The sequence below is a fragment of the Scomber scombrus genome, chromosome 9 (assembly GCF_963691925.1).
Source record: "Scomber scombrus chromosome 9, fScoSco1.1, whole genome shotgun sequence".
Classification (NCBI taxonomy): Eukaryota; Metazoa; Chordata; class Actinopteri; order Scombriformes; family Scombridae; genus Scomber; species Scomber scombrus.
This window is the reverse complement of record NC_084978.1, coordinates 24,043,997-24,114,703: the sequence shown is the minus strand read 5'-3', so window position 1 is coordinate 24,114,703 and position 70,707 is coordinate 24,043,997. Positions and strand designations below refer to the sequence as shown.

General features: G+C 41.2%; 7 protein-coding genes across 8 annotated transcripts; 5 read left to right on the top strand and 2 right to left on the bottom strand.

Moving 5' to 3' along the window:
- Window positions 1–3,373: 3,373 nt before the first annotated feature.
- LOC133985786 (charged multivesicular body protein 1b-like) lies at window positions 3,374–8,099 on the bottom strand. The gene is made up of 8 exons (XM_062425492.1): window positions 7,995–8,099; window positions 7,619–7,716; window positions 7,374–7,520; window positions 6,242–6,310; window positions 6,005–6,112; window positions 5,811–5,854; window positions 5,361–5,433; window positions 3,374–4,221 (listed from the first exon to the last, which is right to left on the bottom strand). Exons 1-8 carry the CDS (start codon window positions 8,008–8,010, stop codon window positions 4,174–4,176), a joined length of 603 nt encoding a protein of 200 aa, XP_062281476.1. The 5' UTR covers window positions 8,011–8,099; the 3' UTR covers window positions 3,374–4,173.
- Window positions 8,100–10,591: 2,492 nt separating this feature from the next.
- On the top strand, window positions 10,592–17,827 carry LOC133986349 (terminal nucleotidyltransferase 5C). The gene is made up of 6 exons (XM_062426176.1): window positions 10,592–10,787; window positions 11,610–11,680; window positions 13,748–14,065; window positions 14,441–14,721; window positions 14,807–14,837; window positions 17,240–17,827. Exons 1-6 carry the CDS (start codon window positions 10,592–10,594, stop codon window positions 17,825–17,827), a joined length of 1,485 nt encoding a protein of 494 aa, XP_062282160.1.
- An 8,907-nt stretch (window positions 17,828–26,734) lies between these two features.
- Window positions 26,735–30,097, bottom strand: hmgn6 (high mobility group nucleosome binding domain 6). Its single transcript, XM_062425386.1, has 6 exons — window positions 29,960–30,097; window positions 28,973–29,005; window positions 28,752–28,781; window positions 27,988–28,035; window positions 27,762–27,881; window positions 26,735–27,638 (listed from the first exon to the last, which is right to left on the bottom strand). The coding sequence occupies exons 1-6, from the start codon at window positions 29,972–29,974 to the stop codon at window positions 27,591–27,593; spliced, it is 294 nt and encodes a 97-aa protein (XP_062281370.1). The 5' UTR covers window positions 29,975–30,097; the 3' UTR covers window positions 26,735–27,590.
- Window positions 29,282–42,341, top strand: sh3bgrl (SH3 domain binding glutamate-rich protein like). 2 transcript variants are annotated; one of them, XM_062425384.1, is made up of 4 exons: window positions 29,282–29,544; window positions 38,469–38,654; window positions 40,964–41,044; window positions 41,409–42,341. In XM_062425384.1, exons 1-4 carry the CDS (start codon window positions 29,464–29,466, stop codon window positions 41,442–41,444), a joined length of 384 nt encoding a protein of 127 aa, XP_062281368.1. In that variant the 5' UTR covers window positions 29,282–29,463; the 3' UTR covers window positions 41,445–42,341. The 2 variants fall into 2 exon arrangements, with proteins under 2 accessions (XP_062281368.1, XP_062281369.1); XM_062425385.1 differs by lacking the exon at window positions 29,282–29,544 and adding an exon at window positions 31,125–31,344.
- A 1,275-nt stretch (window positions 42,342–43,616) lies between these two features.
- Window positions 43,617–44,786, top strand: si:dkey-237j10.2 (uncharacterized protein LOC568721 homolog). The gene is made up of 2 exons (XM_062426035.1): window positions 43,617–43,835; window positions 44,051–44,786. The coding sequence occupies exons 1-2, from the start codon at window positions 43,673–43,675 to the stop codon at window positions 44,743–44,745; spliced, it is 858 nt and encodes a 285-aa protein (XP_062282019.1). The 5' UTR covers window positions 43,617–43,672; the 3' UTR covers window positions 44,746–44,786.
- A 4,440-nt stretch (window positions 44,787–49,226) lies between these two features.
- LOC133986348 (sodium/hydrogen exchanger 2-like) lies at window positions 49,227–57,110 on the top strand. The gene is made up of 13 exons (XM_062426175.1): window positions 49,227–49,473; window positions 49,988–50,210; window positions 51,276–51,516; window positions 51,600–51,850; window positions 51,941–52,158; window positions 53,196–53,392; window positions 53,496–53,585; window positions 53,872–53,942; window positions 54,148–54,282; window positions 54,418–54,514; window positions 54,600–54,728; window positions 55,159–55,222; window positions 56,935–57,110. The coding sequence occupies exons 1-13, from the start codon at window positions 49,227–49,229 to the stop codon at window positions 57,108–57,110; spliced, it is 2,139 nt and encodes a 712-aa protein (XP_062282159.1).
- A 593-nt stretch (window positions 57,111–57,703) lies between these two features.
- Window positions 57,704–61,696, top strand: LOC133985710 (transmembrane protein 182-like). Its single transcript, XM_062425383.1, is given in 6 exon segments — window positions 57,704–57,938; window positions 59,240–59,363; window positions 59,681–59,697; window positions 59,699–59,780; window positions 60,856–60,993; window positions 61,321–61,696. Coding segments are annotated over 6 exon segments (756 nt in total). The 5' UTR covers window positions 57,704–57,764; the 3' UTR covers window positions 61,542–61,696.
- The last annotated feature ends 9,011 nt before the right edge of the window (window positions 61,697–70,707 follow it).

Sequence of the window (70,707 nt, the reverse complement as noted above, 5' to 3'; positions counted from 1 at the left end):
AGAGTGTTTTACCATATGCACCACACACACACACTCCAAACAGATCACTCCACACACTCACACAGCTCTGTCATATCCATCTGTATAATAATAATAATGTACTTCCACAGGAATCCTATTAATAGATTTCCTCTTTCCCTGTTTCCCTCATTGTTAAAGGACAGTCACCTTGTCAACAACTACAGAAACATCTTCCACTTCATTTTCACTGCCTAACTCAAGATTAACAAGCCAAGTGAGACCTACAGTAGTTCCAGCACATGAAACTGAAATAACCAGTTTAAGGTTTACCACTGTCTTGGTTTTAACACTAAATACAACCATGAATGTTTTAACTATGATTATTTATCATTTTAATTGCATTTTAACATCGGTGTACATTTTCAGGCAAAATAAAATGAAAATCATGTCCATATTCAAGACTTGAGATTTTGGTTAGCAGCAAGAAACACACAAGATACTAACAAGATTACACTATGTCATAAGTTTAGCATCATAAACCAAAGTATTGGACACTCATTTTGGCCTGTTGATGGTGCTGGGTGAAAGACTGAGGGAATACAGTTCACCTTGAGGGTAACACGAATGTCTGTGCCAAATTTGGCCAAAGAGAGCACTGTCAAGAAAGAAAGGAGAAGCGTGTGCTGTTTTTACAGTTTTGCAGCACATGGGGCAAATGAGAGCCCTAATTTGTTTGATTTAGCCTGAGGCAGCAGTTCTCTAGGTGAAAAAACGATAATGCAATAAAGGAAATGTGCTTCACATGCCGCACCGCTCTCATATTCTGATACAGTGCAGACACAAAGACTGGCAGACAGCCTCAATAAAGAGTAGAAGACAAGGCTACATGTTCATGTTCACGGGTTGTTTCACTGTAAGAGATATCGGAGTGGGTGATGGGGTGAGGTGAGGGTCAAGTTGAGGGGGGGTTAACAGGGTGAGGAGAGGGGTGGCAGGATCAGGTGTGTGTTTTTGTGTGTGTGTGACAGAGGGTCTGAGGGTGTGAGCAGGTGATTGGTTAGATCTTAATGAAGCGTGCTCTGGAGAACAGGGATGGATATGGCCAGCTGTCCTGACGCGTGTGTGTGTGTATGTGCATGAGACAATAAAACTGATTAAAAGCAGCGTTAACACATCTGACAGGAAGCAATGGTCAAGAGGTGAGTGGAAACTGGGGAAAGCCTTGAGCTGGAACGATTAGACACACACTTATAAGCAGCAGCAGCAGTGCCAGCAGCATATGGAGAATGGGGAAAGCCCTGGGCAACAGCGATTGGTCACACATGCCCATCGATATCTGAGTAGAACCAATCAGCTCGGCTTCCTGTGTTTGACCTGACCCTTCACGCGTAGTAATTGAATATTTCTTCTGAGGGGGAAGAAAGAAGACAAGGAGAAGAGAGGAGGGAAAAAAAGAACATGTGCTACCTCATTGTGTGGAACTTTTCCATCTCAAACGCCACTTTAATCAGATTATTAGTCTCTTTACTGTCCACACTCACAAATGATGATACACTGTAACATAAATAAAAGGGTCACCATGACAAAACTTAACTTAAAAATATATAAACCACAATATGATAAATTTGTACTCTATATAATTGTTTCCAGAAAAGTGTTTTCTCTTTTATAGAAGATACACATCTGTTTTATCCTTTAATATAAACTATAAATATGCAGCATCAAGACTTTTGTGGGTCTTTGGTGAGTCACGCTACATTTTAGAGGTCTGTAATTTCCTAATAAATTCTTAAAGTTTCCTGTTCTTGATGTTTCCTGGACTAAACAATTTCGTCCTACTTTTAGGGAAAATACACATTTAGACACAAGTACACATTACAAATGCAGTTTATTATATGGTACATATATATTATGGAGTAGGCTACATATAATAATATTATTCTTGTTGAATTGTTCACTTGGCTGTAGACAAATTTCCCATTTTTGCATGTAGACCTGACCTGCTGTGCACTGACTAAAAGATAGTTGAAGTAGACAATGTACCAGTTTAACACTGTCTCCATTTTCTCAAATGTTATTTCTTAGAAACTTTAAAGCACGGACTATATCTGTATGTAAGCTTTCTCACTGTTTCCCAGCTCATATTGAACTGTGTGGACATATTCTATAATATCCTGTGTGTGAATCATGTAGCGGTCAAACCAATCCCGCTTGTTTCAATCAGAAACTTTTTCGAAATTTAACCGAGCCAGCATGTGTGTGGTTCTGAGCAGCTCGCCCCACTGAGCAGAAGCAGACAGGTCGCCAGGGGGACAGGACCACCTGCCCACCGAATCTCTGCCTGTCTGCAAGTAGGAACCAGGACAAAGAGGTGTTGACAGCAGGAGAAGGGAGAGCCACTAGGTATCAACACCTTACACACACACACACACACACACACACACACATACAAACACAGGTTCCCCCAGAGCGGCATTCGTACAGAAAATGTATCCTCTGCGGCACATCTGGAGGAAGCATTCCTGCACATATGTTGAGATGCGCACAGTGGAGAGAAAAATACGCCATGACAGACTCTCCCGGCTTTAATTATACTTAAAGAGAAGAGATGACCTCTGAAGACTAAAAATAGATTTAAAGCAAAACTTACGAAATAGATTTTGTGGTTCCTCTGACAACAGAGGGACATGGAATTTTAATTTCAGGCGATCTAACTGATGGCAGAAATGACTGACAGCTGTTGGATCACTGGGGTGAGCAGCAAATAGGAGTATATTTTAGGATAACTCCAACGAAGCACATTCATGCTCAAACTAGCTGCAGTCAACTCACTCATCAAAGTTTCTGGTAACAGGCAAAATGGAGGCCTGCGTCAGTTCGGGGGCACTGATGATGATTGTGAATGTAGTTAAATGTGTACTGATGATAATTAGGAAGGACACAAAAAGGGTCAGAGGTGGCTGAGTGTCACTCTGGAGGACTCCCATCAGCCACGGTGCTGCGGGTGTGTTCATGTATAGATATTTGGCAGCACCTGTAATGGCTCCCAGCTGAGTCTCTCCTCCCCCCTGGGATTCGGCGGACTATGTGTGTGTGTGTGTGTGTGTGTGTGTGTGTGTGTGTGTGTGTGTGTGTGTGTGTGTGTGTGTGTGTGTGTGTGTGTGTGTGTGTGTGTGTAATGAGGCACTGGCATGCGAGCGGCAGAAGGCCGCTTCCTCTACAGGTGACACCTTTGACCTCTCATCTGGTCCCTGTTGGAGGAGAGGAGGAGGAGGAGGGGGGAAGATGGAAAAAGGAGAGGCATGTGGAGATGCATGCTTCACCCGTCATTCAGTTATAAGATAACAAAGAATGTGACAAGCGAAATATATGTAAAAAACTCTTTTAATGACTTTGTGTCTTTGCATATACATCGAGTATATAAGTGTTCATAATAAAGCCCTCAAGCAGTGGTGAGCCACTATGGCAAGAGTGGTTAGTGCTGCATAAAAAAAAGATTAATTGAATCTGACATTCTTCAAAGCATTCAACAGTAAACATTTTCAATAAGCCCTCTTTTTAAGAAAATATGATGTAACAAGGCAACAATACTAGAGGTCCTGTCATTCTCAGTCATGCAGGTAAGACACAAAAAATTGACAGAACAAGCATGCTCTGAGCAATATCCAGTCAGTCAGTCAATAAATAAATTAACACATAAGTAATAAATAAATAAATACACAAATAAATTAATAAATATCTATATTGCTCTTTTATACATATATATATATATATATGTAACCAGTATGGAGTGAGGTATTAGATACTAACGGCTGTTTTTTCTCAACAATTTCCCAAGAAATGTTGCAGTTTTTGGGAAATTGCCCACAATGAACCACTTGAAAATAATAAATAAAGAGGCATGCCAACACAGTTATGTTTGAATGCTGGGTTAATAAATAATAGCAATACATGTTAAATAAGAATGTGCAAGTTAACCTTATTGCAGAAGGATTTAAGGTGGTGTGGTTATTAACAGGATTGCTTTAATCCTTTCTTACAACAGTCTCTTTCTGTTCTCAGACATCTTCTTTATTATTAGGAGAATAGGACAAACCTGCAACACAGAGTTTGCAGTCACGCTGCCGTTTTTTTTTTCTTTCACTCTTTTCACTGCCAGTCTCTTCCTCTGTCCCTTGTTCGTCTCCGTCCTCATGAATATTTCTTGCATCATTATGACACCTGGTCTCTCAATCTGGACAGCCTCTGGGAGAGCTCATCCTGAGAACAACACAAAACACAAACAACACAAGTAAATTAGTCCAGACAACCAAGAGTGAAATATGTGATGCTATTGAAAGGAACTTTCAAGAGATGCTGTGTTGACAATGACAATAAAAACCCAAATTATCTGTCTTTCATTTTAGTATTAGTGGTTAAGAAAAAAGCGTATTAAACAGAAAACCCTTCAAGGTTTTTTCAGGTAAAAACAAAACAAAACACACGCACACATGTCAACAGTTTCTCGCTCTCCTGATGATCTACAGGTGGCTGTAATGTGCCGAGAAACCCAGCAGTGCACCAGTAAAGAAGGGGAAGAAGAAGGCTGCAAGCTAGTAAACCTGGATGTCAACAATGCAGGATTTAAAACATTTTGTGAGGAAGGAAATGCACTCAGCACTTTTGTTAGACCTCAAAAGATAAACACAATGCATTTTGGTGAATAAGACTCAAAGTAAACATAACTTTTTTTTGTTTACATATAAATTCCATGGGGCACCTTTAATCTGATACTGATGATGAGTATCGATTGCTCAGCCTCTGTAAGTTTGAAAAGTGTCAGCAAAAATGTTTGCAGTTATGTTTCTCATGAACAACAGCTGCTGTGGTCAGCTTGAATTGTTTTGGTTAAAATGGATTTCAATGGTGAGTTTTCACAGTGGAAAAAGTATCAAAACATTGTTAGGAGAAGCTCAAACGCTTCCTGCCACATAATCCACTTTCCCGCTGTCTATCTGTATGCTGAGTATGCTCCAAACAATCACTGTAAATACCCTGCTTCTGTGTCACACTATCATCCTTGATGAATTTGGGAGTTTATAGAAATGTTTCTGTTTGTCTTTTTGTCTATGTCAGTATGTCAGTGTTTGAATCTATTGTTTCAGACATAATTCAAACCAATAATAGCAGCTGTTTGAAATGACAAACCTTTAACAGCCACCTTTAAATCCTAAAGGAGGAATGTTGAGACTCAAAAGACATATTTTCAGTGGTTGTCGTAATTTGAATTCTAGCAACAGGGCACATTGATTCATGTACTCCAACAGCCACTGCCAAAGACATTAAAAGGTAATGTGTGAATTCTGTTATGTGGTGTAAAAAAAATAACAACGGGATGATGATAAGAAAGTGAGTATTACCTGTTCAGTTGATGCCACAGATGAAGAGAGTGAAGACGTCTGGCCTGGAGGAAGCTGCAGGTTAAGATCCAACCTAAAATAAAAAGGTGAAAAGCACAATAATTGTTTCACCATTTGCTTTGCTGCAAAGAAAATCAAAAAATGGAGCCTTTTTACACACAGAGAATTAATTCTGATGTACTTTTTTATTACAAGACGGCTTTGTAAACAGTGTAAGAGGTGCACTCAATGAAAGTCATTTAAATAAAGCTTTTTGTGCAATTAATTCTGCGTTATTATTGTTTCAAAGTTCTGTTTTAACAAATGATTAATAAAGGAAAAGCATAATTCACTCCACTTATTTTTCTCCTCCGTTCATGTTTTTTGCTGGCGTCATTCATTTATTTATTATTAATGTTTTCAAATTGTTGGAGATTGTTGGAGATTTTTGGAGATGTGGGCCGTACTCACCCTGCTTCATCTGCCATCTCACGCAACAGCATATCAACTTCACTCTACAGGCAAAAACAAGCAAACAAGAATTTTAAAAATGTGTTCAGAGGAATATAATCATATTTGGATTATTACTGGGGTGTGCGTGCTATCATAAACAGCAACAGGACAACAGAGTGTTTTCCTGGTTGTGTGACAACAACGCTTGTTACCTGAGGTGTTGTTAGAGTGGTGGTATTGCCCATTGTGTCTTCCATCTGAGTTGTCTGCACGTCAAGAGTTTCAAACTGATTTTCAAACTTGTCCATTAATGCAGAGATCTACAGAGAAAAGATAGAGACACAAAATTAAGCTTCTCCTAAACTCTGTGTTAAGCTATATTTATGTGTGTGTGTGTGTGTGTGTGTGTGTGTGTGTGTGTGTGGTCATCTATAGGGGATAACTTTTACCTTCTCCAGGTTCATGCTTTTCAATGTGGCATCCATAGACTTGACTACTCCAGACATGGATTTAGATACCTGGGCAAGAAACACATAAAAGACAAATGTTAAAGCCTCCTGTAGGCCCCTCACTCTCTAACAGTCTAATTTGTTGTGATTTAAAACAGGAACAGGTGTTTTCATTCATTCAGTTAGCTGGCTGTTGACTAGAAAAAGCCCCATGTGCTGTATCCTTATATTTCCACTAGGTGTCACTTTTACCTTTTTAAACAGATCATTTGTCACAGTCTCTCATACTTAAAGCATCCTCAATCTTTCAAGGATGTTCCTTATTTGGAATAGAGTCAAAATCACATTTAGTCAGCCAGGTTATGATTGAATGGGGTTTATTATTAATGCTGTTTTATAAGGCAGCAGCATTATAACAACACACTGAGGTTATAAGTAGGGTTTTTTCCAGCTATACTATCTCGCACTCTCCTACCATTTCTACAAACACAATTATCTAGAATCATGTCATGCTTACAATGACTCCTGATTAAAGCAATTTGAAAGAGCCTGTCACCATCATAAGAGTGAGAAGCTAATGGGCGTAAAGTCTGTAGCACATATAATGACAGTTGCTTTAATTGGTGGCTTTTTGTTTGCATGTCTGCAAGCCTTTTTCACACAGACTGCCTCTGTCTGCCTTGCGTGCGACTTTTGACGGCATGAATCTAAATGTGATGAGGGACATTTAAAAGACTGGACTTTTTATGCTGAAATGGTTACAAACTGTAGCTCATCATGATCTAAATTAGGGTGCAGATGACACTAAGAAAACTACATGCACAGTAAAGATCTGGTAAATTGAGATAACGTCTACTACAGTAGTATAACCTTTATACCAATATAAATATGATCAAAAATTAAATATGTTTTGTTTTAATAGCTTTAAACACATTTACAATGTTGTTTATTACAGTAGGGTTATTTTCACTACAGCAGGTGTTTCTAATGACCAGATAATGCCTTAAAAGTTGGATGTATGTCTGCATTAGGTGGTTAAGGTAGGTTTCCCCCCCTGGTTGTCATGTATGTGTTGAATGTAACATCAGAAAAAAGGGATGCCTTCCACAAACCATTAACCTGCTATCCTGACCTGGTTCATAGTAACAGAAGTCTGGACTCTGGATGCCACAGCATCCACACGGGCACTCATCCTCAATAAGTTAATGGACTGGTGCTTCTGACGGATGGCATTCTCTGCATGAATCCTGCCTGCCTCCATATTACCTTTCTGGATAGCCTGCAGAAACACAGGAAACAGGAGTTTACACACGTACTACAGGCTACAGCTAATCTAGGATCCTAATTTCTGGTAAATCCGTGATTTAATAAACCCACCTGCTTCACTTTGGCTTTTTCTGCCTTTTCCTCTTTGTCACATTTCTTGGAGTTGCGCTGTAGCTCCTTGACAGCAAACTTGAGGTTGAACAAGTGCTCTGCAGAACTCGTCAAGGGAATGGGAAATGATATTACTGACAATATACCCAGCTACAATACATTACAACAGGAGCTGCTTTTCCTAAACAAGTGAGAATTCAACCAAAGAGTCATACATTTAGTAAGGTGAGCTAGCTAAAGTGCTGTTGTGTTCTCTCATCATACAATGACTGAGCAAAACTTACAACAGCACCAAACCCATTTACTCCCTACTGCTACTGCTAGCTAACTGTATCTAACGTTATGTGTGTGTGTCAGACTTCACAGGAAAGGATACTGTCCATACTCGACATGGTGAAGGTCTATTTCTGACACAAATACTCAGTCTGGTTAAGTGCTGGTACAAAGTAGCATCCAGCCAGTCGTTTATTTCCCACAGTTGTTTTGATTTCTTCAGGCGACATCCAGCAACTGTAGCGAGGTGAGATGCTTCACCTGTGCATACTTCCGGCTTTGCTTAAATTCAATTAGACAGAGTGGAGCAGTGGCGTTTGTGTCGCAGTTACAAATATTGTATTTTTTTCCCGTGGGAGAGCTTATGTAATGTATCCAGGCGGAATTTTTCGGAAATGGCTAAAAGCCTTTTGGGAAACAAGCGCTCCTGTGTGGCGCAGACTAAAATTTCCTTCATAATTGAACTGTTTAATAAACATAACTACTGTGAGTCAGATGGGTCGATGTCATATGCGTGATGATTCACCACCTCCTTTTTACAGTAACGTCAAGCAAGGTACTTAATTTGATTTCCATCAGTTTGTCGTCATTATGGCACTTTAATCGAAAAATGTGAAAGAAAAAAAAAACTAGGCCTACAAAGACTGTCAATATTTTAACTAAGTCCATTTTATATGAAACATCTCAGAATAAATGGACTCTGGACTTCTCTGACTAGCTTTTTACAGTTTTGCTGTTTTTGTATGGTCATTATTATTATTATTATACCTCTTTGTTGTAAATAAAGAACAAAATATGGGGGAAAAACAAAAAAACTTCAGTCTGAATGCATGTTTGTAAGAGGTGGGTGAATTATCTTGACTCATGTTTCTCTTTGGAAGACGGTCTCTGACACTCCCGGCTACCTTTCACCGTCGTCACGCACACGGTCACGATTTTGTATGGCGTGCCCGCGCCTACTACGTCACGACCGTTCTAGAAGTGGACGAGCGCGGACAAGTCCCATCCAGAGGCTATAAATAGTTTGTACCCGGTATATCGGTAGGTTGTGGTACACGTCTAGTGACGTCATTTGTGCTTTTTTTGTGAGGGAGTAGATTGACCTTTTCCACGGAGCGACTCGCAGTTATCCGTTTTCCAATCGCGTGTTTTTTCCCTCACTTTACTTGTGTTACAGCAGCCAGAATATCACATCTGTCCCGCTGATTATTTAGACTTGTTATCAGGCTGGTTCTGCATGGGTGTGAGTTCACAGGAACGTATAGGCTAAAGACTTAGGCTGGTTGGCGTTGAAGAGATGAAACTGTCGGTCAAGCAACGTGGAAAGAAAAAGGATCCTCGATGCTGAATAAAGAAATATACAAAGAGGTTCATGTGTTTATACGTGCACCGGCCGGCCGAAGGGGGCTGCGGTTGGGTGGGATTATAGGCTGGGTTAGGGGGGGAGGAGGGGGGAGCAGCATGGATGAGTCATACTCTGTGTTATGGACACACTGGATATAATAATGTGTGTGCGGGAGAGTGACGATGTGAATGACACGTGTTTTTAAAGATGTTCCCTTTTAAACCTCATGTTTTTAAATGGCTACTTTTAGCAGGGATCCTCCGAGGTTTGACACAACCCAATCAAAGAAATGTCCTGACCTCAACTTCAACCATTACACACTGGAAATTCTGTGTAATTTATCTCCCAGTTATACGACAAACACACCCGAGCAGAAACACACACAAGTCTCCTTCATTCAGGCAGTACAATGCACAAGGTTTAGCCACTTCATTTTCATTTTTGCTGTTAGTTTAAACGTGTATTTTAATATGGATACACATAGTGCTACTTGAAAAGTGCAGTACACATTAAATGTAGGTTATTATTATTATTATTAAATCTGAATTTATCAATCTCTCTTGAAACCCACTTTTTCGGAATTGCTTTCCCTTGAATCAGTTATTTTTTTATTTTTTCTCTATATTAATGATTCATACCTCATCCTTGTTATTAGTACTGTATCAATTCTACTTTTATTTATTATTTATCTGATCATTTCTCTTGGTTTCGTGTCTTTGTAAAGCAATTTGTAACATGTTTTTTGAAAAGTGCTATATAAATAAAGTAATCATTATTATTGTTATTATTATATTTATGATTATGATTATTATCAGTAGTAGTAGTAGTAGTAGTAGTATCCCTGACACCTCTTAACGCCAACTCTACCATCACCATCCACTCCACCAACCCTAACCTTAACACAACCCTAAACTAACCTTAACTTTAAACCAGTCTTCACCCTAATGTAATGATTTGTGTTAAGAGAAACTTGCTTTTAGTCCGCATAAACCAGGGTCTTTGAGTATTCTAGGGGTCACCAGCAAAAAGGAGGTTTATTTATTTTCCATTCTATCCATAAGTAACTAAATGACAGAATGTGTGACTATGTTGGTCATGGGTTTCTATAATAAAACATCTAAAATCAAAAATCCTATCAGATGGGGGGTCTGTGGTCTAATTTGTGTCAGTTAAGGGGTCCTAGACTTGAAGAAGTTTGAGAACCACTGGTGTGAACAGATTTATGTCCCCACAATATGAGGAATACCTGATCACAGACACACACACACACACACACACACACACACACACACACACACACACACACACACACACACACACACACACACGCACACACACTCCCCAGTCATAACTGAATGACGGCAGGTCGCTATGGAAACTGCGTTACGCTCCGGGCGGCCGGAGGAGAAAACAAGAGCGCGAGGACTCATTTCAGTCTTCATTTCAGCACCACGCGCCTCCTGGACAGCGCCCGAATGAATTCGCGCACAGATCCTCGCCTCACATGCCTTACAAGGGACAGAGCCGCATCAGCACCGAGTCTAACCGGGAGTGGGTAGGGACTTCAAAAGCAAAACAAACCCGAGAAGAAGACACGCAGACTCTCCGGACCTGAAGCTCGGGTGGAAGGTTTTATTGCTGTCAGACCGGGAGCCCGTCGCTCCTTCAAAAGCCACAGCAACAGGTAAGACCTATTGGCTCAGAGAAGTTGGTTAATTCACTTTTTGGTGTGGCAGCATGCTCCCTATCCATCGGTATCTAATGTGCTTTTAATCATATAGTACTCAGAAGTACTACTACCCTTTATCCTGCCAGGTACTTAATTGCTGTTAATTACCTTCACCTGGTATCTCAGGTGTAAGCAAGTGCGTGATTAGAGTGAAGACCTGCAGGGCAGAAGCAAACTCAACAGGGCTCTGGGTCGTTTCCAGTCAATTTTGGATAGTGATAGACTGTGAAACTAGAATAGGCTATGTGGAAACCACTAAAAAACAATCTTAGGGTAGAAATTTAGTAGTTTCCTTTATATATATTTCATATTAATTCCTGGTCAATACTATATAATTTACATTTTGCAGGGTTACACAGCAATTACTGAGTTATTACCTGCTATTTTCGTATTAGCCATAGTTATTGGGATTATCATTCTTCCAGTAATTGTACTGTCACTACAGTGTACAACTAAAATAACTCACGCAGTTCTTGCTTTATTCAGAGTTAACTACACATATACAGAATTGTTTGGTTACCCGTATGACGCTTCACAGTCTTTATACCCAAGACAGCAGCCTGCGTTGAGAGAGCATTATTGCATTTGTTTGTTTTGGATTTAGTCCGGTGTGTATGAGACCCTCGGATTTGCTGGGCTTTCAGTGGCCATAGATTATGTGCGAGCCGAGCTGATACGCCTGGATGAGTCACTCAGGCTGCAAGTTTGCAGAAGAGTGAGAAAGGGGAGGGGGGTAGAGGGGCCAGCTGGAAAACAGTCCTGCAGTGCCTCTCTGCCTCCTCAACACATTGTTCCCGTGTATATATGTTCAGTGTAAACATCTAGGACAGTAGTTATTGCCTCTGGATGCGTAGTTTCTATTTATATTTATATTTCCTGCCACTTGGAGCTTGTTGAAGTGGGGTTCAGACAGATGTCTCATCCACAGCAGTTTTTTTTAGCTGGAACGTGTTCTCAGACTCAACTTATTTGTCATCTAGTGTGCTCAGTTCTACCTTTTTTTATTTATTTTTATTTTTAGCATGCACTATTTGTAGTTTCAATCCGCGTTGCAGTATTTCAACAAACATGAACAGCACTTTACCCCGCTGTTCATGTTTGTTGAAATACTGCAACGCGGATTACAAGGTTTACAAACACTCTCTGTGATAAATTGTTTGTGGTTATTGCAGACTATAGCCCTCTGATGTCTGACAAACTGCTACCAGAAAACATCCCATTACTGCTCATTAGTATCCCCATGTTTACCCTTCTAGTATTGACAAATCATAGCAATCAGCGGCATTCAGTTGCAGCACTGAGTGACAACTATTGATTAAAGCAACAATAGATCATAATGGGCTGCTATGAACCACAGTTGCACACTCAAACATAAGCACTCACTCCCTGAAACACTTTGACGTGCGCCCACAATCACACACTCAATCACATAACCGAGACTTTCCAGACTTACATGGTTAGGCAAATGTTGTTTTGGCTTATTGAAAAATATGTCTACTTTGTAGAGATTGATTGATGGAGTCTGGACGCAGAGGCTGCGTGCGTAACTGCCAGGAGGATTACACATGTGGACACCGAGCAAAATTAATTGGCTGATATTAAATCCCATTTCGTTCCAGTTTATATTCCAATTCATAAAGGTGTTACAACAAGAAAAAAGCTGGTGTGCACTAACATGGAGAGGCCATTGTTTGTAGTGTTTACTCGTCATGTGCCGCACACACGGACACAAAAACAGATGTGTGTCTTTAATTAGTGACGTTGGTGTGATTAATGCAGTCTGCCGGTGATGACTCATTCAGCTTAACCCTTGCTCCTCCGGTGGAAACAATCAATAAACAAAGATTAACTATGCCTGTGTATATACACACATTATAATGTTTTATTTTGTATTACATTAATATAAGTATTATTTCAATGAGTCTTATCTGTGTAAAGGTTGTAAAAATAAATAAAAAACAACCCACTGGATTGTACCTTGATTCATAGTGTTTCAGACTCAGTTGGAGTGTAAATAGATGTACTAATTAATGTGATACGTTTGTAGCATAGTAAACACTGCAATGTGTGAACCAAATGAAACTAATTAGTTGTGATCTGGTTGAGCAGTTTATGCATTGCACATTTATGTGGACTGCTCCATGTGTCAGCTTGTCAACACAGCAGTTACATTAGCATTGTGGAAAAGCTGTCAGCCAAGCTGTGACTTGCAGACAGCAGACTAACAGGGGGTGTGCATATGAGTGTAAGTGAGTGCTAAGTGTGTGTTTGTGTGTGTGAGGTCTGTCATAGGCTACTTTTTTGGACACATTTCAGACTTAGGACCAATTAATTGGGAATGGTTTGTCCAACTGGGGACATAAACTGTTCCCCCAATTGGGGGGGAAAAAAATATTTTTGGGTCGGTGGTTAAGGTTAGGGTTAGGATTAGGTAATTAACAGTGATGGTAAGTGTCCAGTAAATGAATATAGGTCTATGTAAATATCCCAAAAGTGACTTAAGTAAAGGGTGTGTGTGTGTGTGTGTGTGTGTGTGTGTGTGTGTGTGTGTGTGTGTGTGTGTGTGTGTGTGTGTGTGTGTGTGTGTGTGTGTGTGTGCGAGAGAGAGACAGAGAGAGAGAGAGAGAGAGAGAGAGACAGAGAGATAGAGAGATAGAGAGAGAGAGAGAGAAAGAGAGAAAGAGAGAGAGAGACGGAGATGGAAAGGGAGAGAGTTCAACACATTTCACATTTTATTGGTGAATAATAAACTCTCATTGTCGTCTTCTATCCCATCCTTCAGGAGCACAGCAGCATGTCTGAAACCAAATCCAGTCAGCGGTTCCACAGCCTGAATGCTGAGCAGGTGGAAGTTCTCCATCAGGTTCTGTCAGATGTAGTTCCAATCCACGGCCGCGGGAACTTTCCCACGTTGGAGCTTCGTCCTCATGACATCATCATAGCTGTAAGGGCCAGACTACAGAAGCAGGGAATCACAGTAAGAGATGTCCGTCTAAACGGCTCCACAGCCAGCCACGTCCTAGTCCGAGACAATGGCACGAGCTACAAGGACCTGGATATCATCTTTGGAGTGGAGTTGCCCAGTCAGGAGGAGTTCCAGGTATGAAACTGTACACTGATTACTCCCATTAAGAAAGGAAGCAGACCAGTGTAATGAGCATTGAGTGCTAGAGTATAAGCCCCTGCATTAACCCTGCATTTACCCTGCTGTATTATCTGTGACGGCACTAAATCTCTAGTGTCTGTGGCAGATTGCAGTATTGATTCTTTTGGTTTAATATTGACAATGACTTTATTGTAATATTATACAATTTAATTGTAGAATATTTTACAAGTATGAATCAATAGTACTGATTTTAATATATTTGACTGCTTTAACAAAAGAGTATATAGAGTTCAGTAATGCAAGCAATACTGCATTCAGATTGTAGTCATTAGTAGTAGCTGTCATGTTGTTGACCTGTTCTCTTTCCAGGTGATCAAAGAGTCAGTGCTGGGCTGCTTGCTGGACTGCCTTCCGGCTGGGGTCAACAGAGAGAGGATCAGCAGTGCCACAATGAAGGAGGCCTACGTTCAGAAGATGGTCAAGGTCTTCAATGAACATGACCGCTGGAGCCTCATCTCCCTCTCAAACAACAGTGGCAAAAATCTGGAACTCAAGTTTGTGAGCGCGCTGAGGCGGCAGTTTGAGTTCAGCGTTGACTCTTTCCAGATCATTCTGGATCGACTGCTCGAGTCCTACATGCTGCAGCAGGAGTCACAGCACAAAAATAATACTGTTGATCTCAAGGACCATCCTGCAGAGAATCACAGTAAAGATTCTCCCTCTGTGATTAAACAGGCAGCTGCTGCAGAAACAGAAATGTCCACTGGTAGAGACTCGTCCAGTTTAGGTGCTAAGCTCAGCCAGACAGAGCAGAGAGAAGATGTGCATAAAAAGGAGTCCCCGATTGAACCCTCACAACAAACTGAAAATTCAAACCAGACAAAACACTCCACAGCGGAAACGGACAACAAAGAGGAAACACCTGCAGAGCCTCAAGAACACAGTGGAAACATCAATGACACAGACCTCTCTGATCAACAATCTCTAAACCTCTCGTCAGGAGAGAAAGAAACCTCTGAGAAAGCTGAACCACCAACTCAGATTGAACTCAAACACGAGCCAGAGCTCTTGGACACAACCAAATGCTCAACAAAGGAAGAGCAGGCAGAGCAAACTGAGTCCTGTGATGGTATACAACCACCACATTCAAATCAAACAAAAGCCCCTCCTGAACAGAAAGAACTCATTGAGCAGATGGGAGAAACTGAGTCGCCTAAAACCTCAAACCCAAACCAAACAGAGTCCCTAAACCTGGGAGAAGAATCCCATAGTGAAGAGTTCTCTGATAAAACAGACTTCTCTAAGTGTTTGAGTGAGGATCAGGGGACCAATGAGGAAGATAAAACCCAACTAATGCCTTCTCTGGGCAGTGGCATATCATCACATGCAAAGATAGAGACACAGTTGTCAGATGAAAGAAAAGTAGAAACAGAGACAGGCGAGCAGATACAAGAAGAGACGAAAGATGACACTGAAATAAGTCAAATGACAGAAGAGAGTTTAACATCAGGAGCAAAACACAAAGAGGACACACAGGGTATTGATTGTTTCTGCTCCACCTCTTCCATATCTCTCACACTTCACAACACACAGCCTACTGGCACACAGGATACACTGGAGGTTCAGAGCACACATACAGATAACTCAGAAAAATCACCCAACATACTTGATGCCGTTAACCCTCCAGATACTCAGGACATTTTACCTGCACCACCCAGCCTTGTTTCTGACAAAAAGACCTCTAGTTCTCCCTCTTCTAAGGCCTCAGATAGACTTTCCCATATGGTGGTGCTCAAACACTCCTCTCCTAAACCCCCTCGGAGGATGTGTAGGAAGGTTACCCCCAATCCTTACCCCAATGCAGTATCTGAAAGTGATCCTGTCACATCTTCCTGTCTAGATCCAAACTTCTGTCCTAGCCCTGAACCTGATATAACCTTTGACCCAAAGCCGAGTGTTAAAACCTGTCCCGATACAGCCACCAGTTCAGACCCTACACCAACCATCATCTCGACTGAAACGAACCCTGGGACTGAACCCAAACCCTCCACTAACCTTGAGTCAAACCTAGACCTTACCTCATCTCCCGATCCAGCCCCTGATATAAAGTCCACTTCTGATGTGGATCCCACGTCTGCTTTACCTCAAGAGCCATTATCCTGTCAGTTAATCACAGAGAGTTCATGTGACAGCACACAAGAGACACCAACTGTGGCTTTGGATGAGCAAAGCCAGTCCTCCCCTAGAGAAACTGCCTCTCCACCCAAACAATCAGAGCATCTTGACTCTCTGGAAACACTAGTTTCACACTCTGATATGTCCAGCTCAAACACCCAAGAACCTGCACATACCTCAGACGTTGGGCTCAGTGATGAAGATGATAGCAAAGGATTACAGACCAAAAAAACAGACTTGGATCAGCCAAACAGCAGCCCACAAGAGACCACACTCAGTACACCTCCCTCTCCCGACTGTGTCACCCCTCCCGTGTCCTGTATCACCCCTCCCGTACTTAGTCTTTCCCCTCCTTGCTTCACCCCCTCACCCCCCAGCCTCAGCCCTCCACCATGTCTAACCACTCCCTCTCACTGCCTCTCATCTCAGATGCTGAGCACCATCAGCCCAGCTACCAGCTTTGGCTCTCCACCCCTGAGTTTCAGCCCTACCTCGTCCTGCCTCAGCTCACCCTCTTATCTCACCCCTCCTATGCTTAGCCTCAGCCCTCCTCCTGTGTGTCTTAGCCCCCCTTCTTCCAGCCACAGCCCTCCCCTCCTCTGCCTCACTCCACCAGCAGAGTCAGTGGATCTCGTACCTCAGGTATCTTCAGACATCGAGCCTTTGATACTGAACAAAGACGACGAGGAACAGATTAAAGACTCCCCTCAGCAAGGAGTTCCTCTCCTACAGTTGGAGGATAAAAAAGAACAAGATTATATCTCATCGTTGGCTCTGGTTGCAGAGCCTGTATCTTTTCCAATCACAATCCCGAGCTCCACATCACATGCGATGCCTCACTCTCAGCCAGAAGACCCAGGGGAATCTGTCCCTCCAAAAGCCGATGAGGCATCTAGCTCAATGCCTGAGAACAAAGAGGCCTCTGCGGTAACTGCAGGCATGCCTGAACAGAGCAACGCTCCGCGGGCATCTGGTTCTGTCCCTGCTGTCGAGGTCCTGGCAGAGAGCATGTACGGTGACTTTGAGGCAGCCATGGACCACCTACGCTACCGTCTAATTGCTACAAGGAACCCTGAAGAGATACGAGGGGGCGGCTTGTTGAAATACAGCAACCTGTTGGTCAGGGACTATCGACCAGCCAGCGAGACTCAGATAAAGACACTGGAGCGCTACATGTGCTCACGTTTTTTCATAGATTTCCCTGATGTGCAGGAGCAGCAGAGGAAGATCCTGTCCTACTTGAAGAACCACTTCATCGGTGAGGAGAGAAGCAAGTACCAGTACCTGATGACGCTGCGTCGCGTGGTAGACGACAGCACAGTGTGTCTGATGGGACATGAGAGGCGCCAGACACTGAACATGATCACAGTGTTGGCGCTCAAAGTTCTAGGAGAGCAGAACATTATCCCCAACACAGACCATGTGACATGCTTCTACCAGCCTGCCCCATACCTTGCTGAGCACAGCGCCCCCTATATAACAGAGCCCAGCTACTGCAGCTACTACATACCCCAAGGGGGATCAACTCTCCTTTACCAACCGTACCCCTTACACCTACACTCACAGACTGGACTAGTCTAAAACACACACATGTTTAATTACACAAAATACACTATAGAGCAAGAGGTGCTTGCCATGCAGAAAGAGCTGGAGAATGAAAATATAATCCAGGGATAAACTGTTTGGTCTATAATAGACCTATGGGGGTGGGATTGAGTGGGTTTTTTTTTTTTTACAGTAAACTCCCCGAGTACTCTGTAAGATTCTAACATGATTATATGTAATTATCTGGGCTTTGTTTGTGGGAAAATAATAATTCTTCCGATATTGTTAAAATTCCAGAAAATGCTGTATGCACTGCATGACTCATAGCCCTTTGGTCTCCCTGGGAAACCAACTGTGCTGCTGACATTCACACACATGCACGGACACACACATGCAAGTACTGACACGCACGTGCATACACACACACACACACACACACACACACACACACACACACACACACACACATACACACATACACATACACGCACACATGCACACACACACACACACACACACACACACACACACAAACACACATGCACACACGCACACACACTTCCAGGTTCTTGAATTATTGTACACTCTTTTCATGTTCTTACTGTGTTGTTCTTAATGGGTTTGTTCAGAATGTGGACCTTGCCTGTGGTTGATATTGTGCATGGATAAGTTAGGACTGTTCTCTCACTGCCAAATACTGTGTGACTACTATGCTTCTTAAACAGTTTAATGTAACTTTGTTATTTCTTTACTGACGGGGTGTATTTTTAAAAAAACAACAACAGAGGGATAAGTTTAGCAGTGTGTACAGTACTTTTGTCAAAATACACACATGCATGCACATACACTCTGACACACACATGCACACACACATACACTACATAGACACAAAAATACGTACAGTCTACTGTATGCACATAAACATAGAAAATGCATGAGTAGCTAAATATATAGATCAAATCCTGACGTCAAAGCAAAGGCTTTTAATTTAATAAAAAAATGATCTATTTTTGCAAGACTTTCCAAGATAATACTCGGTGGTAAACAAGACAGGTAATTCCTAAGTAAATGCCAACAACAATGCCTTTGCAATAGACTGTACAGCATATTGATTACAGTATATTGTGTGTGAATACACTGCATTGTTTTCAGGTAAAATGTGTTAAGATGTAGTGCTTGTTTCCTTTCCCTTGTGGAGTCCTTTCTATAATCATGTGACGAACTGTACTGTAGTGTTCTAATTTATTTAATGCTCAAGTTTACTCTATGGAGGTGGTCAGGTTATAACCATCTTTGGGTCATCTCTAAACCTGGCAGATGCAGAACAATTTGCCTAAATCGAAGGATTTACGTTTAGACTTATATGACTCCCGTCAGCATGAATTAGCATCCAGAATCAACATGAGACAAGTTCAAATCCACTTCAGACCTGTTTGAATCTAAGTTTCAAGCCGTGCAACAGCAACTATGACCAAAGATGGTTCAGTAGGGAAATTAAGTGCCTAAATGTGAGACATCATTGGCATGTCTTTATCTCACTGCACTGGGGGTGTTAATGGGGTGGGTTGGGGGTGGGTTGGGTGTGTGTTCAGTTGTTGACCCCTGGTATTGCTGCCCATTTTGATGTCTTCTTTAATGTAGTCCTTTGTTGTAGTTTATTCATGTACATTTTGATAAAATAAAGAGGAAATTCAACAAACCTGAAACCAAATGAGAAATGTAATTATTTTAGGAGGAGATAAGCCTTAACTTGAAAGAGAAAAAGAATTCCAATATCAATTTCTTTCTTGTCTTTTTACTCCATTAACCACCCCCCTCTTCCACACACACACACACACACACACTTTTACTTTTCCCTAAAAACGACATGCTTTTCAGCTCACGTATCACACCCATGATTGCACGCTGTAATGATCCACTTAAGCGTGACCGTCAAATCATGATGGTGCCCAGGAGAGCGACCCAAAGCTGTGAAATTCTGTCTGTGCAAGGCCTCTTATCGCAAATCACCTGTCCTTCAGATGTGTTTGGACCCGAATGACGCACAGCCTACGCAACACGGCAGGCTCAACAATGTGTAAATGTGAGGAGAATATGGTTTGTGAGGTGTGAGACTGAGAGGGGATACAGGAGAGGAGGGGGGCAGTGTGTGTGTGTGTGTGTGTGTGTATGTGTGTGTGTGTTTACACGTGTCTTTTTTCTGTGTGTGCATGCTTCAGATGGGAATGAATGTGCAGAGGCGGTATCAGGTGGTTCCCTCCTTCACTCTTAGTAATTAAAGAGACCTACGTTATAATGAAACAACAGGCCTCCCTCCCGCTTCACACCACTGATCTGGTCATGAGCACAAAGGTATGAGCCCCCCTCTCTTCACAGAGATTAGGGGGGGCTCATGTGTGATGGCAGGTAGTGACATGGTCATACGGCATCTATTTACGCACGGTGTAGGCTTGAACTTGTGTGTGCGAGGTTGCATGCATATAGCACTCTTGGAGAGAAAAAGAGCATGTGATCCAATAGGGTCTGTATCAGCGTCTCACAGACCTCAAAGCCACTCTTGTCCACTCAGGGTTTCCATAGAGACAGAGACAGGCAGCACGGTGGGCGCAGAGAGCATGACGGAAGACAGGGAAGACCCACACACCAAATGAGGGGGGGAGAGATGAAAACAAGCTAAAGAAAAAGAGGTGGGTGGAGTGAAAGAAAAGGATAGTGGACAGAGAGGTGGATGGAGGAGAAAAATAGAGCTGAGGGATAAAAAGAAAGCAAATGACAGAGAGTAGAGTGGGGAGGGGGGGTTATAGATAGAGCGAGGTGTGAGGAGTGGGAGCAGGGGAGTTGATGGGGAGAGCGTGGGAGGATGTCAGGCCCTCAGTCACAAGGGAGTCACTGTGAGGTGGCTGCAGTGACGGCAGCAGTGATGTCAAAGCAGGAGCCTGCATACACACATGTGCGCGCACATACACACACAGCTGCATGCACATCAATTTTACTAATGGCCTGCCCACCAGTCCACCCTCAACAAACATTTTTAAACTCACTGAGACAAAAAGAAAACATCACCCACACATCTGTCCTTCTCTTTTTCAGTACATCTGACTTGACTGTTTTCTCTGTATCGTTTTATAAATCTTTTAATTGGTTTATATTTCCAAATCCTTTAACACCTTGGAGTTATAATAGGAATTGCTCGTGGGCACATTCAGCCTCTGCAGTGTAAATGAAAATAAAAGTATCAAGTTGGGATTGGCAAAGGCTTAAGGGATGTAACATGTTGCTCTATCTAAAAGTAAGAATCGAGATAATTGCGGCTGCTTGCCAATTTATTTGAATCCCCAACCTCTCTTTATCTCCCTACCAAATTAATTCCTCTGTGACTTTCTTTGTCAGCCAGCCCTTTATAGTCTCATGTGAGCGCAATGTTACTGAATGCCAGAATATAGTGTAATGAATAAACCTAATATCATAAAACACTTAGTGGTACACAATTAATAGAAGCTCCGATAGCTAATAAAATGGTTATGTACTGGTAGTATTCACCATTCATAATTTTTTTTCATTCACTACAAACTCACCCTCACCCCCCTTAACCTGTACCGCCCACGTCTTCTACTTCTCTCCTCACCCCCCACCCCCACTGTGTGCCTCCCACCCACCTGCTTCCTTGACTGCTGTGACGCAGTCCTCTTCCAGCTGAGGATACAAGAGGATAAACAGCCTGATGAAAAACAGCCAAGAAAACCATTTTACTAAAAGAAATAGAGCAATTGGCAAGGAAAGTGGCTGCTGCATCTTTAGTTTTAATACCACCCACCACTCACCACATACACACACACACGCACGACACACACACACACACACACACACACACACACACACACACACACACACACACACACACACACACATGCACACACACACACACACACACACACACACACACACACACCTCCACCCCTCCACCCCCCTCCCTTGTCAGACATACACATACACTGCCCCCACATTTTAAATGGATGCACTCCTACTTTATCCGCTAATTCATCCTTAAAAGCAAAATTGGAAAGGCAGTGAGGAGTGTTTCAAAAATAGTTTTTCATTTCTCTATAGATGTGTCGTCACGACTCTTTGACATGGATGGATGATTTCTTAAAGGCGAACTTGCCAAGTACACGCCATACATGGAGCCTGAATCAGAAAACCTTGAGGAATCAAATCTGTCGATCATATTACTTTGTTACTTTTTCTACTCGTCAATTCAATCCGTCAGGTCTATTTCCAGACTTACATATCAGTCCAAATTGTGCACTGATGCAGAATACGGTGGGAGATGATGATTGTGTTTCCTGAATGGTGTGTAAGCAGCCTGTCTCTTAGGAATCAAATCCATTCAGGAACCCGTGGGTCACTGAGACCTCACTTTGTTAATTATGCAAACTAAATGCAGCATAATGGATCAGAATGTTAGCCATGTGACAAAAACACAAGCTTACATAACGGGCGATCAATCAGGCGGACAGGGAGGCAGATTTTCAACAGAGTAAGGTGTACCATTTACAGAGAGAAGCAGCACGTGTGTACAACCAGTTGGCTGGTGTAGATTTTACTTCACAAAGAAGCCTATGTACCACTGACTAATGTGTCATATACAGGTGGCCAAATGAACATGGTCACATTTTGTTTAATTGTTTGAAAGATATTGACTTGGTTTGACTAACTTGGATGGCAGAAGCCTCATATTAGCTTTGAATAAATGTTTATATATATATATATATGTTCACATATTAGGAAAAATGTGGATATTTCCCACCATCACTTACATTGAAAGTGCATTATGAAGGAATGTCCAGTATGAACAGGAGGAATGATTACAGCAAGAAAAACCTTTGTTGATGTTAATTTGGGTACCTGTGTTGTTTCAGAACAGACTCGAATAATTGTGAACCTGTCTATTAATATTCAGGGGCGCTCCTCCAATTTTGCATATAAATCTCAGTTCATTCACCATGCAAAGTATGACTAAACCTGTGGGAAAAAATGTCTCCTTTGCCTCTGCCTTCTTTTCTATTTATGTCCCAAAAAAACTCACTGATGATGTCAATGTGATGTCATCAGGGTCGAAAATTGTAATTGGAAAGTCTGCTTCACAGTGTTTACCAAGAAGATAGGGTTTAATCTTAGAAGTTCCCCAGTTGCATTATGGGAAATGTAGGATCTAGTGTTTTTGAAGGTTCACCGTTACTAAAAGTCATGTTTGACTATTCTTTTTTTTAACACCTCTTTCCTCAAACTTTATGGTGCAACACTAAATTGCTTGAATGCCCCTTTAATCATAGCACAAAGCAGCACGAAGTATGAAAAACATGCACGTCTTCTGACTCTTTAGCCTTATGAATGATCCTGCATTTGTTTGCTTTGTTGTGAAAACTTGCCATTTTCTGCCTTCCGACTATGGCACAAAATAGGTTTGTATTATTCTATTACACGATGGACAAAAATGAAAGCCTGACATCATCAGACAGGTCAGAGATGAAACACAGATCTGCACGTCTGAGTGTGTGTATGTCTGAGTTTGCTGGGTGGGGGGGCTGTTTGTATGTGCTGATGTTTACGCCTGTGATCCATGGCACTGCTGCTGTTTGCAGTGAAGCATGTATTAGCATGGGATTGGAAGAGGGGGGGGTATTTCAGTGTGTGTGTGTGTGTGTGTGTGTGTGTGTGTGTGTGTGTGTGTGTGTGTGTGTGTGTGTGTGTGTGTGTGTGTGTGTTTGTGTCTACACTGATTGACGTCACAGACGCCCACTGATTTCCATCTTGTCTGCGTGCACGGAGAGAATAGATCCCCATCTGCATCCCGCTCTTCTCCCCCTGCACACTTCCATCTCCCTCTTTGCTTTCTCCCATCACCCCACCCCTCCTACCCCTCCTCTTCCTCACCTCCCGGTACTTTCTCTTCCTCTCCTTCTCACCCTGCCTCTTCCCATTCACTCGCTCTTGTACATCCCACCCACATGTAGAGTGCAGCCAGCCTCACAAATAAACAAGTCAGTCGAACACAAACAGTTTAAGACGGCCAGACAGCAACATCCTCTCAGAGCAGCATATTAGAGAACCTTGCCACTAAACATCTGTTCATTTCAAGCATCACTGAGGTCGAATCTGGAGGGAGGACATTTGACTCATGCTTTTTCCACACTTAATGGGAATATGTATTGTTCTATTGCTACTGTGTGTGTGTGTGTGCGTGTGTGTGTGTGCGTGTGTGTGTGTGTGTGTGTGTGTGTGTGTGTGTGTGTGTGTGTGTGTGTGTGTGTGTGCAAGTGTGCAAATGTGTGACGTTCTTTCCACAACAAATACTCATCCACATTCACACACCGGTATCCCTGGTGATGACAGGACATCGTTTAAATCATTTCCTCGCAAAAGGTCATCTTCATCTTTTACGCAGAGCCCCCCTACCCCCCACCCCCATCCCCCTACCCTCCTTCTCTCCCTACTACACACTCACACACTCATTCCTTCCTCCTCGTCCTGCGTGCAAGACCTTGACCAGCTGACCAGAATCATGCAGACTGTGGGCATGAATGAATGAGCGTGGGGAGGAGACAGGGGCCTGGAAATGCGAGGATTGACAGAACAGGAAATGCACATGTTTAAAAAGGGAAAGGGAGCTATTTTAGTCAACATATCATAACCCATCAAAGAGAAAAAGAGAGGATAGAATGAGAGTGCACTTGGGTAGGGATGGGAGTAAGGAGGGAGGGAGGGGGGGTGGTTGTGCAAGACTGGGGCCACAGCTCCCTTGTGATTACTCAGACTAGACAGTGAAAAGTGATGAGCAGCAGACGAGCAGGCAGACTGGCAGATGGTCAGGCAGACAGTTAAGCAGGCAGACAAACATGCAGTTGCAGGCAGACCCACACAGATAAAACAATACTGGAGTAAATGAGCTCTTTGATGTCAGAGTGCCTTAGGAGATAGGGCTGCGTGTGTGTGTGCATCTCAGTATCAAAGCCGTTAACGAGTCAGAGGCCTAATCACAGGAGACAGGATGAATGGGATGATCGATGAAGGTGTAGGAGCCGAGGAATATCACAAGGACAGCACACATGAAAGACAGTGGCGCAGAAAAAAAAGAGACCACAGTAGCTGAGATCTGAAACTTTCCCCGTCCAATCACTATTGTATTTCCTTTTAGTATCCCTCACATCACTGCAACCTCATCAACAGCTGGCACAGAAGGATGCTGAACGCAGCTCACACAGCTCAGGCTTGAGAATTTGCTCTCAGCTGAATCGTTTGATTAAAAAGAAAAGTAAATGAATCAAACAGATGATGCTGACAGAGGTTTAAAAGAAAGTATGAAGGGAGGTGGGAGTGGGAGATTTTAGCCTGGAGGGATTCACTTTGGAGCTCAGTCTTTATAGTGCTGTTTCATGACTCATATGCTATTATTCAGTCATTAAACATGCCTTGGGAAAAATAATAACACTTTTAATATACTAGTTAATAAAATGTAAGGTTAATCAAAGCTCCACTGGATGCCATGAGCAAATCGTCTCACTGGCAATAAAAATAGGACGAGGCTGCCATCTAGTGGCGAAACGCTGCAATAACGTTCTCCACATGACAAAATATCGACAAAATGGAGCCCGGTGCTCGGCCATGACAATGCAGGTCAGAGGGGCTGAAACTGGCGCACAAAATTGCGGGAGAAAAGTCAAAAACCAACACGGCGTCGTTTAAAACGCGAGCATTGATTTATGTTTAAATCCACATTTGCAGCTTCTGCAGGCGTCAAGAAAAAAGAGAGAGAGGCCTGCTGCAGTCTGTTGCAGCTGATCAAATCCTTTAAAAAAAAAGCTATTTATGGATGGCATTGCAAATGTGCAGCATGTGATTAAATTTTTTTAATTTGCACGTTTTAATGCACATTAAAAAAGTATGATTTGGGTTTGTAACAATACAGGAAATATGCATGAAGGGTACATTCTTACACACAGTGTCAGTGCTGGAGGCATATACACACAAAGTCTTTCATAGTGCGCTCAAAAGACTTAATGCATTTTCTCATGCATGCTCCTAACATGAAGTGATGCATGCAGCTTTGTATGTTGAGCTCAGCTTATATGATCTTGCTAAATAAACTGGTGGTATGCGGTTTGAGATAGGAGGTGAATGTGGGTCATACTCACGCCTGAGTTCATGTTAAATCTGTGTGTGTTTGAAGTCTAAAGGGGAGCACTGTCTGCTCCTTCACTGGGTGTACATGTGGACCTCTATAGGATGTTATAACCTTCTCTCGTGTGATAGCTACAAGCATAAAAGGTATAAAAAGTCTTCACTAGAGGCCTTTATGGAGTTGTCAGTGTAGTGTCCCTTCATTTCTGGAGTGGTGTCCCAGCTGTGGCTGACTTTGAGCTGACCTGACCTCCCAACAGATCTGTGGAATAGCTCATGCTGGTTCGAAGCACGGCAGACTTAACTGTCCAGATCTTAAATCTAATCTAAATCTAGTCAACAAATACCAAATACCAATTAAGTTAAGAGGACTGCTGAACTTCCACTGTGTAACTTGATGAGGCAAACAATGAGGATGTATTGCCTCGGTCAAGACATAATCTGCATCCTTTAGCGGCAGTCTCAAAGGTCTGCAGTGTAAATACATTACTGGCATGTTTCAATTAGTGAGAGGTCACAGCAACAGTCTGAAATCCTATTCTATGTCCCACGTCTATTAAAATGAATGGGAGCATGTGCTTTAAATGTCTGATTACACATCTCCTTGTACAGATAAACACTGAAATGCTCTTACATGTTGTAAATAATGAAAACTGCATTAAGGGCTAGGTTTAGCACAGGCCTTTGCTTACAAAGTGACTGCTGGAATTTTATGTGGAAGATCCAACTTCTATCACTGTTAAAGAAACAAACTCGAGACACAGATTCGAGGAAAATTCCCAGGACTTCTTTTTATTAAGAGAATTTCAGAACATAAGAGAGGGACCAGACACCTGCATTTGTCAGAGAAGGTTTCCAAATTCAATTGTTTTAAAAAAACCAGAGTGTTTAGAAAAGCTGACACGACAGCGTGGATGGAGCAGGAGCTGTGTTTTTTTTTTGTTTTTTTTCTCTTCTTTACACGCAGGGTCGTCTAGGAGACGGGTCGGAGGCATCACTGTTCCCGGAATGTTTCACATGTTCGTCTTCCTCTTTCTTATGGACAACACGCTTCACACGCATATTTTTTTTTAAAACACGATTTCAATGAAAAAAAAAAAAAGACCGTGAGACAGAAGCAAAGGGAACTCACTGCACATTTAGAGGTCTAAAATAATCACCCACATTAACATGGCTGAACCGTTAATAAAACATGGATAAAAGGCTGAACTGTAGGAGAGGAAGGTCTAATCTGTGGAGGAGGGATAAGAGGGAAGATTGGGGAGGAGAAAAACACAGGAATACACAACTCACAACATAGCCAATCCGGCAGGGACACACTTTCTACACCAAACAAGCCTTTAACAATCATGAAATGCCATTTAAAAAAGATTTTAGTGTGTTCATCTTGCTTGCAGACACTTGATATGACCACTGCAAATCTGCAAGGCGCTCCATAATCAGCTTTGCTTTTTGTGCTAAAAATCTGTACGGATACTTATAAAATCATTGATAAAAATATTCCTCTGTTAACAATACGCCTTGGAGGGAAACCATGTGAGAGACTTGGGGGGGCTGGCTGGCTGGCTGGGGGGGTTCGGGGGGAGGGATTGTAGAGGAGGAGGAAGCTTGGGCAGTGGTGCTACTCGGACTTGGCCTCCTCCTTGGCCTCCTCAGGGGCTGCCTCCACCTGTAGGACAAAAGCGAGGAGAGAAAGTCAAAACTTTGAACTATCTTGAAGATGATACTGCTTGTTTCAAGACTACAATAACCAACTTTTCCTGTGATTAAGAACTTTTTAAAGTCCGCTCACCTCGTTGGTCTTGGCGTCTCCGTTCTCAGAGTGGTTTTCCTCGTTTGCCTCTGCCTCGGCATTCTCCTTTGCCTTCTTGGTCTTCTTGTCCTCCTTCTTATCGTTCACAGCCTTTTCTTTCTGTAAACGGGCAACAGAACGAGCTGTTAGACGGATGAATATTTAAACGCTACCTGTGTCTTATCCCGCTTTGTCACTCGCTCATGGGCTGGCCAATGTCTCCTACCTTTGCTGCCTTCTTGACCTTTGGTTCCGGCTTGGGTGGGGCCGGTTTCTGTGAACAGAGAGGGAGAGATTAACAAACAGTTTAACTTTAAGACAACAGTACTTTCTATGCTAATTTATAAAATGTTCTCATGTTTCTGAGCACTCTGGGAGAACTTTGCCTACTGTAACACAATTCTTTAAATGAGTGGCAAAGAACAAAAAGCCTGAAGTGTGTTTTCTTAAAGGAAACCTTTAATAAACACCCGTATATCATTTTTATGGCTCTCATTAAAGGTTTATTAAGGACATTAGACCATATTAAAATATTAAACAGTAATCATTCTGACAACCGCCATTATGCCATTAAAGGCAGTTAGTCAGTACTGCAAGTAGATACTTGTGCAGATGTTTTTAATGTCCAGTCCTGCCGCTTTTGCTTTCTGAAACGTTTCTAAATCTAGTTTTACTTGTGGAATAAGCAATTATATCAATTCTCATGTATTTGTGTCAACTTTCCCGCAACCTAATACACTACATGAATGTTGTAGACCAAGTTTCAAGCTTAATAATGTAATAAATTACATGTTTTGCAGTTTAGTGTTGCTAGAAATCTAATATGAGTGTTTATTAAGAGTGAAACCAAGTTTAATGTGTGCTTTTGATTATCCGAGTGGTTTTGTATAGTTAGTTTTCGGTTAACTACTTTTAAGCATTTACTACTTTTTACATGTTCATTAACCATATCTGATCATGTTAAATAAGTTTGTTTGTGTGTCTTCTTACCGCTGATAACCGAGCTGATCTCCTCTGGGGCTGAAACAGAACAAAGATTGTTATCACCGAGGGGGGTTTATTCACATTGGGATTGTATTCAGGAAACACACATCTGAATTGAATATAAAAAGCACTTTCTTCATGATTAAGCCCTCACATACCCCTGATAGTGATTACATTTTAATTCTAATCACATGTATATGTTGTTGCTTAACTTTCCCAACTCTTACCTCCTCCTTGTCTCCTCCTTCTGTTCCCTGTGACTGAAAAACACAAAAATAACAGGTTAGGATGGAAAAAAGAAAAAATAGCATTATTAAGAGTTTAACCGGTGTTTATAAGAACAAGAAACAGCTGCTAAATGCTTCAGGCACTTATTACACTTAATCACAAACCTGTTGAAAAAACTTTTCAGTTTCATACGAAAACACTATTTTTTTTCAAATACAGGTAGTTTTAATGGATTGCAGCCCAGAAATAAATAGCTAATGCTTAATTTCAGGAATGGGCTGTGAGAGCTAAGCCATGTGGGCCCCTGGGGACATATTTTGAGAGCCCAGACCCTGCTTTTCCCTTTCACTCCCCCATCTCTTTCTCTCATTCAATGCATGGAGCTCAGATTTGAAAGCTGGCGCGGGAGTCTCTGAGAAGGGGGAGGGACCTGCGGGGCTCACGGGCGCCACCGAGCGGCAGAGCCACGCCATCGCAGCCATTTGGGACTATGAACAAAGAGAGAAAATATATAATTTTACCGAAACGAGACGGCGAATGTTTGTTTTTGTGGCCAAAATGCAAAGAAAAGGCACTGATGTATTTTCTGGTGGCACTTTGAGGCGGTTTGGTGGCCGAATGGCGATAAGTGAAGCGTTTGTTCTCGGTAGGTCGGAGACGAAGGTGGACAAGAGCTGCAAAGCATGGCTGCTGCTTGTGCTTTAACTGCATGGAGACCGAAAGAGACTTCTGACTCTCCAAAGGACAGCGGCTCTGGCACGAAAACGCGTTTTAATGGACGAGTCCGAGCCGGAAAATATTCATTCTAACACACAAAAAATGTACATTATATCTAGAAAATAGGCAAAAATTACCAGCGATATATGACATCTATACGCTGCGTTATAATTGAGTAATGTCTCAGAGGGATGTCTTCACAATCGTTTGCATTGCATTAATAGCTGATTTCCCCCTCAAACTATTTTTATTATTTTGAGAATACGTACCTTTCTCTTGGGCATGTTGATCTCTTGGAGGTTTTCTTACAAATACAACTAAAAACTGTTTTTCTCAGTGGGATCAGTGCATGTGAAGACGAGTGTCTCCCTTATGCTCGGCAGTGTAGTAAACACACTGAACAGAGAGGCGAGTGGTTGAATGGGGGGAGGGGTGCGGCTAAACGCATGATTGATAGGCTCTCGGCCAATCAGGTGACGCCATTCGGGGCTGCAGAACACTTGGAATTTTAGAAGCCGGTGATGTTCTGGGGTCTGTGCGAATGGCTTCTTGCAGGGTGAGATGGGGAGGAAGGCTTGCAAGAAGGAAAGGATAGAATTCGAGAGAGACATATTGCCTTGCACACGAGTGTGTTCAGTTACTGTGTATGTGTGTGTGTGAGAGAGAGAGGCCGCACGGTTAACCTGTACGCCCCGTTATACAGGCCCCGGCGGCAGGCAACATGCCTCTGTGTAAAGCCATGCATCCTCGCTGGCTGTTCTAAAAGAGCAGCACTCACATCTGCAGCGCCCGGCAGGGAGACATTTCACCGTAAATTCACTTCGTGTTTGAGTCCAATATGGCGCCCACTCCTCTACCGACACATTTTTTTTTGTTTGTCAGTCGGCTTTCCCTAAATTCGTTTCAGTAAAAAAAAACCTTACGCGTCGTCTGCCCCAGACGCCTGCAGGGGGCCTACAAAGCCCGTCTAATAATGAATGTGGCTGCTCAAGACGGCGCTTCCACTGGCTGTGCTGTTACACAAAAAGCTCACACAAAGTGTTCCCAAAATAAATAAATAAATAAAAATCACAGCAGAATTGATCTATTTGTATTCTCCGCTACAACACAAACACACCTGCGTTTAATGAATCACCTGCAAAGTGCGCATATTCGCAAAAGTTACACACAAAAAAAGAACAATAGCGTGGGCAGGCAGACAATGGGGTCGATGCTGAAACACTCAGACAATATAACCCTGCTCTCTTTGCCATTATGATAGGCCTATTGCCTCTGTGTGTGCGTGTACGTGCCACCGTGTGCGCGCTCTGCACACACACACAGAGGGAGAGGGAGGGAGAGAGCGAGAGAGAGAGAGAGAGACTCTTAGGGGCGGGGAGGCAGAGTAGAGGCGGAGGAGGAATGCAAAGCTCCATCCAGTGCTGAGAACAGAAGCATTTGCGCAGATTGTCGGCGCTGCCTACAACAGACAGACAGCGTCTCAGCCTGGGAACTTTTGTTGTTGTTTCTGTGCCACTGCCGAGCAATCCGCCTGCAAAGTGTCTGCAAGGAGCAGAGTAAACGAAAACAACCACCGCCTTTTACCGGACTTCAGCGTCAGGGATTTAACATGGTGATCAAAGTGTACATAGCATCGTCCTCCGGATCCACTTCGGTAAGGGATTAAAAGAATGGCTTTTCTGTGTGTGAGGTTTCAGCTGTTGTTATTATAGTGCATCTGCAGCATCCAGAGCTCTGCTGCAGCTTGTTAGGCAGCAGAAAGAGAGCTGAACTTTTAATGAACTCACTAACTGATGTCCACCGGGCTGTCATCCTCTCAGTCTGGAGTGGTCTGACTCATCACTAAACATGCTGCTCTGCCCTCTTCAGGACTTCGGGCACAGATGGAGTCTGTCTATCTCCCCTCTATGCCTTTCTTCCTGTAACTTTATCACTGAGTAAGAGACAGGGAGGAAATGAGTGGCTGGTAACAGAGCAGCCGCACTTCTTTCTAAGCTGTGGTTTGTCACATTATTTCCTGAAATGACGCTTTTTTTGAAACCAGGCTGAAAAACAAGAAAGTTATGCAGCAAAAAAAAAAAAAGAATCAATGAATATACTTAAAATTCCCTGCTTAGGGAGTTTGTGTGTTTTATAAGGGGAGCAGCTGTGATCTGTTGACTTGCTCTGTAAAGTAGTTTTTTAGTGTTTCTCCCACTATCCTGCAGCCTCCTTCAGTTTAGAGGAATGACGGTGATGCAATTCTCCGGGGCCCCCTTTTTAGTCATGCAGCTGCAGCCCAAGAACACTAAGGCTATGCTCAGTTTAAAACTAGCTGGAGGTCTGGATCAGTAATTCTGGTGCTTTTTTTCTTACTATAGAAGTGCATTGAATATTGAATTCTGGCTCTAACTTGTTATTCTTGAAATCAAATACATCTGAATTGCAGCTGCTGCAAGATTCTTAACACAATATATGATGCAAAGTATCACCAGCCTCCACTCAGTGTCAAATTTGAAAGACTTCAGATGGAAATGCAACATGAATAGTATCCACTACTGTACTGAAATATCCATATTTACTCATAATCACTGCACAAATTGTCAATTCATGTCACGTAAGTTTTACATCACCTTAAGGATGATTCACCCTAAATTTGGCAGCTTGTTCTAGCAGCTCAAACACAGAGGAAGTGATCGAGCACAGAGGCTCTTTTCAGCCGGACTGCACTCAGTAACTTTATTGCCCTTACAGTAAATGACATTTGCAACGGCTAAGCAGCGGCAGTCTTACCGGACAGGACCATCCCTGTAATGTCAGAGTGGTTGGAGTTGAGAGCCAGTGATGCCATCACCGTGCTGGAGCCTGTCTGCTGGGAAAATGCATTACTGCTTATTGATTGATTTGTCTCTAGTATAGTCTGTTAGAATTGCATAGACTAAGCGGATGAGCTTACGTGCTCTTATATGTTGCACAGACACACTTCTACTCACATTATCATCATCTCCATTCTGCATCTGTTTTTAGAGCAGTAGCGCCACTGGCTGCTGTTTTATCTTGATTTGCTCTGGTGTGGTGGTTTCTTTGGATTGATTTAGATATTACGTCACAAAGTTAATGGGACTTACTGCACGCCTGAATTATGCACTGTTTATTTTAAAATGTCTCTGCGTGCTTTTCTTAATAGTGTACATTTGTAGTCCGATGAGTGAGAAGCAGCTGAATGACAAATTACGACCGAAACCATCTGCTCTCACCAGGCTTGCAGTTAGATTGCATCAGTGGCTACGAAACAATGTGATTTCACTCCACTATGCAGCAACGTCTGCGGCCGCTAATCGCTCCAGTCTAGCTGAGTATGTGAACAGAGCAACAGTCAGTATTTCAAAAGCAACATTTAAAGCCTTCGCTCCGCCGAGGGAATGATTGCAGGTCAGTGGGAGAGTCTGTGTAAAGTCAGCCAGAGGGATGTATCACACTCACTTCAGTCAGCATTATTCAGACAGCTGCACTTTCTAGAGACATTAAGTTGTGTTGTGTGCGTCTCGTACGGATTGTATGTCAGAGCACATTTATAGCTTTGAGTTATTTCATGCAGAATTTGATCCACATAACAGCAAGTTATCAGAAGTGGTTTTATGTAGTTTTATTTATTAATTTGATATAAGGCAACCACAGCTGATTCAATAAATATGTAAACTAATGCATATAGGCCAGTTAGAGTGATGCACTGTTTAGTAATGAAACATAAAGAGAAACTGAGGTACCTCTTTCTCCATGCCTTCTACTGTTGACATGATAGCATGAATAGAGCTGCAAGGATTATTTGAATAATTTATCAGTCTATTAGGCATCTACTTTAATCATTTTAGTCATTTTTCAAACCAAAAATGGAAATAATTCTCTGGTTCCAGTCTCTCAAATGTGAAGAATTGCTACTTTTATGTGTCTTATATGACAACAAACGGAATATCTTTGGGTTTCAGACTGTACAGGACATTTTAATACTTTTTCTTGGGCTGAGGGAAATTATAATGCACATTTAACGATTTATTGAATAAACAATGAATCAAGAAAATAATGGACAAATTCATCCATAATGGAAATAATAGCAGCCCTAAATTACTGGAACAGTTATTGCAATCCAGTACTAAAGTGCTGCTATAAATACTACTTTTTAGTTGTAGTTTGATGTAAAAAAAAAAAAAAAAAAAAAAAAAAAAAAAAAAACACCTCATGATTTAATGCTGGTTAGCACAGCAACACAAAATGCAGCGTCACAAATCATTATAGAGGTGAATCAACACTTTTCTGGTACAAAGAATAACATTATAAACTTCACAAAAGGAGTAATTATCTCAACCATCAGCTATGTCTCTTTATGAAGTGTCCCTGAGCAAAGCACTGATTGGCAGCTTAGTTCTCCCCTGACCCCTGACCTGTGCTGGTCCCTTGTGGAGGGTGGCATCCCTGCAAACTGACATCATCATATTTCAACTTCTTTAAGAAGTAGAGTGAAAAGATGGTGTTTTGACGCACTGTGAATTCTGGAGATAAACTTCTAGAGTTACTGGCATTGCCTTTGCCTTTGTAAAGATTAGGTTGTACTACTGTGTGTAACCATATCTTAATATAAGCTTCAGCTGTAGCCTAAAGAAAGCCATTCAGTAACTTTAAAAGAAAATCACACTCGTATGATATTCCTACATACTGTATCTTTTGTTTCACCTGGTTTTTGGGTTACAGGCCAGAAACTAATTTGAATAGCAAATAGGGACTTTCTTTTAAATACACACATGTAAATGTAGTACATACACGCCTGTGGCAGTGGGTGCAGACTGTGGATGTCAGTAGACACAGCCACAAACAACGCCCGGCACTACAGCACACATTTACTGCCTTATTTCCCTTTATGGACTGTAACACTATTATGCAAGTTCCTTATTGCCACAATAAGTAACTAACTAACTAACCGACTAAGAGCAGGGTATAACTTTTTTTGGTGTGATTGTGTACAGATAGTGTAAGTGTATTTGTCCAAGTGCAAGTGTTATGGTTTCTATGTCTATTTCTAGAGTGTAGCATCAGGGTTCATAGGTTAGGCTTGAATTTGTGTAGTAGGTCAGGTTGGGCCTTTTGCTGTTTTTTCACCTTTTGGCAGCAGTTAGAGAGCCCAGCCAGAGCAGCAGTGTGAGGCTCTTTGTACCAATGCTGTAATGCTGACTGAGCTCAGGATTGGGCGGAGGCTACTGTTGTTGCTAAAATTCCAGTAAGTCTGTTTGCAGTACCAATCAGACTTGATCTAATCAAGACAAAACCTTTATCCCTTATAAACACACATGGCTGTGGTCTGATTAATGTTTCCTTTAGTCCACAGAGTGGATTTTCCTGTTTTGAAACAGGAGAAAAAAGGGCATTCAGTTTTTTAAATATTACTGAAACATTTTCAGTTTACATGTGTTTTGAGTGAATTGAATGTGAATTAACTCCCAGCCTCAGCTGACATCACTGATTGAATCAGTGTCCAGCATATTGATCCAAGCCTGTGTTGTGCATACAGTCCATCCAATCAATGCCTGCCATTGTCTGGCAGCTTTTAATGCCTGACCTTTTTAAGGGATTGGTCAGGTCTGGATGAGTTCTCACTGCAATGCCTCTACAACACTCAAATGATGATAATGTGGAGGCCAAAGAGCATTTGGTGCAGATTCCTTCTCCACATGGGCAACAATAACAATAACATAGTGCAACCTCTTCAACCTGAGAGGCTTTGGATATGTTGTTTAATTCTTATCAACAAATACTTTGGAAGCTTGAACTGCTGGTCAAAATGTAGTTTTACAATGTCAGTCAGTGTATGAATCAGAAGCCTTCTGGAGTGCAGATAACCGCCCATATTGTTGCATCAATAACTAAATGCACCCGTAATCATTCCAGACTTACTAACTTTTGTGGATCATCCAGTGATTGCTGCAGTATCATCACAGTATGAGTGTGCAGTAAATACCAGATCTATGTTACCAAAAAAAACCCAAAAGTTAGTAAATGATTCTCAATGTCTGTTTCAGTTTGTTAAAGCACCAAAATTAGGACAAAACATTTGAAATGAGGTCATTAAGCTTCTCTGTGAGTCACAGTTTACAACATTTTCATGGTCCTAATTCATTACATAAGAACCACACTAGCAGCATTTGGCACAGTGGTACTCTGCTAATGTCAGTATGCTTTCATACTCACAGTGACAATGTTAACATGCTAACTTTGGCTAATTAGCAAGTACTAAACACAAAGTATTACTTTGGCTGATAAGAGTGCCGTTAGTTTTATAGGCGTTTGGTCATAAACCAAAGTGTTGGATACAGTGACCTGATCACCAAACTTCATCATCTAGGAACCATGAATGTCTGCACAAACATTGTACCAATCCATCTAATATATACTGAGATATTTTACAGCATAAGTGAACATTTTGATCTGCTGGTAGACTATAGAGGAAACATATATCAGGATCACCTAAATCAGCAGGCTTCATCCATTATTGGTGTCTGTACAAGATTTCACCCAATCCATCCAATAGTCCTGAACATAAATCACCACAGTGGTGGACTGACTGACACACCAACATTGCCATCTATAAAGCCATGCTGCTAACATGGCAAAAATCAGTTACTATACTACTACTAAGTTACCTCCTGACCCATGTGTGGACAAAACAAATAGAAAATGTGTCTCCTGCATTTGTATTATGTTAAGCCCAGTGTCCTTTGCATACCCAGACAAATACTTAGGTATTGAGAGATCATGGAAATTAAAACTTCTACTGCCTGTAGACTGGCTTCAGGCCACACTCTGACTCAGCTCTCTCTTGTCTCTAATATTTTGTGGCATTCCAGGGAGACAGATAAGGAGTGAAAATACAAGGCAACAAGAGAAGAGTAGTTGTTTATTACCACACCCAAAGCCACGGACAGTCAGTTTCCTTCCACATAAAAATCACCAGGAGTTCCACTCAAGACACCATGAGCAATGAAAAGGGCTAAACGGGCAGAGCTGGGAGCCCCTCACTGTGCAATTAGAGTTGGGGGCAGATGGCATGAGGCCAGTTTCCCGGACAAATTAATTTTGCTTGGCAACAGTACAATGCAGGCTTGTTGAGGGAAGAGGGAATAGCCAGAGTGCAACAAATGAAAGGAGAAAAGTATATTTAACTTGTCAATGTAACAACTTTAGCTATAGTTGGTTACTTTGTCGCTTTTGATAAAGAGATCAGCTTCATATCTACAATGCAAATGTGAGTCACATACTTTGGGGGGGGGGGGGGGGGGGGGGGGGGGGGGGGGGGGGGTGAGAGTGAAGGGGAGGATTCTTCCCTCAGAGAGAGGATTGTCTGTGTTTAGAGAGACAGAGCGAGTTAAAGTGAGTTTGAGCTCATGGCGTTCCGCTCGGTTGCTCCGTCCCACGCTGGCTTCCAGAGCAGGTGGAGAGAGCTGGTCTCAGGACTTTGTCCTCCAGAGTGCAACTGCCATTAAATGATTCAACTGTACAACTGCTAATCTGCCAGCATTGTCAGCTCCCTCATTTGCATGCCTCAGTGTTGTTCCAGCAGATGGCTGTTAAATAATCCACCTGTTTCGTCTTCATGTCATAAAGCTGGGAGGGGCCCTCACATGGAGGTCTCTCCACTGATAGGAAGACAGTCTATTGATTATCATCAGTGGACGTTTGTAGTGTTTCCTGTCGTCATGAAGTTGGCTTAGTTTGGCTGTAGGTGTGTGTATATGTGTGCAGCTGAGGCTGGATGTGTGTCTCCTTGCAGCAGGCCTTATTTGGCTCGTGTTTGACCAGTTACCTCCTCTCGAGTCCCAGAGGAGCTTTTGTTTCCGTCTGGCCTTGTAGGGCCATCCTCCCTCTTACACACACCCACTGAGACCCCATTGGGCCATAATTTCATACACTAAATTCCACACATACATCCATATAGAAATAGGAACAAGCAGGAACAACAAAGAGAGTCAAACACATACTTCTTACCCATTGTGTTGCTTCTTTATTATGTTTTTGTATGTGATTGTATTTGGGATATACTTGGTGACCTAATAATTCAGGACCACACCTGAAACACTTTGAAAGGGGTTATTGTGTGCCATCAAAAATAGATATTCATGTAGATTTTTTGTTGTAGAGCCGCTTACTTTCAGAAATGACAAATTATTATTATGACAAATTATACTTATTGTTTTGCATCATTCAGGATGTAATATTTTAGGAGTGACACAAATGAGACAAGTGAGAGAAGAGGTGAAAATAATGACGTCTGTATGAAAATCGCATACTGAGAAATAGACAGCAAGCCTCAACACAGTCTTTCCTTGTGTGAAAAACCATCACTATATTGTAGAAAAAAAGAGAACATTTTGTGTATTGCATGCTTTTGAAATGCCTCCATGAAAAACACTAAAGTGACATTTCCTTTCAAATTGAAAGTGTGTGATGGGCAATTTTCCAATCTTGGCATTTTCCATGCAGATAAAACACAATCTGTACTTGCCTGAGTTCACGCTCTTCAGTACTTCTATCACTTCATTCACTTGCCAGCAAACAAGTGGTAACTCAGTAACAGAACAGCCAGCAATTTCTGTCGTGCAGTTCCTCAAAGCAGAGAATAAGAAGTGTCCTTATTTTTGCAGCAGACTGATAAGAGTATGGTGAACCCCGGACCTTATGTTTCCTCATACGGCTAAAGTTGACAAGTCTGACAACTTACACCCTATCACCTTTTCTCATCTCCCCCAAACGCAGATTAAAAAGCAGCAGCAGGATGTGATGGGCTTCCTAGCGGCCAATAAGATCGAGTTTGAGGAGTGTGACATTGCGGCCAACGAGGCCAACAGGAAGTGGATGAGAGAGAATGTCCCAGAGGAGTCCAGGCCGGCCACGGGGAACCCTCTCCCCCCACAGATATTCAATGAAATCAAATATTGCGGGGTGAGGCACTCACTCACACACTGACACACACACTCACAGTCTTACCTCTGACACTTTTGGATGTATTTACATAGATTTACATTCATTTCCTGGAGAGTACTCTTAATCATAAGTAATCATAATCATTACTGCTTGCCAACAACTAACCCTTACCCTTACCTTAACCACTGACCCAAAATCAATTTTTACCAATTGGGAACATGCCTTATGTCCCCAGTTGTACAAGTTGTCCCCAATCAACCAGTGTTAAGTCTGGTTTGTGTCCCTGAAAATACCCTTAGTCATACCCACACACACACACACACAAACACACACACACACACAGGAAATGATTGTCATGTAATTGCTGCTCTGATAGCTCAGACACTGAGCTGGGTCAGTATGAAGCACACATTGTGGGTTTTCAATGATGATTCTGATGTTTTTAGGCTGCATAATGCATGTTTTATATTGTAATGTAAAAGGTATAGTTCATTGTGACAAACCTACAGATAATTATCCCCATCAGCACCTTTCAATCTATTGTTTTGGTTTTATGATCACAATTTTACTATTTTAGGTTCGGTCTCACTGCATTCAGCAACCGTGTTTCCAACTGTAGCAGGCAGCCGTTTTTAAATGAAAAAACTACCTGCCCAACAGCACCAAACAGCAGACAGACAATGTTAGCAGCTAGCTTGTGAGCATCTAGCAGCTAAAGAGCCAGATATTTTTTTACCCCAGAAGTTGGTGGAGATCCAAATAAAGCTGATAGAAGAGCAAATATTGGACTTATATTCATCTAGTGACCAAAAGTACAATTGCAAATGAAAGTAAATGTTGTGGTGGATGTGTAAATAGGCAGCTGCTAACACATAAGATGATAATATATGTGTAAGCTTGTTTCGCTTCCCCGAAGCCGCAAAGTCAATTATGGCTGCTTTAAATTTTGACTTTTACAACAAAAAGTGTCACATTTAAATAAAATATAACAAAGATAAAACAAATTTAACCAGAATTGTATCCTGGCCGTGTGGAAGAAGTTTCAAAATTCGAATGAATGGATTGACATTGTGGGAAATATGTTTTGTTTTATGAGAGTTGAATAAGAAGAAAACCTAGCTTAATTCGTGAGTTTTAGTGGTGAATTTTTATATATGATTTAACCTTTGGGCAGAGCCAGGCTAGCTGTTTTCCCGTTACCTGTCTTTATGCTAAGCTAAGCTAACCGTCTCCTAGCTTCAGCTTTATAATTGACAGACAGCAATGACATTGGAATCGATCTTGTCATCTAACTGTGGCAGAGAGTGATTAAACACTTTTCCAAAAAAGCTATCATGCCTTAAAATCATCATGAATGGAAATCAAATTTAGTTCATGAAGGTAGAAAAAATAATTAGAAATGTTACCAGCCATTACTTTTGATAGCAACTGAAATACATTTTGGGGCACTGGGTTAGGATGGGAGAATTTTAATTTATGACCTCAGTATTTCTAATAATCTGACTGAGGTCCTGCTCAGCAACCCTTTACAATGTACCCTGACTGTCTGTTCAGGTTTCACAGATGCTAGTTCACTGCCTTAACAAAGACACAGGACCTTAAAGGGATAATCCAGCTGAAATACATTTTGCTGCTGGCCCTGTCCACAGCAGTCAGTGCTTCCGTGCCGGTGCTACTGGCTGTTTTTCCAAACTGGAAATGTGCTGACTCAAATCTACTGCAGGTTACACTGAGGATGGATAACTACCTCATATGACCCCACCTCAAAAAAATCCAAACTATCTCTTTAAGTCTGAGTGCACCAAGGCACCATGCAGTGCAGCTAATGGATAGCTGCAAGTAAAGTTGTACATGCAGGATGGGCTGTATTGAATGTCACAGACAAAGAGAACAGCATTTCCCAGGATACTTGCAGCTGTAGGGCCTTCTTGAGGAATCTGTTTATGTGTGTGTGTGCTCGTGCTGGTATGTGGGTGTGGGAGCGAAGAAGGAAAATACATGCAGGAATGAGAAGGAGTGATGGACACTGCACTGACACTTCCACAGTAAATGGGTGACTGTAAGCTTGTTTACTCTGGGTTGCATTCTCACAGACAATACCCTCCTATCAGATTGACTACCGAGGCCTGTCCTTGGACAAATAATGCATCCTCCACAATGACTTTTTTTCAAAAAGACTTCTCATTTGCTCTCATTTGCTGCTCAGATTGTCGCCCTCAGGCACCGATCCAAAGTCTGTTTCCTATTATCATTCCTCAGGTTGGAGTTCAGATTTAGGTGAGCTTTTTCTGTCATCGATCTGACACCTCTTATTCTGTCTTTCCCAGAACTATGAGGCCTTCTTCGATGCCAGAGAGGACAACGCTGTGTATGCATTTCTAGGGCTGACTGCTCCCCCAGGCTCGAAGGTAAATTAGCCCAACATAAACACATAGCTTGTCCTCTCTTTTGATATTCCTACAGCCTCACCATATTTCTTCTAACACTCTTCTTATGTGCTGTTAATATATATGTATCCTCTGAAAACCGACATATTACATAATACATCTGTTCATGATATCGTAACACCCAAGCAGGCCTCCTATCCTCTTCCTCTCACTCCTGCACACTGGTGCCTCCTCTCTGCCGCAACAGGAAGTGCAGGGAGGTGTGCCAGTTACCATAGAAACAAAGGGGGTTTCCTCTTTGCTGTGGCAGGGATATATAAACCAATATCCTCCATTTTAATATAACACACTCTCTGCCTCTTTTCTCCCCCCTGTTTCTCTCCAGGAGGCCGAGGCTCTAGCAAAGAAAGCACAGCAGTAGCTTTACACCCAGTTTTACCTGAGACCTCAGGCCTAGACCCAGACCCAGACCTGGACCCAGACTGACCTGAAGCAACATTTCACTCAACTTGTAAATCTGTGGGATTTTTTTTCTTTTCTAAACTCAGTATGTTTTTTTTATTAATCTATGTTCAGTTGTGCCTTGTCAGCTGTAGCGAAAGGAGGTACAAAAGCAGAGCATTATGGGTATCTTAAGAACAGCTCTGCTTCCTCCCATTAACCTCAGCCTGCTAAGCCTATTGGCCTAATGTCATGTCAATCAACCATTAGCATGAACGTAAACAGAATGACATTCTGTGTAGCTTCGACACATCATCAGACTCAACAAAACGTACACACTTTGAAAATTGTAACAGACCCATCATTTGGCCCTCATTACCCCATCTAATGTTAACATTACATCATAAAGAAGTTGCTGCCATTTATTTAACTCATCAGGTTTAATCGGTACATAGTAATATCAGTCTTTGTTGAATCCTGAAAACATTGATGCAAATATTGTGCTCCTGTCAGTCACGTCATCGCCAAAACTGCAGCACTTTCTGTAGGAGTTACATATTACAATCCAATTCTTTATGTTTTTATTTACTATTATATTGTCTTAATGCTGTTTTAATAGCAAACTTTTTTCTACGAGATGATATATGTTTAAAAATGACAAAATTTACAAGTCTGCAAACCTTAACTGATGTGAAATAGTTTTTTTTTATTTGCTGTTTTTTTCCCATCTTTTTGTTTTGTTTAGTTATTTAGGGGAGCTGGACAGCTGTTCCATTTTGCTATAAGCATCCCGTTTCACACTGTGTCGGTAATCCCTGTCTTACATAAGTTGATATCTTCCCTAAAATAAAATAAAAATATAACTGCAAACCTGACTCATTGCTCCTTACCATTGGTGTTTGTTGTGAAAAGTCTTAAGAACGATACGGTCAAATACATTAGATATCTACTGCTATATCTGCTTCCTTAAACAAACTGTTATTTTTATGTACAATAAAGGATTTAGAGTTTACAGAATATAATTGTCTTTTAATTGAACATAGCTTATAAAAACTGAGCTATTATGTCATCTGTGATTGTGAAAGAGGAAGCAGGACATGTTTTCAAGAAGCAGTCACTCCCACTTTCCACACCTATTGTCCATAAATGTTATTCAACCAGTATACGACCAATAATTCAATACAGTACTTTCAGTATTATTTTTGATATACTTTTATTTCTGTTTTAATGCTACTTAATATTTTTTGTTCCAATGATGTAGTGAAATACTGTACTTTTTAATTTACTACATTTATCTTTTCAGGTTATAGTGAGCAAGTACTTTTCTGATTAAGATTTTTAGTTTAAAGACATATGATAAACTCATAAAATACAACACACTGTTTAATATTTTACCAGTGATTCCCAGTGATTTTGCCTTGTGACCTTAACAAAAAGCATTGTCTGCTTGGGGCTCTTTATCAGCTTGATGTTAGCAGATGTGAGCACTTTCACCAAAGAGAGATTTTCCCTCTAAATTTGTCAGGTGGCTCCATTTGAAGAACTGCTTGAGGACCAAAATAAAAACATATCCAATATTCCCCAGAAAACACAAGATTACTGAAATGTTTGTGTAGCAAAAGTTCTTTCTTCTTTCACTACTCCATTCATCATCTCTCAAACCTCAGATTGATCTTGTGATCCTTTGGAGGGGCCCATCCACTAAGTTGGAAAAAACACACATAAAAATATATAAAAATAGCTGCAGCTCTACCACCTCAAACAGTATGAGTTGATAACTAAGCCCTACATTTTTCTAACAATACTTCTCTACTTCGAATTATGCAGTATTTTGAATGCAGGACTTTTACACGTAGTAGAGTATTTTTATATTGTTGCTTGTCACCTCTTATTTATCATTATATATTATTTTATTTAGTATTTGACTACTTCTCCTGTCAGCTTACCATATTAACCTTTCTCAGCTTGTGTACGAATGCAAATGCACGGTTCTCATTTCATTCTAAACTGTGATTTTCAGTTATAGATTAATAAGGAAGTATGTGGTGGGGGTGGAGGGGCCAGTTCTCAGTTGCAGAAGTGAAACAGGCCAGCACATCTACACAGTTGCACACACAGTCACACTCTGCCATAAGCGCTCTAGACTGACAATAAGAAGCAACGCGGGCTAGAAGTACAGACAAAAGAAGACGAGAGTCATCCTGTGCCATGTTGGCTGAAGGTTTTCTGAGAATCCTGCGTTACAGGGAGGAGAGAAAGTTTGCCTCTGCTTCTAAGCAGCACAAAACACAGGCACACGCTCACCATACAGATCCGTTAAACAGTGCTCTCTCAAACTCTACAGACGTGTGGACAGATTCAGCCGAAGCAGGTAAACAGTCTTATTATTACTGCTTTGCTCAAATGTAGTGTGAAATCTAGCTTTCCAGACTTAAGCTCAACATGGTCTAGTTTCTCTAACTCAAATGCTTTTTTTCTTTTCTCTCTTATATAATCTTACATTGAGCAGGCAATACAGCACAAACGTCAAACTGATCTAAATTAAACTAAAAACATCTTAATAACCAGTTTATGTTTTGTACTCAGGTCCAAAACAGGAAGAGCTAGACTGTACCCATGCCCGTGGATTGAGAGTGCTGCCTCAGGGTGCTACAGGCCTCTCAATCCCTGGCTGTTCACCTGTGCTCGCCCTGGACTCTGACTTTGCACTCTGCTTAGACAGTTGTAGCCTCTTGGATCAGTATCCAGACCTGCAGGTGGCTGACTCAGGCCTCTTCTACCACAACCCACTGAGAGCTGCCATGACCCAGCGTAGGTCGCATACTCTGCCTAATGCCCCTGAGTTTTGTGCAGCCCAACAGGAGATGCAAGGTGAGCCTCTTTTATCAATACCAGACCAAGGTTATCTGGTTATGGGGGCCAGTGTGAATGTCAGCCTGGATCTGCCCGGCTCAGGGTTGGAGCCCATGTCTAACTCGGTGCTGAATGGGCTGCTGGACAAACAGCTGGAGGAGGTGTACCTGCAGCATCTGACTGAAAACTTGGCTAGATGCAGCTCTAACATAGGGAACAGCCTCTTGCACGGTCTGGTGCCGCCACCACAGCCGAGCAGCGAACCACGGGGTCCAGACTCACTAGAGGCCGGTCTGGAGGAAGGGTCTGGAGAGGACAGTGACAGGAAGATTAGCTATCTGAGCACCCAGAACTTACCTCCCTGCTCATCCAACTTCAGCTCCCCTGTGCTGCGAATTTCAGAGGCTGAAAGTACTCATCTGCAGTGAAGCATGAGGGCAAAAACCCAGAAAAAGTATTAAATATGGAAATTGAGAGGTGGAAACAACTGTATTTACTATTATTTTTGTTTGTCTGTATTTACTCAGTGTTTTTGTTTACTTACTGAATGGAATGATGCCTCAACTTTACCTGCTCTCATATGACATCTGCTGTTAGGTTTTAGTACTACATCACCCTGAATTTACCTGTTATTCATTAGAATTCATTTTACTTCAGAAGTGTGTTTGTGAAAAGTATTTAACATATTCATACTGTGTGAATTTATCCTGTATAGTGAAGAAACCTTGTAAAAATGAAACCTACTGTAGATTAATCCTTCCGGTCTAAATAAAGTTAACTAAAAATAATCATGAAATCATTGCTGATCTTATTTTAGATCAAGTGTACCACTAGAATTTTCTATAAGAAAATAAATTTAGTAACTATAGATCATTGTAAACAACGCATACACACAATGAGAAAAAGGAAGTGTGTGTGCTTGTGATTCAGAAAACCAAACTTTAAACAAAGCAAAATAGTTTATTCCACCTTACTTTAAAACAATGTAAAAAATTAAATTAAATTAAAAAAAAGAAAAAAAGGTTTAAATCAAAGAGGATGCATACAAATTTGAACAAAGGGGTGGAGATGGCAAATCTGTTGGAAAATGTAAAAAAAAAAAAGGATGATGGTAAAACCAAATGGATACAGTTTACTGACATGTATGGTAAAGTTTGCTTACTGGTATTTTAAGTTATTGTACAAGAAAATATGCATATATAAGTGGGTGCAAGTGCATTAAAAAGGATGTCATATCATATAATACTAGATTTTAGCAGCAGATGATGAAGCAGTTTTATTTAAATATAAAAAGTTGCCATATTCAATAAAGCTCAGTGAGAATTACACATTTTCTATCTCTAGATCTACAAATAGTGTGATAGTGAGTAAAGTGACATCTCAGTCTGTCGTTAACCTTTTAAACTGGCTCATTTTACTCTTTGACCTTTCTGGTGATAAGGATAGAAGGGTACACTGGAGAGCACACACAGCACAGAGCTGCACTCATTTCATTTACTTTCATGTTAGTGTGTTCAGTTTTCATTCAGAATCTACATCCTGTTTCAATGCATGATGCAGAAAGATATTCAGCAATAAGGACAGATTGTAGGCAACTGCCACAGGCCTTCAGACCTTGAGGGTCCCCAAAACCACCAGGTTTATCTAAAGTCCAGTTTCTCTTTGGTCATTTGATCATTTGAAAAATAGTTTGGGAAGTAGCACCACTGAAGTACACTATAGATTCTACATTATCCCTTACTTTTGTGACCTTGTGTTGTTGAGGGGCCTTGTCAAAATCAGGTTTGACGGGGTAGTATTCCAGCGCAGGAGCACTATATATATCAGAGTAATAGTACGAATATAATCATGCTGTTGACTTGGAGGCAGAGTTGTGCCCTGTGGCCTCCATACAGGTTAATCCAACCATGCTGATTGTGAGCCAAATGGGGCTGCAGACAGGGGAGACAGAAGAGGTGCCAAATCTTTCACCCAAAGAGGAACTGTAAAACTGATGTGCTGCATACTCTGCAAAGGCCAAGAAGATTACAAGGAAGTTACTACTACTACTACTACTACTACTACTGCTACTACTACTACTGTAAATAATAATAATAATAGTAAACTTTGTACTGGTGTAAACTAAATAAATAATGAACAAGAATTATGGAGTCTGTTTTAAAAGATATGGCTTTATATTTTTCTTATGGTCAACATATCTGTGCAGAGTCAAACAAACAATGAGGTCACCCATCTTGCATGTATTGCATGTGAATCCAAAGCCTGATATATCTTATTCCTCCATGCAGTAGACCTTTATTATTGCCCAAAAACAATTCATAACATGTCAGTAAGCCACACCATTGCACTGGGTGACATGTTCCCTATCACCAAACAGCATTTGGTTACTTTGGTTTGTATAGAAATGGCTGCAACACCTATCATGTTTTAACTCTTCAGAATGTATTTCTGTGTCAGGAAGGGACCACCATGCATGTGTGAGGATGCAGGTCTGTTGACACCACTGCAAGCTTATTATGTTATGTGTAATACAAGTTTTGACTTTGTACTAAACTGGAGAAATGTACAATGTCTGGTTCAGAGCTTCAACCCTACAAAGAGCATGAAATGGTGTTAGTTTACTGTAAAGACAACTTTGTCCTTGCACATTCGTGGTGGCCTCTTCCTGATATGGAAATACTTTCCTGAGAGTGAAAGGTTGAAGCTGTTATTAATCTTTCGAGCATTTAGTAAACAAACCAAAGTAACCACACTCTTCAGAGACAAGGAATATGTCACCTAGTGTAACAGTGTGGATCACTGATATGTTTTTAATAGTTTTGGTCAAAAATGGAGGTCTATGGCACTGAGGAATATGATATATCAGATTTTGGATGCACACAGTAAGTAATAGGAGGGTTGAGTTCAATGTTGGTTTGGCTCTGTACATGAGATTTGTTTACAATTAGAATAATATAGAAAGTCCGCAGCCTTACCCTTTAAAGGCACCTGCAGGTCACATTGATGTCCACCTGGACTGACCAATAGCCTGAAGAGTTATGAAGTATCTACCTGCTTATATTTGATTTGTAACATGAGAAGCGTTGATCCTCACAGCTGGACATCTTAAAGCATCACAGAGAAGGTAATGGTGATCCACTAACATGAACTAATACATTCAGCCTTTAGGAAATCTGATCACTGTTTCATGATCATAAAACAACTTTTTTATTCTCATGCTGTTAAATGTAGCTGTAATAACATGATAATGTCCATGTAGTGTAAAAAGTGACGCTACATTACTTTGATAACACTATATCACTATTTGTATTAAAAGGCCAACAATGCCGACCTCACAGGTGTTTTCACTTGTGTTGCCTGATTAAACCTCAGGATTGTGTAAGCAGGTACAGACTATGCTTGACTGACATCTCCCTGACTTCTCTGTACTTAACTTTATCATTCTAATCAAAGGCGTGGTCCTGCCTACTCTGAGCTGTTTTCAGTTATTCTGGCTGATAAGACTTCTGCTCAGGTGGAAGAGAAAAGGTGCAACATATAACAGGAGAGTGGGATGTTGTCATAGAAGGAAAGACACAGGTGTTAGTAATGCCATTAACAAAGGCTTTGTTTTTAACCAGCTTGCACACTTTGAACTGCCCCATCTGAACTGAATACAGAGTTATGAATCACACCTGTGACTTTTTATGACATGTCAAAATGTCTGCCATGAAAAAGGAAAGTACATTTTGTTTTTACACACTAAACACATAACTTCAGTTTGTTAGTAATCTTGATCAGAGAAGATGTACCAGCAACAAGCCAAGGGTATCACTCTTGAATAATGCACACTTAATAGAAGGTTTATTAAAGGTTTCAGATGCTCTGAAGCTCATTTGCCAACATGCAGGAGAATAAACACCAGCCAAATAGATTTTTCGCAACTTGGCATTCCCCAAATGCCTCAGTCATTTCTTATTACACATTTATGAAGTTTTAATAAACACATAATTCACTTACAATTAATCGAGTTATTTATTGAACACTTTTTTTTTTAATTAAAAATGTATCAACATTCTATCATTTTATGGGAAGAAACCAAACCATGTAATTGTATTCTTTCATTATCAAGCTCAAGTTTTCTGTTATGATAATCTTATTCATAATATTTCTGTCTTTTAAACTCATAAAACATTAACTCTCTGATTTATAGTTCAGGTGAAATCCAGGGGTTTTGTGAATTGTGGTATTCCAGAAAACATGTCCATTTTCAATATGGCTGGTTATTGTTTCATTCAAAATTAATAATAATTAAAAGAACAAAACAGATTTTGGATAAGGACAATCAATCTTGGCTGCAGATTAAAATAAATCTTCTTGTTGCCACAGGAGAAGATATTTCTATTATTTTGGGAATTGATTAGTCAACTGAAACAAAACTAATTAGCAGCTAATTTGATAATCAGTTAATCGTTTATGTCATCTTTGAAGAAGAAAAAAGCCAAACATTTGATGGTCCCAGGTTCTCTAATGTGAGAGTTTGCTGGTCTTACATGATAATGAATTGAATATGTTTAGGTTTTGGATTGATTATTTGACAAAACAAATCATTAAATGAAGCCACTTTTGTAATCCATAATGAAAATAATTACTAGTTCAAACTATCTGTACAGATGGAAACCTTACCATCAAATGCTAGATTCCACTACGAATCTTGCTAGCTCAGGGATTCCTGTGCACATTAGGGGCTGCATGAGTTGTGGTCAGGTTGTTTTGTGTGTGTGTGTGTGTGTGTGTGTGTGTGTGTGCATGTGTCTGTGTATAAGTGTGTGTGTGTGTGTGTGTGCCTCTCGCCCTCCCCCTATCTCCATAACACCCTGTCCTATTATCTCTCTGTCTCTCTCTCCTGTTGTCCCAGCATGGCTGCAGGATGGCTGCTCTGTGGACTCCCTCTCTGTTGATCTCTGCCTGCATGTTGGGATGTTTGGGCCTGACCCCCCTTGCTGAGCGCCCTCAGCCCCACAACCTGCCCCCCTCGCTGGGCTTCAACAGCAGCGATGGCAGCCTGTCTGTGGATCTGCCCATGGCGCTGAGGGTTTTCAGTGTGGACTACCACCATGTGCAGGCCCCCTTTGAGATCGTGCTGTGGATCATGCTGGCCTCGCTGGCCAAGCTGGGTGAGCCTCAGCTGCTCGTACATGAAAAGCCAACTTTTGATTAGAGGTGGTTAGATGTTGTTAGTGGTTTCACTGGGAAAAATAAAGTATGGGATGTATTCATGATTGGAAATATTAAATAAAAGTTGATCAACCTGTGTATCTGTAACATATTCCAAGTTATTAGCCAATGATTATGATGTTTATTTCACATAAACAATCCTGTACACAAACAAGCCTTTATTCATGGCCTTTTTTACCTTTAAAGGTATTCCAATTCATAAGTCATGTAATCGGGAAAATATTTTGACTTCCTCTTAATATTTAGTATAAATAAACACACAAAAATATCCCATTACGACCCAACTGTTTGTGTGCATATATGATGTGTATGAGTTGTTGGTTTACCTTCATTTTTGAGCATTCAGTCACAGTGATTGACTAAAAACAAAACAGAAAACAGTCAAAAAACTGTTGACAACAATCAGCACAATGCCCTTCTTTCACTTACACTCTCTGTGTTTATATCCATCAGGTTTCCACTGGTCTGGTCGAGTCCCAGCGGTCGTCCCAGAGAGCTGTCTTCTCATCATGGTGGGCCTCCTGGTGGGAGGGGTGATCTATGGCGTCCGTCACTCTGCTCCCCCGACTCTCAGTGCTGATGCTTTCTTCCTTTTTCTCCTCCCACCTATCGTCCTGGATGCAGGATACTTCCTGCCAGGGAAGTTGTTCTTTGAAAACCTGGGTACCATCCTCTGGTTGGTGCACGATCATGATTTGATTTTAAATGTGTGTGTGTGTGTGTGTGTGTGTGTTTGTGTGTGTGTGTGTGTGTGTGTGTGTGTGTGTGTGTGTGTGTGTGTGTGTGTGTGTGTGTGTGTGTGTGTGTGTTAAATATACTAAATGTTTTATTTTTCTTTTGTAGGACAAAGTATCCCAGTTTTTACTAATTTTTGTCTACAAATGTTAATTTTAGAGTCCTCCTCCACTCAAAAATGTGTTTTTCTTCTTGTTCCTTTGTGTTTTTTAGAGCTTCACTGTACAGTTTGTTTTCATGTTCATCTGCTAAAAGTTTTTCTTTGCTCACCAAAAGTCTGAGTTTAAGACATGTACGTACGAATATGAATATTGTACGTACGAATATGAATATTTAACATCACAACTAGTTTGGAGCTATTCAAGGGCCAGTATATAACTTACACAAGTGTGATGTGGAAACTTGAAGCCTCCAGTGTACAAACACTGAGAATGAACTTTACAGTGAAGTAGGAGACATCTTGTGTACAGCAGCTACAACTGTTGAAATAAACAATATTGGCATATTCATAGAATCTGGATTTTTAACATTGGAGATGGAGAAGTTATATTAAGAAATTTTAACAAGATAGCTGAACATTTTTTGCGGAAAAAAACATCTCTGACACAATTTATTTTTCCAAGCTGAGGATTTGTATGTCTTATTTCATGTATTTTATGTATCTTTAAATCAAGTCACTATCCTTAAGTTTTTAAAGGTGCCAATATGTCTGCATCACAGGGAAATGTATGTTGAAATGTATATAAAAAGACACATCTACAATTTCCCTGTGTGTTTTGACAACTCAAGTCCATTCCCTTGCTTTTTCCAGAGCTTTTAATCACAGTCTTTATCTACTGGTGTGGTTAAAAGCTTCCAAAAAACAAAAACAGCAGTAAATGGATTTTTTGTCAAACTACTACTTTCATGCTTTCACTTTACTAAAGGGTTATACTGGTGAAATTTCATCAATCTTGAGTGATTTGCACATCAGTATAATCAGTAAAACTACTGATTCTCTCTCCAGGTATGCAGTGCTGGGAACCTTGTGGAACGTGCTGGGCATTGGCCTGTCTCTGTATGGTGTGTGTCTGCTGGCCCAGAGCTCTCTGGGAGACGTCTCTCTGCTGCACTGCCTGCTGTTCGGCTCTCTGATCGCTGCTGTCGACCCTGTGGCCGTGCTCTCCGTCTTCCAGGAGATGCATGTGAATGAGCAGCTGCATATCTTGGTGTTTGGAGAGTCGCTGCTCAACGATGCTGTCACTGTGGTGAGGGTAGAGGTTGACCTACGGGCTTATGATGAAATAATGAATATTTAATAGTCTACATAAAACACTTTTCTTCCTCTCAGGTGCTCTACAAGCTGTTTGAATCCTTCCTCCGCTTGCCTTCAGTGACAGGGGTAGATGTGTTGCTGGGTGGGTGCAGGGTGCTGGTGGTGGGCCTCGGTGGCCTGTTCGTTGGCCTCTTCTTTGGCCTGTTGGCGGCCCTCACCTCACGGTTCACGTCGAGAGCACAGGTCATCGCCCCACTCTTTGTCTTCCTCTATTCCTACTTGTCCTACCTGACCTCAGAAATGCTTCACCTCTCTGGTATCATGGCGTGAGTAATGCTGAATATCAACACAAAGACTTCCATTCTATATGTTTTCCTCAGTAAAATCTTATTACGATTGTTATTTTTTCCCTGCAGCATCGTGACCTGTGCCGTGACCATGAAGCAGTATGTGGAGGCTAACGTGTCAGAGCGCAGCAACACCAGCATCCAGTACTTCCTGAAGATGTGGAGCAGCGTGAGTGAAACCTTAATTTTCATCTTCCTGGGTGTGTCCACCATACAGGATGTCCATATGTGGAGCTGGCCCTTTGTCTGCTCTACACTGCTGCTCTGCCTCATCTGGAGGGCCACAGGTACTGTAGCTTCAAAGATCTTTCCTGAACTTAACTAACCAAACTCACCTACACCACAACATCATTACACCAAAACCAATGCAGTTTCAGGTTTTTTAGGTCTTTCTTTACACAATACAGACAAGCCAATATTGGCCTTGAAGATATTCAACCATGCGATAAAAATAAAAAAAGTCTCTTTAGTGCACAATTCCCTCCTTTTGTTTCTGTGGAATGAAATACCTTGTTGTGCTGTGGCGGAAGGATACATTTTGTAAGTTTCTTGTCATTACCTGCTTTTTGGTGCTCAAGACTTGTTCAGAGTAAACTTGAGCTGTTTTCTTTTGTAGATTTACTAGTTGGGATATTTTTGCAGTCTTTCTTTTAAATTTTTGTGTGTTCGTGACCTCACAGAGCTGATCTCCAGCAGTTCTTGTTGTCCTCCACCTCTGTGTCTAGTACATGGAATATAGTTTGCATCTGAGCTTATCTGGTGTGTTCTGAAAGAAACAAGCATGGGAAAACTATGTTCCAGAGACTTCTATTAAGAGAATCTTAATCTGCACCATCCCCATTGATTGAAAAATAGTAAATAAACACACTATGTGAATAGAAAGTTGATTCCACGAACAAAACTACATGTGATTAATAGACTGTATCCCTACATGTGATTAATAGACTGTATCCCTCTGCTGCAGCTTGGTAAGGTACATTCGGGAAACAAAAAGAGGAAATTTCATATGAAACTGTAACTTTGGAATCTATTGACTTCATTTAGGTAACTCAGACTGCAGAAGCTTCATTTTAGCTTTAGCTGAACTTTGGAAGGCATATTTACTCAGAACGAGGTCTGTGGATTTTGCTCCTCATCTCTTACCGAATAGTCATGTTTCAGTGGAATAGCTTCAGGGACAGTATGTAGAGCAGGAATTCTTACAGCGACCAAGACCTATTTCCATGCACATATTGGCACTTCAGTAGACAGACTTGAAAAAACATGAACCTGTCCTTAAATGATGACATATTAAAGGTCTCACCACATTTCACCTTCTCTCAAGGTGTTTTATTGCTGACTGCTGTGGTGAACAAGCTGCGGAGGAACGTTGTTACTTTTCGAGACCAGTTCATCATTGCCTACGGTGGCCTGAGAGGGGCAATCTGTTTCTCCCTGGTCTTCCTGATTGATGACTTCCCTAAAAAAAGACTCTTCATCACAACAACCATTGTAGTCATCCTCTTCACTGTGTTTGTGCAGGTAGAAGAAGAGTTTTTCTTGTTTGTGATGCCTTTGTTTGGTTTAATGGAGTACTTTCTTGGTAATACTGTATTTAATGAGTTGGGTTTTGTTTGCTTTCTAGGGGATGACCATAAAGCCTCTAGTAGAGCTGCTGGATGTGAAGAGGAAGAAGAGAGCTCTGCCTACTGTCAGTGAGGAAATCCACAGCAGGGTGAGACGTGACCAGTGTGTGTAATTAGTGTACTTTTCCATTGGGTGAGGTGAACATACACACCAAAATACTTCATGTGTCTGCTGTGTCATTCATTGCAGTGAAACATACCTCTAGAGGATTATTATGTATCTTTTATTTATAACATAGCTTTGTAACATAGCTTGTTTAAACATTTTTTTGGGACCACACTATTACAAAAAGGAATGCATTATATGATATATGAATTACATATTGATATCTTTACTGATAGTGATATACAACTGATTTTGTTGTCTCTTCTCAGCTTATAGATCATCTTCTGGCAGGGATTGAGGATGTTGTTGGCTACTGGGGACAGCACTACTGGAAAGACAAGTTTGTTTCTTGTGTTTTACTTACTGTAAATGTGCTTCACCTTCCCTTGTAAAACATGATTCTAAAAATATAGACCCTGAGCTGACCAGTAGATGGCAGCAAATACCACATGCAAAAGTTCCTCATGATGTCCACATTCAGGACTAATAATGTGAGCTGGTGCCTTCAGTGAATCTCATGTGCCTGTATGTTTGTTTTCTGTGAGGTTTGAGCAGTTCAATAAGAAGTACCTGCGGCGTTTCCTGATCCGTGAAGATCACCAGGCTCGCTCCAGCATCCTCAGAGTTTACCAGGAGCTTGAGAGAAGGGAGCAGAGAGGAGATGAGGAGGCACCACCACTGTGAGAAATCCTCTTTCTACGTAATCTATGCTTGTGTTTGGTTAGTGTTTGGTACATGTAGAATATGTCATCATCATCACTTAATCTATTGGCTTGGTTTTGGCTAAATAAATGTGAATATGCCTGCACTTTTAGAGTAGACCCCCGCTCCCACAGCCGTCCTCTCCTGCCAGAGGAGATGGACAGTATCAGACGTATCCTCTCCAGAAACCTTCACAACTTCAACAATAAGGTAAATTTCAAGCTTTTTTGGTTGATATAAAGCTCATAATGAGTGTAATCATCTGCCCATTTTTATGCCTATATTGTCACTCCAGCAGACGCCGGCTTACAGTAGACACACTCTCCACCAGGACGCCACCATGGAGAGACCCAGGAGGCCCCTTTACAGACACCAGAGTCTGGGAGAAAGACACACATATAATACAATCACACACTGGCCACAGGTATTGGACCTGTAAGCACACAGATAGACATTCATTTAACACATTTTTTCAGTTTAATATTTTTCTCATAGCTAGTGAAATTTCAGCAAATGAGGTGAGATCATTCCATTTGAAGTACTTGAAGGTTGAAAGGAAAATGTCAAAGTGAAATTCACCAGGCAATGCTTGTAGTACATTGCTCCAGCCGTATTCAATATTCAATAAGTAAATATTATTCATATTATATTTTAATTTAGAAGATCCCTGAACATCAATACTCCACCATCAATATTACTGTGTGAAGGTGGGTGGGTGGGGGGATATTTCAGAACAGTATCACTATTTTGAGTAAAGCAAAACAAACGTTCATTCATTATTTACTTGAGCAATTACTTGAAATAACTTGTTAAACACATGTTTCATATTTTACTGTGTATCTCCTTTGTCACAGGGGGAGGGTGGGGAGTTCCATGGATCACACAGAGTGAGGACAGGACTCAGCAGGTCTCACACAGGTAAAATTATGAACAATTCAATACACAGTATATGAAAATTATATATTAAAGGAAAAATGCAGTTTTGGAAATAGATTACATCGAGTTCAATGCAATGTCAATGCAAACTTTTGTGTCTCTTTCTTTTCTTTTAATTCTCATCAGAGCCCTCATAAGAATATAGGGAAGTATTATGTAGCACATGGCTACTAAACTGGTGGTGGAGGTAATTCAGTAAATTAATGATTTGAGTTAGTATTTGCGATATTCAATGACCACACAAGACAAGAAACTATGAACTGGTGCCTTATATTTATGAAAATTAACCCTGAAGTGCAGAACCTTTACATATATATGAACATTTCTTACATTCAAACCCTGTCCAAATGAGTTCACACAATGCTGATTAAGTCTATCAATGCCAGATAAATCTCTCTGTAGCTCAGACAACTTTATGTGGCGAAAAATAGGCTACAAATAGATAATTACCTAATTTGATGACTCCATCATGTTTCTTGCCCCTCCGCTCTTGCCTCTGTGGACAGGACAGGGGAGTTGGGGGGATCACATGTGTGCAGGTGCCACAGTGTCGACAGTGTTTTTGTAATCACTCACAATTCCAGAAGGGGGAGACAAAGGTCCCACACTGCAGCTTAAACCAAATAAAATAAATGGTCATAGGTTCAATGTTTAGTTAAAATTTCACAAAGTTAAAACTCATTCCTTTTTTTCCCTTCTTTGGTATTGAATCACTTAGTTCTTTTCAATTTCTGTCTGACTGGGTGGACCCTAATTTAATTAATTCTCAATTCTCAATATTGGATCCAAAATAAGGTTGGTAACAATATTAACACCACACCCATTTCCATATTTACCCTTTACATGTCAATACAACATTACGATAGTTGACTACTCACTGTATCAGCAATAACAAAATCACTGTAACCAAGGCACAATAATACACTATATTAATAATATGAATACTCAGTCTGTTTACTTAAACCAGTGGTTACTACTCAGTCTTTGCACAGGCACAGGGAATGTGTTCGAAGAAGAATGAAGACAGTAAGTGTCTTTTCCAAATCAAGTCAGAAAGGAGCAAAGTCATGGTCTAGAATTCAGGGTTTTGCAAGTGGTGCTGGGAGTTGAGTGTAAGTATGGTGCTGGCCTTGTGCAGTCCATGATGTTTACCCTACTTTTACCCTACTGAGAGGGGTAATGTTGTCAGTTCTTGGCTGTGGGTTCTTCATTCCAGGGATCTAGAGGTATTGTCTGGGTTGGCTTGCCATGAATGTCAAATCAACTTCAGGAATTGGCAAGTTTCAGTGACCCTGCCTCTTAATCACACACACAGCAAAGTGCACACTGTTGTAGTTCTGATTTAATAAGATTATATCATGTTTTTACCGTTTTATCTGAGTTACTCTTTTACCGTTAAGCAGCAGCTACCCTCTCTACAGTGTCACCCAGTGTCTAACTAGTGTAGTGATCTTAACTTTTCGTGACCTGGTTTACAGTTACTTTCCTCATCAGGTGTCCCCCGTCTCTCTCTCTCTCTCTCTCTCTCTCTCTCTCTCTCTCTCTCTCTCTCTCTCTCTCTCTCTCTCTCTCTCTCTCTCTCTCTCTCTCTCTCTCTCTCTCTCTCTCTCTCTCTCTCTCTCTCTCTCTCGACCTTTGCCCTTGAAAACTATCTGTGGCTCCCGAGCTCACTGTAGCCTCTCCTGTCTTGTTAGTGTGCTCCATAAGCCCGAGGCCCGTCCTCCAGGACTCCGCAGCTCAGAGTGGGTCAGTAGATCCAAAAGCCCCAACTGCCAGAGGAGACCAGGTCTGCCCACAACACCAGGCACGTATGGCAAGAGCCCAGAAGAAACAGCTCAGCTTTGTTTTGGAGAATGAGAAGCAACAATAAAGATAATAACAAGGACAGAAAGAGATGATTGAATTCTGTGTATTCAGTCGATTCAAAAGGGAATCGTACCTCAAATTAATTTAGCCATAGAGTTGTGGGGTGCAAGACTGGGTTGATACAAGGTTTTTTCCCTCAAAATAAAATAATAAAAAATTAATTAAATAATCCATGTTCTGGTTTCATCATATTGAGTGTTTGCAAGACACAATAAATCTGTCCTCTTTTCAACTCCTGAACTGCTCTTCAGACACATGGTGGAGGTTTGGGGGTCATTTGCGTCTTCTGTCTAATTCATTTTCAAAGTGGCACTCCAACAGTAACACCTACGTTAGAAATACCTTGCAGTCTTAAATGCTTATACTCCACATCATAAGTACACACACAAACCAATCCTTGTTGCACAGCACACTCACAGTAATTTGACAAGGACAGACTTACTGCTTCCTAAAATAACCCATGCCCCCCGCGCATAACCTACTGGGTTACTGTAGCTTCTTTCCCCCGCAGCTCCCAGCATGCCAGGGAGTGTCTGGGATAGTCAGACTGTTTTCTTTAGGACTGGAGTTGGGCAGTGGGCTGCAGAGTGGACACTAACAAGGAACTCACTGATCTGAAGTTTGAAGGTTAAAGAGAATAGCACAGCGGCCTGGAGTTATGAAGGTGGGAGCTGCAGCTTTGGCTGGTGGTATATTTGGGGTATTAGGGACCCTGTGTTTCTTTCTGGCCTTTGGGACAGACTACTGGCTCTTGGCCAGTGAAGACTGTGGACCATATACATGGTCGACACAAACAACACCGACAGGGAATAAAGATGCCAATGGAACTGAGGTAGGACAGATACATGTGTGTGTGTGATTTATGTTTATAGTCATAGAGAAGCTCATGATTGTGTGCACATACAAGCAAACTTACACAAATACATAAATGCAAACCGTATTACAGGCAGCTAGAACTGATAGGTGAGCAATGTACTACACAATAAAAGTCCAAGCAGTGTTTATTTTAATCATAAAAACATCACATATGACCACTACCACAAAAAGACCAGTGTGGTCTGTGGACAGTGGTGACGCAATACCAACATAGGATATAGGAGATTTAAAGCTGTACTAAAGATATTTAGTTGTGCAACTCCATAAAGTTGGGCATTATGGGGGGAAAGAAAATATAGATTTAAACAAATGAGCCAAGAGATCTTGACTTTTAGCCTGAGTTTTGTGACTTTTAGTAAGGGTCAAGAAACACTGGATCCTACACATCCCCCAATGCAGCCAATACCATCTTTTCATTACACTGGGTCTAATAAATGCAAACGTCTTTCAGAGTTTCACAGCCTCGGCTTATAATGCAGTTTTTCTGTTAACAAGACTAACCTTTGTGAGTTGCATGTTAACATTGGCTAATACAAAAGTACAACTGAGGCTGAATGTTTTTAGTTTAAACCAAATTATTGGACAGGTTTTGACCTGATTATTATATGAAAAGTTAAGTAATACCAAAATTCGTCCTCCAGGGATCAAGTTTGATGCCAATCCATCCACTAGTTATTGAGATATTGCAGTCTAGACAGTCGACTGACAGACCGACATTGCAATCCTTACAGCCATGCTGCTGGCATATTGCTAAAAGTTGTGTTTTCACAGGATCAGCAGTTCTCCCCATGACAATCGACCAACTGCCCCTTTAATTTTCCACCATATTCTTCCATGCCACATTTGTGAGAGAGTTCACTCAAAGTAAGGGATATATTTATAAAACCGAATCCCCCAGTATACCCCTCCCTAACATCGCAGCACAACAGAGTCTTTCATTTCCAATAAAAGAGGATGATTAAAGTTGCTGTGTGTTATTCTGCACCATCAATCATATTTTTGACAAGCAAGTGGAGGGTATCATTCATGCGTGTTTCATAAGTTTCCCTTCAAAACCTCATAGACCAGCAGGCCATAATCAGAACCACATTTGATGCTGTGGCACCACTGAAGTACAGAGCCACCCAGAGCAACTGACACAACCATGTGTTGACTAAGCTGACAGAAATTAATGTTCATTCATCTTCTGATCGTTGACTGTCCATCTCTTTATAGGCTATGTCTACTGATGTTTGTGTGTCTCTTTTTCTTCTTCAGATCCTGTCTGTGAAGGCGGTCACTGTTGCTCCTTCATCTCTCAGCCTCCACCATGAGGGCTTTTTCTGGCGTTGTGTGTTCCAGGTGGACCCCACAGTGCACGCAGTCCTGGCCACTCTCTTCAGTATGTGGGCTTATGCCAGACTTTTTCTTAAGGCAACAACATTCTTTCGTTGGGGCTTATTCGGTTTGGTTGTATGTCTCGGGCTCAGCTGTGTGGTCTGCGTGACATGCTACCAAGGGCCGGAATGATAAATGCCTATAATTTGGAAACTTCACAGAAAATATACAGGAGGAGAGCAATAATGAATTTCAATATAGGATGTGATAATTTTCAATCTTGTGGTGTTTCTTATATTTACCACAATTTGGGGTTGAGACTCTCTCTAAGCCATAAAACACCTTTTAAACTTTCCTTTTTCTTTTTCTTTCTCCTTGTAGCAAACCAACCAGAATCCCAAGGTGTGTATCCATGGTTACCTCTTTCCTCTGCCAGTTGCACTTGGACAAGTGCCTCATCCAAGTTATGATGCTACAGCAGGTAATACTCTCAGTCACACATTTACAGGCAGATGATGAACTAAAGGAAAACTGTAGATTAGTCAAGGAATATAATCAAAGCAGATGTTTCCATACAGGGCGTGAGGGTTCACTGGATGATTTGATATGAAAATGAGGTGAATCACATGCTGTGGCCTTCACAGTCACCAGATCTCAACTCAACTGAACACCTATGGGGAATTTTGGAGTGTATAGTCAAACACAGAGTTGGAGAATATGAGCATTGAAGCTCCTTACAAAATCACTTAATGTTGATTTCTTCTTTAATTTGTCACTTATATGTATCAGTGTCTACACACACACACACACACACACACACACACACACACACGCACACACACACACACACACACACACACACACACACACACACACACACACACAAACACACACATATACATACAAACAAACAAACAAACAAACAAACAAACAAACAAACATGTATGTTCTTTTACAATCCCTTCCTCACGCACATACGTATTTGCAGTGAGTGTAACAGTAAAATAAGCTTAGAGTCCAAAGTACGTGAAGGGTCATTGCACCAACTGATTGAGCCTATAAATTACTGGGAAAAGGAATAAATGAACTGCAAAGATGTTGTTTGTATTCATTTATTATGCAAACCAGAGAAAATTTTTAGAAATAGTGAGTTCTTGGGTCAAAGTCCCAGTGAGCCTAAAAATATGGACACCACTCTCATGTGTATGCTAAATATGAGGCAGCAGCTAGTTAGCTTAGCTTAACACAAAGACTGTAACCAGTTTGCCTGACTCTGTCTAAAGGTGGGGGCATTCTCCTATATTTTATATATTTCAAACTTGGCTTTTGTATGGATTAACAAACATATAGCGTGTTTATTAGTGAAAATGTTGAAGTATTCTTTAATTGTAGAACATTACTCGCCCTGATTGCTAACCTCCCCAGATTCCCAGAGAAAGAACTAAGGACATAACATCAGTGTCCTCAATGATAGTTGCAACCTTGATGCAAACACTCTCTCCAGAAACATTGACTGGTCTTCTGCTCTCATGGTGGCCTGCTTGTGTTTCTTGCAGTGTTTCGGGGCTTCTGGACTGTGCTGATAATCCTCGGGCTGGTCTCGGCTCTGACTGGAGGTTTCCTCTTGGTCTGTGGTGTCCCGTTCATCAGCCACAAGCTGTACAAGCTGGGAGGGGCCTTCTGCATAGCTGCTGGTAAAATATAGACTATACTATATGCATGTGTAGAGTTTATAGTCATAGTGTCTGCAGTGTGAAATATGTTGTCAGAGGGAATAAGTGAATGTACACACACATGTTGGAGTCACTGCTGCTGCTTTCAGCTGTTCATACCTGTCACATGACAAACACATACCCATCACACAGAGCAGCAGATGTCACCCTGCAGCACTGTTGCTATACCAACAGCAGGTGTAAACATTGATACTGTGGTAACAGTAAAAATGAGTAGGAGCTGCATTCCTATGGAGTAAGTCACAGCAATGATAGGCTCTACCTGACTCTCCTTATATCACTCCACAGCCTGCTTCTTCCTGCTCGTCCTGCTGCTCTATGTACTGTGGATGGAGCTGGTGGACGTGAGAAGCTACATCCTCCAGGAGAGAGGGGAGGCATGTCCCAGTGCACACGTTTCAGTGGTCTATGGCCTGTCATTCATGGTGGCGGCAGCTGGCGTGCCTCTGGAGCTTGTTTCTGGGTTGGTCTTCATGCTGGTGGGCCGAGCGCTGCACGCCAGCAAGTGAGCTGGCCATCTGGCCTGTAGGAGAAGAGAGAACTGACCTTTTTATGTGCCGCACTGGGACTGGGAGCACCACACTTCTTGGATGTACATAAAAACTGTCTGGAAAGATACGACCAACATTATAGCACCACCTTTTGGATATTAAGTAGCATGCAGACAGAGACACTAGTTTGGTGTATCACTTTTCCAATTATAGTTGCTCTGCTTGATTTCTATTTTTAAAAATCACTATTTAGCCTACTAGGTAATAATTGTACCACAATATATAATTTCATGGGATTAACATGGTGTACTATGGATATACTATTGGCAGTAAGGAGCAATATGTGATGTGCCAAGTTTTTTTCTACAGAAGACTGTAGAGTGTTAATACACTCAATTACATTCTATAATTCTACCTATTGCCATTTTTATTAATTTTGCAAATGATGGGTCCATAGCATGGAAGGTGAGAAATGCATTGGTGAACCAGCTGTGTCCCCTGTCCTGACTTTGGCACACGATCAAAGAAGCTTGCTGGCTGGAGCGGAGTGAGAGGGGAGGGAGGGGTGTCTGTGTGGCCGGATGGACTGGGGACAGAAATGGTAGGTTTTGATAGAGAGGGGGGTGGAGTAGGAGAGGGCTGGATATAGGAGGGGAGAGAGAGAGAGAATTGATGCGTGTAGGGGGGCACAAGGGGGCTTTGAGAAATGAACAGCTGTTTGTGGGTTTGGTTGGTATAGCCTACAGCAGGCTGGCCACCTGCCTCCTTCACCCCAATCACATTTCACTCCCTCATTCAATCTCCCATGCTTTATTTGTTCTGTCTCGCACTGTCACATTTATCTTTCCTTCTTACATGTTTACAGAAGCTTCAGTGTTAGACTGAGGACAAACCATTCAAATTCAAGTGCAAAATCATGCTGTTATGTACCTAATGTGTCGTTATGGTGTCATACCAAGCAGAATTCATGCCTGCCACTATTATAGATAATCCATTGACAACAAAACCTCCTCTCTTATTTCTTCAAAGTTATTAGATAAAATATTCATATGAGCACACACAAAACGACTCACACCCTTATAAACGTTCTGTCTTTGGCATAGTGTTATCCAAAAGGGAAACACAGACTTGTGATTGTATCATAACTGCTACAATATTAGATCATCCTCTATTTTCATTGGTCTGAATGGGCAGCAGGCGGACTCTCAACCACACATATCAGCTTTCATCTGCTCCACTGAGGAGCAGGAGGAGAGGCATGTTTGCTTCAAAGAACTCAATGATATCAAACTCACACACCCACGCACATACACACAAACACACACGCACACACACACACACACACACACACACACACACACACACACACACACACACGCACGCACGCACGCACGCACACACACACACACACACACACACACACACACACACAAACACACACACACTGTGATCAAACTGTCTATAAGAACACACCAGTGTTAATTATCAACATATACTGTATATATATGCATAGGTGCACATGCAGTTCTGATCTCAGATCAGACTTGTAGTCTAGTTTACTTCAGAGCCTTATAATGTAATGGAGCACCATAGCAATCTATCAAAAGTTATAGGTCAGATAAGTTTAGCTGTGCTGTGATGTCAGAAGTACATTGTGGTTGTTTGGTATTTGACTTTGTAATGCTGTGATATTTATTACTGTTAAACATCACATATATGTGATATATTTGTGCCATTTATCTGCAAACACTTAATTGCTACCTATTATGGTTTTGAAAAAAAAGAGTTAATCTCAGTGAACCATTTATGGTAAATAAAGTTTATTAAAATTACAATTTATAGACCATCATTTCCAACATTAAATTTGAACTTCAGGACCTCAGAAGCAGAGAAACCCAATTCACAGTTTGACTTTAAGTATTTTACCTTCAGGTAAACACAAAACTTCTTATCTGAAGAAACCTGAAGAAAGTAAGAAACAGTAGATAAAAAGAAACAAATACAAGAGGTTACGAAGAAAGAGAAGAAGAGACAACGTCAGAAAAAGAAGAAGAGACAAAGTCAGAAAAAGAAGAAACGTTTTTTTTGAGGTGTGTAATTGACAGAAGCAGCGGAGCTGACTGAGAGATAAATCTGATCATTTAAAAAACACAGCAAAGGAAAAAATTTTAAAAAAGCCACACCATACACAGCAGGGAAAGGAATATTCTGCCACCCTAATACAATGGGATTAAATTGAGTTTTGTTTGTGACGCATTTGAAAATTACATTTACAAAAACTTCTGTCTTTCCAGAAACTGTTTCTAATACACAGACTTCATTGTGGACAATGTTCCAATCTGATGACAGTAAGATCTAAATTATTCTTAGTAACCAGGACATTGTTTATAGAAAGACACACTATTTTTGATTTTGCACTTTGGGTCAACTAATCCTTTATGTTGCTACCTGCTAGCTTCTGCCTAAACAGACAAAAATAATATTAGCATTATCAAATACAAAAAGGAAATCAAATGCAACAAAAAGAAAAAGGCTACATTCTCGGTTAAATGTGCGTATGAGGTTTGCTTCAGCTGAGATATTTCAGTTGAAAGACCTTAATCCTTTTATTGGTATGGGAGTCACAGTTAAGGTGGAAGCACTGACCTTAAGTGTCAGCTGAAGTACTGAAAGAAGTTGGGATGAAAGTTGACCTGCAAACTCTGAAGGGAACTGAAGTTAAAGAACTGAAAAAAGTTGAAGTTCCGGTTAAGATATAAGCACAGAAAGAAGTAGAGGTGTCAGCTGAAGTACTGAATAAGCAATAAAAGGAGTCGAAGTGTCAGTTTAGTCACTAAAAAAGCAGCAGCGAGTTTTAGTTGATGTGTAAGCACTGAAAGAACCTTGAATGAAAAGTTGCAGCCCCTTTATTCTTCTCAATGTTGCCAGCAAGGGTGCCAATGCAAATGGCTGCGGCAAAAATACGTCGACATGCAAAAACATTGAACCTCTTGAACCTTTTGTCAGCCCACGAGACAACTTTATCCTGAAAAGTGCTGCTATGGCCAATCAAATGTTTACTCTTGAAACAAATAAAATAATATCCATTGTTATAGTTTTATCATAAACTTTTATCATACATATACATACATAAAGTTTTATCATAAACCACTGCGCAACCTTTAAACACAATCTGTTAGTCTTCTTGGATTGTGGAAGAAACAGTTTTATCTTCAAATCTGTAATATAGACAGTTGATAAATTACATTTAGTCTGAGTGCTTTCAATTCTTCAAGACATTAAGCTGTCCAGAAAACTATTAATGACACATTATCCTCAATTTAGATAAATAGTTGGCAACTGGTCCATATGTTCACTTGCGTTGTGTTGAATTACAACAATCGCCCAACAGAGGGCTCTCCAGCTCTCCCCTTCAAAAGGAAAAGTTCCCATGCATGGATGGACAGAAGAGAAAAAATATGAGGGAGCAGCCAGTGAAAAAGGAAGGAGAGTGAAGGAAAGGAAAGGAAGCAATTACTGAGCGGAGTATTGAGCTAGAACCCTGGCTTGTTCAGTGACTGTAGCTTTTCTTAATCATAGTTAATTAACTCTTATGTCTCCTCCCTTGTCATCCACAACAATGGAAACACACTATCACTTCATTTAAAGAAGAAATAATCTTGCACTTGAAGTGTCAGCAATTATGGTGTTATAATATTATGCATATGGCATAGCGTGCATCATGTGAATAAAGACATGACATGATAATAAAATAATAAATGGTTTGCAAATTAACCCCACCAGACCCGAGGAACCCAAAGAGCATACATCTTGTTGATTGGGGATAATGAGTGTGTATTATGTATGTGCGTGTGTGGATCTATGAATGTATATATCAGTGTCTTTACAGGCACGCCAGCATTATTCACTGCTAATTTTCCAGTATTTGCCAAAGGCCCCGTTCATGTGATGTGTCAGACAGCAAACAGCAGGATGTGGTCTCACAGGAGGTAGGAAAAATTAACCCTATGCGGACCCCTCACCCCTCCATCCTCCGGAGCACCTGGACTGAATACTGGTGGGCTCTAATCCAGTCAAAGAGGGGATACACTTGGTGAGAGCGCTTTCCTTCCTTTCTCTAACCCCCCAACTCTACTAGTGAGCCGATTACCTGCTCTGTGTGTCTGAGCCCTGGCCTACTACGTCCTGAGCATGGCTCTTTGTGTGTGTGTGTGTGTGTGTGTGTGTGTGTGTGTGTGTGTGTGTGTGTGTGTGTGTGTGTGTGTGTGTGCACAGGACCAGACGGACACAGTTTCTCCCAGATAAAGGCTTTTCTCCTGTCAAAAATGACTGCCCTGATAAGAGCTGATATGAGAGAAAAGCAAGCCTTATGGCATCACTCTTGCTTTTTTTTTTGTTTCTATTGTACACCCCAAATCCCCAGGAACAGACCCACCTCCTCCCACACACAAACACACACACACACACACACACACACACACACACACACACACACACACACACACACACACACACACACACACACACACACACACAGCTAATCTGTATTGAGGGGTAGTTGAGGTAGAGAGGGAGCAGGTGGAAGGATAAAGAAGTGTTGCTGTGTGTGTGTTTCTTTTTATATTTTTGTTTAAATAACTACTGGGGTCTTATTAAAGACATCCATCCCCTCAAACAACCCCACTACACACACACACACACACACACACACACACACACACACACACACACACACACACACACACACACACACACACACACACACTGTTCATGCAGACAGATTATGTCTCAGCCAGTCAGAGCTCCTGCCTTCAATTAACCTCACATAGACAGGATCACTTACACACACATACTCTGATGATGATAGCAGGACGGAGACAGTAAAGAGGTGTGTGTGTGAATGGCAGCAATCTATTCAATGGGCTCTACTACATAGCAAGACATGATTGTGGACTAATTAGTGAAGAACGTTATGTCATATGCTGTATCCTGTGACTGAGAGACATGGCAAACGTGCATGTGTATCATCCACCATGTGAATTAACATTAAATATAATGTGTTTTCAACTGTTACAGCAAACTCACCAGATGTTGTTCTCATTGCTGAAAACAGTAAAGAAATAAAAAATTCAAGGTGGAATGTGTTGTTGAGTATAGTCTAAAGAAAAGAAAATACTGGACATATAGTAAATGAAAACAGCTTGTGTTGATACTTGGCAGAAGGTTAGGTTGGTGGCTTGGGCAAGTAGCAAGAATGTCAAGTAAAGGGTTTAAGTATGTGAATTAGGCAACTCATACATTTATTGTATTAGGGAATGTTTGTGTCACTGGAGACAACATTTGTGTTCCTGTTTTGGTTTCATGAAGCTAAAAAGGTTTCTGACTTTATTAGACTTAGGCAGGACTGTGCCCAAAACTCTACAATAACATGCTACTTAGCATGCTAAAACAGTATGCGAGATTTTTTAGTATATCCGAAACCTTACTATGGAAACCAATTGTATGTGAATTGCATCTATATTATCTAAATATTACAGTATGCAAGCACTAGACACTACAGCAACAATATAACAGATAATGGCAGCAACAACCAAGGCAGCTCTGGCGTAGTATCAATAACACTTCAATTTAAGTAAGGTTTGCTAGGCTATTTTTTAAACTGGTTGAGACTCTATAGTTGGCACGGGTTACTATGGTTATGCAAATAATATGTAACACTGTTTATTCACACAAAAATATGTTGAACGATAATACACATATGGGGTATGTAGTGCATAGTATGTGTTTTCGGACCCACTCCGGCTCTCTATTGGGAGACAATTTTTGTAACTTTCTGAATTAGATAATCTGATCACCACATCTACTTTATAGATTGCTATGTGAAAGTGTGCACAGTGTAAATGCTAGATTTGAACTTTTCTCTCAAGCTCTTTTTTATGCTTCCTTTGAAGCATACTGAACCCTTCAGGGTAAGCCATGTATCAGACAAGCTCTACTGGATGAGTCCTCCTACTGGTGTACTGTTATATTTTGCTTCCTTATACTCTCACAGTTAGCAGATTACTGCTCTGCAACATGACTGATAGAACATACAACTATACTCATTTTTGTTGTAGCTGCCTCCTTAATTCACATCCTGCTGATATGCAGGGGGATGTAAACCTTTTTTGGCCCAGTCTGTATGTGTGTGTGTGTGTGTGTGTGTGTGTGTGTGTGTGTGTGTGTGTGTGTGTGTGTGTGTGTGTGTGTGTGTGTGTGTGTGTGTGTGTGTGTGTGTGCATGTATGTGCGTGTGTGTGTGTGTGTGTTTAGGCCCTGGCACACACCACTGCAGCTACCTGGACACACACACACACACACACACACACACACACACACACACACACACACACACACACACACACACACACACACACACAGAGAGAAAATCACTGTGTACATGTACTGCAAACTCTCTGAGCTGTCTGGCAAACAAACCATATCCAGTACAGATACAGTAGAATCCATTTGAACAATAAATAAATACAATAAAGTCAAATAAAAACAAAGAGCTTTGCATACAAGCAGGAAGCGCTCTGTGTGGGCAGACCGAACAGAGGAGATACTGCTTTGGGCTCGTGTCCCAACCATGCCTTTTCTTCTTCTCAACTGTATGTCTTTATTTTCTTTTAACACCCCCCCACCCCCCTCCACACACACCATTCCTCTCCCCAACTCCTTTCATTTATGCTGAAGGAGAGGAAGAGGAGACTGAGGAGAGAGGAGGAGGGGGTTGCGATTAGTTTCAGGGTTCCAGCCCACTTGATTGGCAGCTGGCAGCATATGGAGCTGTGAGGAAGGTTTGCCCACGCTCACTTCTGAGGAAACAAATATTTGCCTGAAGGGGAGAGAGAGAGTGAGAGAGAAAAAAATATTAATTAGTTTGCAGACGAACCGAGAGATAAAAGTCGGCAAGACGTATCCATCAAAAGGCTGCAGAGTTAGCTGCAAAATGGAAATTTTCCCCAAGTTGACAGATCCAGTAGGCTGCTGGCAGAGCTGAGGGGAAGAACACATGCGCGCAGGGAGAGCACTGAGGTGCACAACACAGGAACCCAACGTGGTGTCTACATTAGCATCTGTGCATACGTTAACATATTCTGAGTGGAATTAACTTTTAGGCATGCATCTTCCACGCTTGAGAAACATTTCTCTAGCCCCTCCAATTATTTCTTAATTACCATCTCCATATTGAAACAGAGCTGTGTGTATATAAAATCGACACATATGCAAGCCATCAGATGCACTCAATGAAAACATGCAGGTACCGTTAAAGAAATGTTTGCATTCACACCACGAATCCAACCATTAACAAAGAAGATTAGATTCTTTTTACATTAATTTTTAATAAATGTTGATAATATATTGTTAAAACCTCCAAACCAAACATGATCAGGTACTACAGGAGGTTATCCTCTATGTAACATCTCAGTAGGGATAAACACACCTAGTACTCCATTTTTTCTGCTCCTAAATCTTAGTAAACATTTTGAGAAATATGAATATAAGGCTTTTCAGGATGGATACTGAGTCTGTGCACTGAGTGTGAGACCTCAGGCTTAGCATGAAGATTAGAGGAGGACCAGAAGTTAGCCTCTGTGCAAAGTGAAACAAAATGTCCACCAACCAACTCTCTGAAGCTCACTAATTACTATCACATGGTCTGATCTTGTTTGTTTGATTTAAAAGCAAACGCAAATGTTATGGAAGTAAAATTGCAGTTTATTATCTTAACAGGCCATGTTGACTCAATGGAGCAGTTAAGGGTTTGGATATCAACAAACTTCAACTTAAAAAGTCAAAGACACAACCGTGTCGGCATAAAAATGTATGGTGAGAAGAGCACTCCCAAAGGTGCATTTAGGAAAGGAACATCCAATAAGTAAGCTTAAAACTTTTGAGATAATGGATAATACAAACTATTAAATCAAATCACCTTTTGGATTCTGGGTCTATCTTGGATGAATTCAGCAACCATAAAGCGTTTGAATTCTGACTGTCTCTTTGTTTGTAGCAATGGCTTATGGGCATTTTAGTATTTAGACCTTTTAGACTCTTCCACCATGCTAAAATAATATACAAAACATGATTTCATATCATTTCATAAAGGCCTGTATTCTCATCCAGAAGAGTCCCTTGTTGGATGAGGAAAAACACCTCCAGAAGCAGCACCCTGTTCCATTTTGCACCACCATTTCTTGGCAAACCACAGCCAGGCACAGTGACAGTGCACAGCCTCCCAAGTCTTGTCACCACTGCGAGGTTGCCAGGTTTGATACAATCATGCCTGTACAGAAAACAAAACCAGTGTTCACTGACCATATCTGCCAACCAGCACTACAGCCAAGGCCACTGCACAGAAGTAATGAGTGGATGGATAAACCACTGTTGACCAAGAAATAGCTTCGACTTGTAGACCTGCCAAATATCAGAAATGATCATTTTTGCATTTCTGTTTATGTATGGGTTCAACAAATGACATAACATGTGTTAATCAGCGTGTTTTTAAAGTTTGGTTACATCCATGCCAGCTGTTTACCCCATTGCTTCCAGTATCTAAGCTATGCTAATCGTCTTCACATACTTAATGCACAGACATGATATTGATAATGATTTTCTCATCCCATTCTCAGAAAAAAAAAAAAAATCAAACAAGCACTTCTCAACATTATTAACATCATATCTATGAGCCAGGCTAGCACTTTGCTTTGCTTTCATTACTCAAATGACATGAGAGCCGCTCTCTGGGGCAACAATTAGAAACACAAGAGCACCACAACACTAATAAAACAAACACACCTATTTCTATTTTTTCTTCAAGACATTAATTGTCTATGCAAATAAGTAACTTCATCTGCAAACCGCTGAATTCTCTAATCACGACCAGAAAGAAAGAAAGAAAGACAAAACAGATGAAAGAGACCCGCTCTGCTTTGATTCATGGCGTTCAAACACTGACCATGGGATTATGCCGTACTGATAAGGTAATTAACAGACTATGATAGTGTAATTAAGCAACATCTGAGAAGAAAGGCTGTTGGAGTGGTGTGTTGGTGTGGGCGCACATCAAAGCCTGTGGCACTGCTTTAAAGGCAGATTGGCTGTGCAGAACATTTGGTTTAGCACGGTTCCTCCGCTAAGGTATC

Bases quoted from the DNA above. Each gene is read 5' to 3' on its own strand.
- LOC133985786 (XM_062425492.1), bottom strand. The intron at 5,855-6,004 runs GTAACAAGCGTT...TTTTGCCTGTAG, and splicing joins CCACTCTAACAACACCTCAG to AGTGAAGTTGATATGCTGTT. The intron at 5,434-5,810 runs GTGAGTACGGCC...TTTTTATTTTAG, and splicing joins GAGATGGCAGATGAAGCAGG to GTTGGATCTTAACCTGCAGC.
- LOC133986349 (XM_062426176.1), top strand. From the start codon at position 10,592: ATGACGGCAGGTCGCTATGGAAACTGCGTTACGCTCCGGGCGGCCGGA. The intron at 14,722-14,806 runs GTCACAGCACAA...GTGATTAAACAG, and splicing joins TCCTACATGCTGCAGCAGGA to GCAGCTGCTGCAGAAACAGA. The intron at 14,838-17,239 runs GTAGAGACTCGT...CCTGCTGTCGAG, and splicing joins AGAAACAGAAATGTCCACTG to GTCCTGGCAGAGAGCATGTA.
- sh3bgrl (XM_062425384.1), top strand. From the start codon at position 29,464: ATGAACAAAGAGAGAAAATATATAATTTTACCGAAACGAGACGGCGAA. The intron at 29,545-38,468 runs GCACTGATGTAT...CCCCAAACGCAG, and splicing joins GGCCAAAATGCAAAGAAAAG to ATTAAAAAGCAGCAGCAGGA. The intron at 41,045-41,408 runs GTAAATTAGCCC...GTTTCTCTCCAG, and splicing joins CTGCTCCCCCAGGCTCGAAG to GAGGCCGAGGCTCTAGCAAA.
- hmgn6 (XM_062425386.1), bottom strand. The intron at 28,782-28,972 runs GTAAGAGTTGGG...GTTCTGTTTCAG, and splicing joins AAGGAGGAGACAAGGAGGAG to CCCCAGAGGAGATCAGCTCG. The intron at 28,036-28,751 runs GTAAGAAGACAC...CTCTGTTCACAG, and splicing joins GATCAGCTCGGTTATCAGCG to AAACCGGCCCCACCCAAGCC.
- si:dkey-237j10.2 (XM_062426035.1), top strand. From the start codon at position 43,673: ATGTTGGCTGAAGGTTTTCTGAGAATCCTGCGTTACAGGGAGGAGAGA. The intron at 43,836-44,050 runs GTAAACAGTCTT...TTTTGTACTCAG, and splicing joins GACAGATTCAGCCGAAGCAG to GTCCAAAACAGGAAGAGCTA.
- LOC133986348 (XM_062426175.1), top strand. From the start codon at position 49,227: ATGGCTGCTCTGTGGACTCCCTCTCTGTTGATCTCTGCCTGCATGTTG. The intron at 54,283-54,417 runs GTGAGAAATCCT...CTGCACTTTTAG, and splicing joins GATGAGGAGGCACCACCACT to AGTAGACCCCCGCTCCCACA. The intron at 54,515-54,599 runs GTAAATTTCAAG...TTGTCACTCCAG, and splicing joins TTCACAACTTCAACAATAAG to CAGACGCCGGCTTACAGTAG.